The 72089-nt window shown below is 41.6% G+C and overlaps 1 protein-coding gene, 1 long non-coding RNA gene, 1 other non-coding gene and 1 pseudogene across 7 annotated transcripts; 2 read left to right on the top strand and 2 right to left on the bottom strand.

Annotated features, from left to right (window-relative positions):
• Positions 1 to 39625: 39625 nt before the first annotated feature.
• Positions 39626 to 49903, bottom strand: CCNG2 (cyclin G2). Of its 3 annotated transcripts, none has more exons than XM_003898725.5 (8): positions 49330 to 49903; positions 48163 to 48300; positions 47292 to 47429; positions 45798 to 46048; positions 45213 to 45291; positions 45028 to 45126; positions 42291 to 42496; positions 39626 to 40957 (listed from the first exon to the last, which is right to left on the bottom strand). In XM_003898725.5, the coding sequence occupies exons 2-8, from the start codon at positions 48298 to 48300 to the stop codon at positions 40834 to 40836; spliced, it is 1035 nt and encodes a 344-aa protein (XP_003898774.1). In that variant the 5' UTR covers positions 49330 to 49903; the 3' UTR covers positions 39626 to 40833. The 3 variants fall into 3 exon arrangements, with proteins under 3 accessions (XP_003898774.1, XP_009205157.1, XP_009205158.1); XM_009206893.4 differs by lacking the exon at positions 49330 to 49903 and adding an exon at positions 48865 to 49295; XM_009206894.4 differs by lacking the exon at positions 49330 to 49903 and adding an exon at positions 48410 to 48821.
• Positions 49904 to 49923: 20 nt separating this feature from the next.
• On the top strand, positions 49924 to 54874 carry LOC110743272. Of its 2 annotated transcripts, XR_002522057.2 has the most exons (3): positions 49924 to 51555; positions 51849 to 51975; positions 54139 to 54874. It is a non-coding gene; the product is annotated as an uncharacterized LOC110743272 (long non-coding RNA). The 2 variants fall into 2 exon arrangements; XR_002522056.2 differs by lacking the exon at positions 54139 to 54874 and having other exon boundaries at positions 51849 to 52051.
• Positions 54875 to 56560: 1686 nt separating this feature from the next.
• Positions 56561 to 56662, top strand: LOC116274267. Its single transcript, XR_004182903.1, has one exon. It is a non-coding gene; the product is annotated as a U6 spliceosomal RNA (small nuclear RNA).
• A 9116-nt stretch (positions 56663 to 65778) lies between these two features.
• LOC101003961 lies at positions 65779 to 66419 on the bottom strand (annotated as a pseudogene). The gene has a single exon (XR_002522058.2). The product of XR_002522058.2 is annotated as a chromobox protein homolog 3 pseudogene (transcript).
• Positions 66420 to 72089: the final 5670 nt, after the last annotated feature.

The following is a 72089-nucleotide window of genomic DNA, read 5'->3' as shown; positions in this document are numbered from 1 at the left end:
GTTTGTTACATATGTATACATGTGCCATGTTGGTGTGCTGCACCCATTAACTCGTCATTTACATTAGGTATATCTCCTAATGCTATCCCCCTACCCCCTACCCCCTTTCCCCACAATAGGACCCGGTGTGTAATGTTACCCCTTCCTGTGTCCAAGTGATCTCATTGTTCAATTCCCACCTATGAGTGAGAACATGCAGTGTTTGGTTTTGTTCTTGTGATAGTTTGCTGAGAATGATGGTTTCCAGCTGCATCCATGTCCCTACAAAGGACACGAACTCATTTTTTATGGCTGCATAGTATTCCATGGTGTATATGTGCCACATTTTCTTTATCCAGTCTGTCACTGATGGACATTTGGGTTGATTCCAAGTCTTTGCTATTGTGAGTAGTGCTGCAACAAACATACGTGTGTGCATGTGTTTATAGCAGCATGATTTATAATCCTTTGGGTATATCCCCAGTAATGGGATGGCTGGGTCAAATGGTATTTCTAGTTCTAGATTCTTGAAGAATCGCCACACTGTTTTCCATAATGGTTGAACTAGTTTACAGTCCCAACAACAGTTTAAAAGTGTTCCTATTTCTTCTCCACATCCTCTCCAGCACCTGTTGTTTCCTGATTTTTTAATGATTGCCATTCTAACTGGTGTGAGATGGTATCTCGGGTTTTGATCTGCATTTCTCCGATGGCGAGTGATGAGCATTTTTTCATGTGTCTGTTGGCTGTATGAATGTCTTCTTTTGAAAAATGTCCATCCATATCCTTTGCCCCCCTTTCTGATGGGGTTTGTTTTGTTTTCTTGTAAATTTGAGTTCTTTGCAGGTTCTGGATATTAGGCCTTTGTCAGATGAGTAGATTGCAAAAATTTTCTGCCATTCTGTAGGTTGCCTGTTCACTCTGATGAACAGTTTAATTAAAGCCCATTTGTCAATTTTGGCTTTTGTTGCCATTGCTTTTGGTGTTTTAGACATGAAGTCCTTGCCCATGCCTATGTCCTGAACAGTATTACCTAGGTTTTCTTCTAGGGTTATGGTTTTAGGTCTAACGTTTAAAAGTCTAATCCTTCTTGAATTAATTTTTGTATTAGTAGTAAGGAAATGATCCAGTTTCAGCTTTCTACTTATGACTAGCCAATTTTCTCAGCACCATTTATTAAATAGGGAATTCTTTCCCCATTTCTTGTTTTTGTCAGGTTTGTCAAAGATCAGATGGCTGTAGATGTGTGGTATTTCTGAGGGCTCTGTTCTGTTCCATTGGTCTCTGTTTTGGTACCAGTACCATGCTGTTTTGGTTACTGTAGCCTTATAGTATACTTTGAAGTCAGGTAGCATGATGCCTCCAGCTTTGTTCTTTTGGCTTAGGATTGGTCTTGGCAATGCGGGCTCTTTTTTGGTTCCATATGAACCTTAAAGCAGTTTTTTCCAGTTCTGTGAAGAAAGTCATTGGTAGCTTAATGGGAATGGCATTGAACCTATAAATTACCTTGGGCAGCATGGCCATTTTCACAATATTGATTCTTCCTATCCATGAGCATGGAATGTTCTTCCATTTGTTTGTGTCCTCTTATTTCACTGAGCAGTGGGTTTGTAGTTCTCCTTGAAGAGGTCCTTTACATTCCTTGTAAGTTGGATTCCTAGGTATTTTATTCTCTTTGAAGCTATCGTGAATGGGAGTTCATTCATAATTTGGCTCTCTGTTACTGGTGTATAAGAATGCTTGTGATTTTTGCACATTGATTTTGTAACCTGAGACTTTGCTGAAGTTGCTTATTAGCTTAAGGAGATTTTGGGCTGAGACAATGGGGTTTTCTAAATATACAATCATGTCAATCTGCACACAGGTAAGATTGAAGGGATAGAGAAAAGCAGACTAGATAACTTAAGTGTTTCAAAAAATAGGAAATCGCATAACTTCACATGGTATCGTAGTTGATATTGCATATCTACAAGACATACCTTTTGAATTAGAACATTGGATTTTGCTTTCCATCAAAAGATTCATGTATAGGAAAAATTCACATCTGGAATCCATTTGTTTTGCAGGAAGATAACTGTAGTCTTCTAAGATAAGCCATTGTAACTAGCAGGTGATGAAGGATTAGAGATGAGTTTAAAATAAATTATTACTTCATTTTAAAAGTTAAATATACCCTGAGTCTGCTACAATGGCTTTAAATTCTTCTGTTCTGGTCAACATACTTCTGAGGCATGAGAGATTGGCCTCTACTGTGAAAGCTATTAAAACGAAGCCTTTTCATTGTTTTCCTCCCAGTAGCATTGCTATCACTCCAACCTAGATTCAATAGGTTACACAAGCTTTGTCACATGAACTCAGTACATTAAGTACCATATGCACAATAGTCATTCTGTCCAAGAACATTAAGATACACCTCAGTTGCCCTAGATAACTATCATTGTACATTCGTAGTCATCACCTGTCGACTGTATGTTCTTCCAACGAACCATATATTTCCTTCCCCTTTGTTTTCTAGGGTGTGGTTTTAACAAAATTTGGCATTTTCTATTTATTGTATTTTAACAAAGTATTGGTCCATGACAGATCAGAACCAAATTGATCTTTTAGGTAGTCTCAAAAGTTTGTCGGGGTCATTTCAACTTTAACTGTGGTCAAGAGCTATTAACTGACTAGTAGATCAGCCATTTCTAGGCACTAGGCCAAAGTCCTAAGCCTTCCTCCATCCAAGCACAAGAAGGTGTTTAGGGAAAAAAGGTTTCTCAAAACCAGCTCAAGATTTGCACCTGTGTCTATTCTCAAATACCTTGAGCAAATGAGAACAAAGCAATTAGCCTTGGCTGGAAGGGATGGAGGGATTGTGTTGATAATGCCAACCCTAGAAGCATCTTAGAAGAGGCAAGAGAAGAGGCCTAAACAATGAAGGGTGAAGGCAAAGCTGCCAGAGAGGACCTAATGGGGCCTACCCTCATGTTTGGAGCCTTGGACTGTGTTCAGGAATTAGACACATGGGGTCTTGCCACTTGGAAACATAAGGCAGCACAACCAGTTTTAAACACATCTGCCAACAGGGGGCGCTTAGTAACCATAAAAGCTTGACTTAGTTGCAAAGCCATGACTTTTTGCTAACTCTTGAGAAAAGTGAGTTGGAAGTAAGGATGCTCCCTGTTTGGAGAGTGAATGCTTTACCACAGCGCCTTAGACACCTTTGAAACATTTTTACTCAGAGTCGAATAGAATAAGCTACTTGGTCTCAATTTCATACTGTTCAAGAGCACAGGTGAGCCATGGCTATCTGCTGTGCCGGTTAGATATGCAGTCATGTAAGCTTTTCTTAGGACCAGTTCAGCATGGTTGTGGGACTTTGTCATATTGGAAGGTCTGATCCCAGTTTGAGGGGTTTCTCCCATCGAGACCCATTACCCCAAGGGCTTTCTCCTAGAGTCCCTGCTGCTGCTAGGGACAGTCACAGGACAGCCTCTAGCAATCAGAGGCACCAGAAGGACTGTTTCAGAAAGGCACAAGGAGTCAATGGGTGGAACCATTTTAGAGCAGGGCAGCTACTTAAGTTGGTGGGTTTAATATGGAGGAATTGGTGAGCATGAGACCAAAGCAAGTCAAACTCCTGCTACACTGAGTTCTGGATATTATCGCATGTTTTACTCACTAGTTTAACCTGAAAGCAAGGAAAAACTTGTTACAAGAATGAAACAAAAGCTACATGCTTAGAAGGGTCCAAGTTTACCAAGATTGCCCAACAACCCCGTTTTTCTGGCTTCTCTCCCCTCTGCAATATTTGGGAGTTGGAAAGATACATCAGAAGTCAGTGATAAGTTTGGAGACATGGTTCTACCATAGTCTAACTCAGCCAAGCCTTACCTCTCTAGTGTTAGGACAAAGCATACATTTGGGATTCACGGAGGGTTGAGATTTACCAGAAAAAAGCCATGAGGTTTTTTTGATGAAAGATACTAACAAGGAAATAAAGGCAATAAAGGCAACAGCTGGAATAAAAGTCTGTGGGTTGGATATTTGTGTCAAGACAAGTAGTCTTTAATAGGCCTGAAGTAGAAAGACTTGAACAAGCGACTTGAACAAGCTGGAGAGGAAGACGGGGTGAGTGAGACAACTGGGTTGTTTAGGAGGACAAAGTACAAGGTGTTAACCACCTATTGATGAGGAATTCCAGGAGGAAGCAGTTGACAGTAAGGTGAGTCAGGGGATGGGGAAGGTGCTTTCACAACCATACTATCACCTCTTCTTGCAGAACTAGTTATCTGACTGTGGACCCAAACCTGGGGTTCAGGTCCCAATACACTTTGTATAAGGAAGACCTTGTGCACGTTAGCTTCAGATTATCATGTAGGTGATAACCAAGGACAGTAGTTGAGATGTCATATTCCTGGCAGATAAGGCCCATATAAATGCTTTCTCAGATACATCAGTTTAAATAGAAACTGATTATGGTAACACCTCCAAATAAGATTTCCATCAGTTCTGGTTTGTCAGGTGACATACTAATTGCCTCACTAAAGTATTATGCTAGTCTAGATTTTTACGGTTAACAGGAAGGTATATCAATACATTGCTTGTATACAACAAGCAGTCCCTTAAGGCACTCCAGAGAGATGTTAGGTGCAGTTAAGCCACAGACCAAGAAAAAGGAGAAAAAGAACAGCAAGATATGCTCTAAGTTATGACAGATTTACTCCACCCTTTTATGTGTATTGGGTCATTTAGTCAGACAATCAGGTACATGACTAAGCTCATGACATTTAACCCATTACACCTTGCCACACCAAAAGCTTTTCATAAAAGCCCCATGTTACCCATGTTGACATTTGAGTCAGTGTACTCAAGAGCCAGGTAAACACAGGGAAACAATCATTTCCTGTAGTATGAGTGGTCTTAAGACATCTAGCTTCTTGTCAAGCAAGGTAAGAATGACATCCACCCGACTATTTGATTTTAGAGGCTTATTGATCCGAGTTATACCTGAACCCTTAACCATAAACCATTAAGTGAAACATTTGTTCTCAAGGCAAGCTATAGCAAATCACTGCAAGGAGTTGTATATGCAAAGACTTCAAAACAAAGTGAACAATTTCCTAGGTTGAGAGATTGTGAGGGTGACACTGAGCCTCAGAGTTTTTCTCTATAAAATAAAACCCTATGAAGTAGTTAACTCCTATAAGTGAACCGGTATAAGAGCACTCAGAACAATGGCATGAAGTCAAGTCTGGGTGACTCTTGTATGTACTATTCCTTGTCCACGTTCATAGGTATTTTGCAAGTTGAGTCATGACTGGTCTGTTCATATTCATGAATATACAGGACCGGTGACTAAGTATGTATATGGTCTTAAATGTCTGTGACATTAAGAGGGAATCAGCTCACGACCCAACAGAACTTAAAGCAAAGCAGTAAGAATTAAGGGTAGGGAATAGAACCCCTAAAGATAGCAAGAGGTGGGCAGGAAGTTGTATAAGATTAGGCAAGAGTAACTAGTATGAACATGAAAATAGAAGCAGAATGCTGAGAGAACCCAAGAGGTGGCTATGTATGGAACCAGATTGTTCTTGAAAATCTACCCCGAATTGACCAGAAGCATAGTGACTGGAAGTGACGTGAAACCACCCAGTAGAAATTTGAGCAGAAACTGCACAGCAGTGGGGAATTCACTATGAAGCACACCAAATAAGTGTGGCTTCCTCAACCTGAGGAGGCTGTGTTTGTCCAAAACAATATTGCATAGGTTTGGGAATACCCATGGCATTGTTTGTAGTTCTACTTCCAAGTTCATCTGGGAGTGTATCTCATCTATTGATCTGACAAGCCTTTCTCAACCCTGTCAGAGGTTATACCTAAATACCTGTCAGAGGTATAGAAATCTTTGAAGGACATGCTAAAGATACTCAGCTCCTACCAATGGTGGGGGGTGGCTGGAGAATAGAATACCAACAGCGAGCGTTTGTGAGAACTCCAATTTCTTATGAGCTAAGAGATCCATTAGTTCAAACTGTACGTGTCCCCATATAACTAGGGACATGCCTATTACCAGTAAAGTTGAAAAAATGTAAATCCACTTAGTACCTGATCCATAAGCCAAAATCTTTAAAATGCAATTGCACATGTTGAAATTTAAGACATCAAGAAAGCCCCTCTGAATCATGGTTATGACCGAGTATCTACTGGAAGAGGCTTCTATTACCAGGGAGGGTCCTTATGCACTCAGATCCTATGGATTCTTGGACAAAGCAAAATATAGTCACTGAACTATTACATGGCAGGTGACGAACTGACAGCTGGGAGTTCAGCATGTCTCTTTCAGCCTAAGTCAAATGGACACCAGTGAGTTTTCCCATGCATTGGGTCCTTTGCTGTTGCTAGGCTTTATTTCCATCAAGACTGATTCAATATTCAAGGGCAGTCACAGGCGTTATGTGTACAATAATTTTCTTCCATTAGGTCACATGTCTGGCCAGTCTGTCTCACGTTTAGTCTAAGTGTTCACGTTGCATTAGCTCAAGACCAGGATGGGCATATGGAGACTCATCTTAGACAAGTGCTTTTTTATGCTGGAGTAATGGCCAAAGTTTAGCTCGCGTGAAACATTGACTCAGCAGCAAAGGCATCCAAAGGAACCACTGGGTTTTAATTCTGAGACAAACTTTCCAAATACTCCTTGGTAAGTGAAACATGGAGCAAGTTCTTCCTAATAGTAACTAAGATCAAATTGAGAAGAGTTGTAGGAAGGACTGCTCCAATTACCATGAGGTGTTAGTTGCCTCTGCAAGAGGCTAACTGCTGGTAGAGGCTCACAAGGTGAGGGAAAAACTCTTCCATCACACTTAAATCCAAGTGACAAGATAGCCAAGTCTGTTACACAGGCTAATCGGTTAAAGCAAAACACTTGCCAGGGGAGCCCAAGTATTTGGCTCACTTAAATGTCATGCACAGCAAAACCAGACAGTATTTGAGATTCTTCATTACCCCTCAGTGTCTGTCACAAATAATCTAGCGTCATATAGAGAAAGCATAGTGAGGGGAAGAGCACAGGAACTTCCAGGTAATGGCCCTAGTTAACTCCAGGCCTCAAAAGTGGGTTCATAAACAAGTTGGTCCATGTTCTGTTTAGCATTTTTGTCAACTGCCCCCAAATCCAAGGGAACTGCTTCAGCACAGCCAATGCTACTGATTTGACAGCTTCCCACTTTCTAGATATGCCAAGAGGGTCTATTCTGAGAGAGCCAAGTTAAGGTTCTTGAACATGGTGGCTGCTGCCTTTCTTCCCTAATTGCAGACACTGGCCCTGCAGCAGCCCAGCCCAGCTTCAGCCTGGGACTCTCTCCTGCTCTTCAGCCTCCCCACAGCTGACAGGTCAGAGGAATGGACACCCATCTACCTTCTTGTGATAACTCCACAAGACCAAAAACTTCCTTCCTGGCAAAAATCACATGCCTCCAGGGTAAGCCATCCTGGCTGTCCTAAATCCCAATCCAAACCAAGTCAGTTTCCTTAGAAACAAGTGTTGATTAAGCCGTTGTGTTGTAGACAAGAAGACTGCCCCCTACTCTCTAGATGAGGTGTGATTAGGTTTAGGTGTTTACACTGGTCCTTATAGGTGTACACCAACATCAAGTCCAAGTAAATTGAATAAGATATATACTCCTGTTGCCTTTGAAGGCTAATATAGCACATCACTGAAAAGCACACTCCAGCCCGATTTAGGTATAACAGGAAGGGGAGTCATGGGCATTTAAGCTTTTGGGATAGGGAATTGGGCACCCCAGCATAGATGTTAAATGCTCTCAAGTACTTGATCTCTAGATACCAGTAGCCTCTCAGTCCAGGATCTAAAGAATACCAGTAACCCAAACTGAAAACTGGAAGATATTGAATGAGAGCTACTTGTGTTCTTCCCATTTCCTGTGCTCAGGACAAATAAGTTACTAAAACGAGCTTTGGAATGGGTGCTTTAGATATAGATGGCATAGAAGATGTCAGGACAAAGCTTACCAGCAATAATCAAAGTGATTGCTAGGGGTATGGAAAATGGTTATATTGCTGACATGGAATGGTGTTTTACACAAAGGCAGTCATTCTGACAAAGTCCAAGTAATACAAGTGGTTTTAGCATACTAGTTCCTGGAAATTTAAGGATTGGCACTCAGACAGCAAAACTGACTACATTCTACCATCATTTTAGACCAGCATTTCCCTAAAGCAGTAACAAATGAATTAAACATAAAAACATGAAAAAGTTGTTTCATCTAGAGCTGTGCTCTCCAGTATAACCACTAGTCATTGAGCACTTGATAGTGTATCAATTGAGATGAGTCCTAAGTTTAAAATGCATATCAGGCTCAGTACCAAGAATAAGCTGGGTTACATGTCAAAATAAGTATCTCTTGGGTTAAAAGATATTCATTTTTCTTTAATGGGGCTGACTATATATATGGCTTACACTTTTGGCTCGTGTGTCTCAGTACTGTTCTAGAGGCTCCTATAAATTTCCTCTAAAGAGCGTGCACAGAACTTGATCTGGAAGCTTTCCAAACACTTACAAATAGAAGTTCACAGCTCTTTAAAAAGGTGATTTCAGAACTAGACAGGAATCACAAGATTGTTCCCATTCATACCATATCCTCTTCTACCTGGGCGTTCCTAACCCCAGGCCCAAAGACACATGGTACATTAGGTCCCTTTGATTGTCCTGTTGATCATGACTAATTTTTACATCTCTACAAGTTCTCCAGACTCTTTCAGCAGTAGCATAGACCAGAAGTCATCCTGGGCTTTCCCTAGGCTTCTTCCCCATCTCAAACTTAGCCATGCTTCCACCAGGCCACCACATTAAGGAAAACGACCCCACTGTCATCTATAGGGATTATCCTACTGAAGACAAGTTCCTTCCCCCTCACTTTATGCTTCCTAGAGTGCCCAAACCCGTCACCTAGTTGGGAAAGGTTGTGCCAGATCAGACACCAGAATTTAGATACAAGGTCACTGTAATGTAGTGTTTAGGCCAGAGCTGAAGTCTACTCTATTGAGAATTACCTCACAGAAAAAGACCCAGACTTGGAAGTCAGTTCCAATTCCCAGCCAGCACTCCTTCACCCATTTTCTGTTGCCATTCAGTAACAAGCTAGAGCTGGGTCTGTAGTGTTCCTTCAAGCTATGTTGTAAGTTGCTGGAGGGCAAGGACTGCCCTCTGGAGTGGGCTCAGTGTACAAGGGTGTTAACTAATCTCTCCAGACCAGTCAGACCAGTCCTCCTGCACAAATGCTTCAACAGGCTCCTTTGCTACCAGCAGTTACTTGGCTCCAGTCACCTGCCTCATGACCATTGCTAGGTAAAGCATTTCAGTTTGGGTGGCAGCCGGAGAAACTGTTTAGCCTGAATAACCCCCGGCCACCACTCTCACTCATGGGCTTTTAAAGAATCTATTCCCTGAGGAAAAAGATCCCAACCATTTAAAAGTCAGATGCCAGAGAGGGCTATTTGTAGCACACTACAATTGCTTTATGGATCAGAGGATTCAGAAACAGTGAGGGCCCAAGCTCCCTAGTGAGAGCACTTTCTCCAGCACCACCCCCAATTGAAGATCAAACCTACAGTACTGAAAAACTGATGTCACAGGAGCCGTGAGACCCACAGTGTGAGCAGTAAACTGAAATCTGCCACAGAAACAGGATTAAACCTAGATATGGGCATCTCCCTACAAGCAGCCTGAGAATCGAGAAGTTAATCCTGTGACCACAGCTGCAAGCTTGAGGCGCCTCCCTCATCAGGGACTGATTCGGAGAACTGTAGTGGGAAAGCATCTCAGTAAGCAGAAGTATGTTTATACCCCTCAGGCCGGTTCCAATGCCTCGGGGATTCTCTGGGCTCCTTGGGGCAGTAGGCCAGCAAGGGGTTCCTTACATGCTTCCTGCCACACCTACAGCAATCTTACTTTGCTAGATTATATCAAAATTCCAAAGACTTAAAAGTTACTGGCCCAAATTGAACGTGTAATGTGTAGATTGGGAGGGAGTGGGTCTTGATAAGTTACCTTTAACAAATCCCTCAAGAAATTAGTTTCTCCCAGAGTCAAGAGTTTCAGTACACCTGGTTCCAGTTTCTATCACTTAGTTCTCACCTTCGACCACTTATAACTTCTTTCATCTGAATGGCTGACAATTAGGAGGAAAGTCGTCTTCAGCCAAGGACTGTTTTAGACAGGTTTGGTGCCAAGAAGTGATATGGCTACCATCAGTTTCCTGTTAAAATTTCCTGGTAAAGCAGCCACTGGCCTCTGGCATCAAGCAGCTCTAGGTAGACACTAGACACTAAGCAGAAACCCAAAAAATAGGTTGAACCCGAAGTGGTCTTGACACAACTGAGGATTTTCAAAGTAAGGTTACCCTAAGGGATGGTAAGGATTTGAGCTACTAAGAAGCTGGGTTTCATGCAAGCTTTAAGAGACATCAGAGGAGTTTAGATTGGAGTGAGCCCAGATGCAAGACAACGTGCATCAGGCCAAATCTCAGAAGTACACAAGTGAAGCAGCCTTAGGCATGGCAGGACTGCCATTGACAGGATCCTGCGCTACTCCACATCTTGTTGTAAGAGGAAGTTGACATTTGAGATGTTTCAGCCCCTTCTACCCTGCTCTACAGCCATAACTTTGAACTTGTCTAAACCATGTGAGTTTTTCTAGAACTATGTGGCATACCCCAGAAGCCTATGCAATAACACCTACATAGACATCAGTTCCATAGGACTCACCTGCAGTTGAAACTATAGTTAATTGGGTCGGTAGTAGATATTTTGCTCTGCCTTAGGTGGGAGAGAGGAACTTTCCAGTGTCTTCACTGTTAGCCTAGGTGAAAAGTCCTGAAGACCCAGTGATCTATCAGAATATTAGTTTTGATTTTTGGATTTTTGGTTTTTTTGAGAAAGTTTCTCTTGTCGCCCAGGCTGGAGTGCAATGGTGCAATCTCGGCCCACTGCAACCTGTCTCCCAGGTTCAAGAGATGATTCTCCTGCCTCAGCCTCCAGAGTAGCTGGGATTACAGGCACCTGCCACCACGCCCAGCTAATTTTTGTATTTTTAGTAGAGATAGGGTTTCGCCATGTTGGCCAGACTGGTCTCGAACTCCTGACCTCAGGCAATCCACCCACCTTAGCCTCCCAAAGTGCTGGGATTACAAGTGTGAGCCACCACACCTGGCCGGGAGTATTAGTTTTGAAGTAAAGTTGTTTATGTAAAGTTAGTGTTTTTATTTCCCTTGGCTTTTATAGTGGTTGAAGTTTACAAAAATGGAGAGAATTAGGGAGATAAGGCATCGTACCATGCACTTAAGTTTGACCAAATTATTTGGCAGGACTAAGTCACTGCTGTATTAGCTTTTGGAGTCTCTAAAAGCAGAGAAAGTTTTGCTATCAGTAAAAAGGACACAAGTACAGGTGAGAATGCTACAGGATGACTAATCAGAAGACTAGTTTTCAGTGTTAAGCAACTGTGGAAAAACAAGGCCACCTATTCCCATCCTTGACCATCCTGCAGGAGCCTTCCCCGCCTCAGCACCCCAGCTCTTATTTACAGCACTTAACAGTGTTGGAAAGCCTTGGACTTGGCGATCCCAGACCTGTCAAGTGGATTGTCAGCCTGGGAGACACATCCCTTGAGCAGATTATAAGAAGGAAAGAACTCTCTTCTCCTTGAGCCCGGCATTGTAAGGACACTGTGGAGAAAGGAACTCCATGCCGATAGGGGTGAGGGGAGAGTGCTTCGTGTCCCTACCCGTGTATTTATTCACCCTTGTTCAGGTTAAAGCAGGTGGACCTACTTGACTGGATATGGTTTTAAAAAAGCACTTTCTGTACTTGGCATGCAAGAATTACGGTATTTAAGCCACGTAACTTGCTACCTCGCACCTGTGAAATTGTCAGTCAAGATAATGAACGTATCCATCACGCTGTGTGCTCTCGAGTCTGTCACTAAGATTCCACTTTATTTTTCCCATGACAGATGGTTTGCCTTTCCTAGTAAGCCCCCAAGGAAGTGTCCATTCTCATGCTAACTATCTATTCAACTAGATGAAATTTCCTGTTTCAACTGCAAAGTTTCTAACTGCTATCAGAAGTGCTTTCAGGTGTGTCAGTCTGACGTTTACCCGAGGCTTGCCAGTGAACGAGTCTCCACAACCAGGTGAAACAGTTTCAGCCCACAGGTTGTGTGTCTTCAAGGCAGACAGCTGCTTTCTCTTGAATATGATTAAGATCCTAACTTCCTAGTAAGGGGTCTTAGAAGTCGCATGCTTGAAGTTCGTTTTAGTTTCTTTACTAATAGGTCACAAAAGGACGTTTCCTACCCTCAAAAAAACCTAATTCAAAGTTCTATATTTTCTTATGGTTTTCATCCAAGTAGATCTAATTTTTAGTCTCTGAAGAGATGAGAAGCTAGCTTTTCAGTCACTTTCCACCATTCCCCTAGACAGGTGTTTAATAGAGACTTTAGGATTCCAATTGAACGCTAAAAAGGAAGCTTTAAAGATTGCTGCGCTTGTCTTAAACGTAGAACCTCTAAACCCGTGTATTTCTCGGAGTTTACGTAACTTCAGCAAGGTAGCTACAAGAGTGGGTTTGCTAAAGTCTATGCTAGAGGTTAAACAGAAGTCAAGAGATAGGAGCCTTCTCAGAAAGTAAAGTTTGAGCGTGAGAGAAGAAACCTCAAGATTGTATCTTAAGCATCTAAAAGAACAAAATCCAAGAAAGTACAGTAACTGGAGAAGTTTCTCCTACTTGTATTTTGAGGAAGAGGAGACAAGCCTGATAAAATGACTTCAGGGAGTTGCCGTGACCTCCTAGGAGGTATGTTCTGCCCACACGCAATGCCTAGTTCCCCTTCTTTCGAGTTCCTTAGTCCGCTTAAGTGCCCTCGCTTGTTTTCTTCGTCTTTCACTTCTAAAGCAAGCTAACCAAAGTTCCCCTTGAGAATTACCAAGTTGGTCCTTTCCACCCACCCGAGAGGTTCTTAGTACCTCGCATGCCTACAAAGCTCTGGAAGAAACCCAGCCCAACCAACCCCAACCCAGCCACCAGCAGAGCAACCCACAGCCCTGCCAGACTTCCTCGTTTTTACACTTGAAGCCACGCCTTCCCCCTGGGTGAGGACCAATGAGAAAGCGAAGGAGCTACTTCAACTCCACAATTGGTCCCGGACGGCTGTCAGCTGAAACCAAGCCTCAGGACGCCCCAGGGCTTTCCCTTGGGTCTTCCTACATTACACAGGCATTTCTCCCCTCCACCCGCTTTTTTTTTTTTTTTTAAACTACATTGTAAAGGTTGTTGAGTATTTTGAGAGAATAGAGTCACCTTCAAAAAGTGTCTGAATCAATTTCCCTTCTAGCACTTAGACAACGTGGAAGATGTTTAGTGTGCCCTAAAGAATTTCAGAAGAAATATGAGTAGCTATTTGGTCAGACGCTATTTGGTGTTGAAGACAAATATCTTTACCGTCGGACAACGCTGATATTTTTCATCGCTCACCTATGTGTGTTATGCATTTATTCGTTCATTCACAAGTATTATTGAGAAGGATTACTCAGTGGAAGCAAGGAAGTAATCTAGTGAGGCTTTGGGTTTTGTCTGTGCTTCGTAAACGGCAGGCTAGAAAGTATGAGTATCCTCAGGACTCACATGTTTCTGGAAAGTCATTCCACTTGTACATTTGGAGATAAAAAGATTTATTTTATATTAAGACAATAGTAATCCAAACCAGTATAAAGAAATGAATGGGAAAAGAGAGAAATCTTTCTTGCAGAAAAAGTTCAAATAATATATGTAGCTCCCCATTCCAGGAGGTGTTTAATCACCGTCACTCATTCCTTGAGTCTGAGCAAGTTTTAGAGAATCCCTTCCAAAGAACAGAGTAGACGAAGGAAAAAGTAATAACTGTATAGTAAAAAACCTCGGCCGGGCGCGGTGGCTCACACCTGTAATCCCAGCACCTTGGGAGGCCGACGTGGGTGGATCACGAGGTCAGAAGATCGAGATCATCCTGGCTAATACAGTGAAACCCCGTCTCTACTAAAAATACAAAAAATTAGCCGGGCGTGGTGGCGGGCACCTGTGGTCCCAGCTACTCAGAAGGCTGAGGCAGGAGAACGGCGTGAACCCGGGAGGCGGAGCTTGCAGTGAGCTGAGATCGCACCACTGCACTCCAGCCTGGGCGGTAGAGCGAGACTCTGTCTCAAAAAAAAAAAAAAAATAGAAACCTCGCAGGCACTATCTTAACTAAGTGATCCAGATTAATATGATCGATGATAAACCATGTTGCTATTATGTACCCCCTGATATGATGAGAAGAGCACTTCGCCCCCATGGTATGCTTCTTCAAACCCCATACCCCTAACATAATCATAAAAAAAAAAATCAAAGTCAAACTGACAGCCATTCTACAAAATACTGACCAGTAATCTTCAAAACAGTTAATCAAGGTTATGGAAATAAAGACTGAGAAAGTATTACATACCCAAAGACACTATAGAGACGTGATGACTAAGTTCAATATCATACCCTGGATGGGATTCTGGAACAACAATAACAACAAAAATCTATATTAGCAGAAAAAACTGATGAAATCCAAGTAAGTTTTGAGTTCTTAGCAATATACAAATGTTAATCTTTTAGTTTTGACAAATGTACTATGGTTACATTAGATGTTAACATTAGGGGAAACTAGGGGAAGAGAATATGTAATTCACTTTACTATCCCCTCAACTTTTATATAAATCTAAAATCATTCCTAGATAAAACACTGATTTAAAATTAAAAAAAGGAAATCCATTGTAAAATTTGCATGAAATCTTAAGAAAACATGAGACTTCAAAGAAATCTTATGCTTATCACAGACTGCTTTAAACTCTACCTTCCCCAGAGTTCCCAGAGGCACTTATCCATTATTAGAGGTATTTAGAGCATAAGTTTTTCAAAAGCTGCAAGTTTAGCTACATGAATCCTGCTGGAGGATAGATGTGAGGATGAAAAGAGGAGAAGCTGAGAGGCCAGCTGCAATCACGCTGAGATCTAACCAAGTCTAAGGCAATAGGTCAATGGACAATGAGGCACAAATTGACCTAGTTTATTCCTGTGACTGTTACCAGTGCTTTCCGGGATTTTACTGATCCCAGTCCCCCACTTTCATCTTGAGTTTTCACATACTTGTAGTCAGGAGAAAGGAGATAGATACTGTTCCTCTAGGGTAGCCAGATAGAATCAACAAACTTGCCAAACATGCTGGAGAAGAATGTGTTTTAAAAAAAACCTTTGGCCAGGTGCGGTGGCTCACACCTGTAATCCCAACACCTTGGGAGGCCGAGGGGAGTGGATCACTTGAGGCCAGGAGTTGGAGACCAGCCATAGGCAACATGGTGAAACCCCGTCTCTACTAACAATACAAAAAAATTAGCTGGGCGTGGTGGCAGGCACCTGTACTCCCAGCTACGCAGGAGGCTGAGGCAGGAGAATCGCTTGAACCCAGGAGGTTCAAGCAGTGAGCTGAGATCATGCCATTGCACTCCAGCCTGGGCAACAAAGCGAGACTCCAAAAAAAAAAAAAAAAAAAAAACCTTTCGCAAAAATATAAAACACCTACTATGGAAGACTGGGTAAGTAGTGGTCAAGAACATAGACTTTACAGGTAGACAGAAAAACCTGGGTTTAATTCCCAGCTCTACTACCTACTAGCTCTGTGACCTCACACTAGCTAACCTCTCTAAGCTTCCATTTTCTCAGGCTGTGAAATAGGGATACAAATAGTGCTTCCTTATAAAACAGTTGTGAGGGTTGGTTGATAATATGTTTGTAAACCATGTAGAACTAGTTCATGGCACAAACACATATAGCACTATTAACCAGATCTGTTCCACATGCAATACATACTAACTCATTTAATTCTCATGACAATCCTATTGTTGGTCTTCATGTCCCACATGAGGAATCTAAACCACAGGAGGATGAAAAATTGGCCCAAGGTAGCACAGCCACAGTAGTGGAACTGGATTCAAACCCAAGCAGTCTGGCTCCAGAATCCTTACCTGTAGTCAGCACACTACACAGCACTGCCTCTAAAGGAAGGAAGAAGAAAGAAGACACGGCATCCTGGAAAGCCCAAGAAAAGAGGTACCTCCGTAAAAGGGAAATGGTCAGCCCCACTCTGATGTTGCAAATGTATAAATAACGCGGAAATGAATTTGGAACAATACCATGTTCATGTCCAAGACTAACAATGGTAGCACCTGCTTCTGCAGGCCCAAAAGTCAGTGAGAATCTTCATCTACAAGTCATACAATAACACTAAAAATAGAATTTAACAAATAAGAGAAACCCATTCCCCACGTGCTTATGCCAGTGTTTTCTCAGTTGACTTCCTGGATAGAAAGGTCAAATACCTGATAGTCCAGTTCCAAACTAGACACATAATAATCCTCATTGTAGAGAAACCAGGCAACATTCCACAGTTAGTCATCACTCTTCAAGGCCAGTGGATGGGGCCCTGGACCATGCCTGAGGATGTGATCTTGAGGCTCCCACTGCCCCCCAGCCTATGTAGCTGGCAAGCACAAAAGTGAAGGCCCAGCTTGGACTCCTAATTTGGCCATCCCATCTCTAATTTACAGCCCAAATATTAAAAGTTACCACCCTTTGGCCAGGCACGGTGGTTCATGCCTGTAATCCCAGCACTTTGGGAGGCCCAGATGGGCAGATCACTTGTGGTCAGGGGTTCGAGACCAGCCTGGCCAACATGGTGAAACCCTGTCTCGACTAAAAATACAAAAATTAGCCAGGCATCATAGCATGTGCCTGTAATCCCAGGTACTCAGGAGACTGAGGCACAAGAATCACTTGAACCTGGGAGGCGGAGGTTACAGTGAGCCAAGACTGTGCCATTGCACTCTAGCCTGGGCAATGCAGTGAGACTCTGTCTCAAAAAAAAAAAAGAAGAAGAAGAAAAAGCTACCACCCTTTGCCTACTCTGAGCCAGCTACTCTACATACTTTGGCTTACTTAATCCCCCATTTGCCTCTATGACATAGCTATTAATATTCCCATGTTATGAATGAGAAAGCTCAGGTTTGGAGGGATGAAGCAACTTTCCCCAAGTTATGCAGCTGGCAAGAAGAATAGTCAGAATCAGGATTTAAACCCAGGTTGTTTGGATTCCAAGACCCTGCTCTTGAGCACTAAGTGCTACAGCTGGGATTGTCTGAAGAGTTTAGAGGAATATACTGGGCTGGGAGAGCCAGTAACCACTCCCTGTGGCCCTATTATCCCTTTTTTCCAGTGAAAGATCCCTGAAACCCACAAGAGAAGAAAGATAAAACGCTCTTCCTGCCACACGAGCTATCCTTAGGGATGGAGGCACAGAGAGAAGAGGTGTGGTGAAAGCACTCCAATTTTTCTTTTCAACTTTTCAACTGAAGCTTTATTTCAATTCTATTACTTCCGAGCCAAGACAAACTGCTTCAGAATCCTAATCCACCCATCCCTTTTCTTTTCTGTCTCTTGATTGCCCCCAACCACTACCTGAGTCTGTGGAGGAGGAAACAGGGAGGGGAAATGAGGTTTGTGCAAAGAACAATTCTAGTTCCAGTTTCCTGAACTCATATTCTGAGCTGGATTAATTCCAGTAGGTTATTCGCCAAAACTATCAGCAACTCTGGCTGCATTGTGAAGCCTGCCTGGATCCTAGATCTGTCAGCATAGAAGAACAAAAGCATCCAGGGGAACAGGTGGTGAAACGTGGCCACTGTCCATGCCAGCACAGCAGGAAGAACCCTCTATGTTGGTGCTCTGCCCTTTGGAATCTGAGATTTGTTACTGTCTAACTCATGATTTGGATGGAGCTGGTGGTACTGCATAGAGAGATATATAATAGTATTTATTCGATCTTTTACAACATTAATATGATATTGAACTCCAAAATGTACAAGCCTAATTTAGAATATATACAGAGCTAGAACTTTCCAATTCCCTGCCATGGCTATATTTATACATCCCCAGTTTAAAATGAGAGAGCAGCTGCAAGTACTGTGGTAAAAAGGCTACCCACGTAGACCTTCTCCTGAGTTCTCCCTCGTCAGCATCCACTCTGCAACAACCCTAGCTTCAGCCCTCATTTCTCGCCTACTGCCTTGCTCTACCCTCCCAACTGTTTTCACTACCTTCAGGGCCCACTCTCTAGATCCTTCTGCACACGGCATCCAGAGAGACATTTCTCAAACACAAAAGCCTTCCCTGGCTTCCCATCATGTTCAGGATAAAGACAAAATTCCTGCAAAAAGAGTAGAGAGAAAAGCCATTTACTTCCTGATCCAGTCTTCTACCAGTCTTCAAATTCCATCTCTGCTCTGACCCCCTTAGTTGGTCCTCCTCCTAGCATTTTTCCAACACTATTCCCACTTCCAGTACACTCTCATCTCTCTTTCATCCTCCCCATCCTGGCTAATTCCCACTTATCTTATTCCACTTTGACTTCCAACAATGAAAGCAAAAGCAAGGTTGTCTTTTTTTTTTTTCTGAGACAAAGTCTCACTCCACAGACCAGATGGGAGTGCAGTGGCACAATCACAGCTCACTGCAGCCTTCATCTCCTGGGCTCAAGTGATCCTTCTGACTTAGCCTCTAGAGTAGCTAGGACCACAGGCATGCACCACCACACCTGGCTAATTAAAAACAATTTATTTTTTATACAGATGGGGTCTCATCATGTTGCCCAGGGTGGTTTGAAACTCCTGGCCACAAGCGATCGTCCCATCTCAGCCTCCCAAAATGCTGGAATTACAGGTGTGAAGCACTGCACCCAGCCAAGTTTTTTCTTCTTCAGAAAGCATTTCTCTGCTCGATCTCTGTCTTAGTCCATTCTGGCTGCTATAACAAAATAACACAGATAGGATACTTATAAACAATAAATTTCTTTCTCACAGTTCTGGAAGCTGAGAAGTCCAAGATCAATGTAACAATTCAGTATCTGGTGAGGGCCCACTTCCTGGCTCATAGATGGCACCTTCTTGCTGTGTACTCACATGGTAAAAGGAGCAGGGGAGGTCTCTGGGTTCTCTTTTATAAGGCTGGCCATTAATCCCATTCATGAGGGCTTCCCCCAATTACCTAATCACCCCCCAAAGACACACCTCCTAATACCATCGTCTTGGGGGTGACGATTTCAACATGTGAATTTGCGGGGTGGGTCAGGGCACAAACATTCAGACCACAGCTTTTCCTTAAAGAGAATTAAGGACCTCCTTCATGTCCTTTCAAAGCAAAAATGCTAACACTGCTCTTATTACAGCTCCATTGTCACCATCTGTTCATTTGTCTGTGTCCTTTGCCAGCAGTGAGCTCATGGAAAAGAGAATGTATTATTTGCCTTTGTATCCCCAGTCCCCACAATACTTCCTGGCTAGAAATGGTAACTCAATCATGGTTTTTGAAGGAATGAAAAGTTAAATAAATGGCTAGGTTGCTGTAACTAGAAATAGATGGTACACTTAAATGGTGTAATTGAGAAGAGTTTAATAAAGGGACTATTTATGAAGGTGTAGACAAGTAAGGAAAATATATAAGAAGTAATGTAGCATCCCTGGGGCCAGCTACAGCAGGAGCTGTGACCACCTCTAGGCCTGAAGGTACAAGGAGACAGAGTAGCTCTTAGAACCAGAAAGGGTAATTTCAAGGGAGGACCCACTGACAGACGGTGTGGCCTTTGGTAGAGGATGTGTCCAACCTGCAGTGACCTGGCAAGATGAGGACAAATCTGAGAAGATAAATATCCTGAACTCACTCTCCCATCCTCCAGTCTCCTGCTACTGACACTCACTGGCCAAACCAACCAGAAGCCAAAAGGCAAGGAGCCAAGATGCAGTCAGCATGGGTCATCCTCCCTAGGTACACAGCAGGGTGAGGATGAGTGTGGGGTGGGAGGAGGGGGTCAGATCTGGATGAGCAAATGGAAAATATCCAACACAGTTTCTCTCCAAGAAAAGAAGAATTGCATTATAAAGATTAAGGAGTTTAAGAATATGATCAGAGAAAAAAATTATCTTCTTAGCAGCTGATCAGAGACAGGAGAAATACTTTGATCACCCAGTTGTGATCTTAAAAAAAAAAAAAAAAAAAAAAAAGAGGCTGGGCGCAGTGGCTCATGCTTGTAATCCCAACATTTTGGGAGATCGATGCGGGCAGATCATGAGGTCAAGAGATAGAGACCATCCTGGCCAACATGGTGAAACCCCATCTCTACTAAAATACAAAAATTAGCTGTGTGTGGTGGCATGCGCCTGTAGTCCCAGCCACTCGGGAAGCTGAGGCAGGAGAATTGCTTGAACCTGTGAGGCGGAGGTTGCAGTGAGCCGAGATCACTCCACTACACTCCAGCCTGGTGACAGAGCGAGACTCGGTCTAGGAGCAATAGGCTGGCACCCAGGTTTCTTATGGTAGAAGCACATTTCTCAGCATAATAAAGGAAGAATAGGGAAGGAAAGTGGGACTGGATGCATTCTTGGGGTAAGTTTAAGAGTAGGAGGAAGACAGTGGCTGAGGGCCAGGAAAAAAGACGTAGAAGAAAAGATCAATCTAGTAGAGATTTTTCAAGTGAAAATGTGGGCACTGTGTGTGCTATCTCCCTATGATCATATGAACTCACAGTAAGGTTGAAAAAAAATCCATAATATGCTCAGTGTGAATAGATTTCTTATGGAAGTTAATGAAGGAATTGAGTTTACATCAAGATTGGAATGGTACAGGGCTGCTGAAGGCAAGGGTCCAAGAAGAAAGACACATTCCTTAGATAAACAGAGAAGAAACTGGGGTCTAGAGAAGTAAAGTAGCCACAAAAGGGCACGATGCCAGGATAGACAGCAAGATCCAAAATCAGGTCTTTCTGACTCTAACTTCTGGGCATTTTCACTGTCAACCTGCCTCCTTCCATTGTATCTCTAACACAGAAACAGAGAGGTAGGCAGGTACAAATAGTTAAGCCTTTCTGAATATAGAAATTATAGCTCTATAATTCTAATAGTTTATAGATACATACTAGTATAAGGGCTAGAATTTATGGAGTACATACTGGGTGCCAAGGGCTTTACACGGGTTATCTTGTCTAATTAAAGAAAGCTTCTATTACCATCCCATTTTACAGATGAGGAAGCATCCGAAAAGATGAAGCAACATTCCCAAAGTTGCATAGTTAGTAAGTTTGAATTCAGAATTCAAATTTAGGCAATCTGTATTTCTAGATAATTTCAGCAGCTGACCTGAATACATTTATTCCATTTAAGCATTTAAAAAGAGAGGGTTTCTACCTTTTTGAATGAAGACCTGCAAATCAAGCTGTTTTTTGAAGCTGGGTTGCTTCCAGCTCCAAAGTACTATGGATCTATTATCATAAGTGTCCCTCGATTTTTAGCCCCAATTCCTGCTGTCTTGCATACCACAATGGCTGCTGCCATTGGATTTTCACATTTTACTCTTTGAAATGAGACTACCAGTGGCAGCATGGGAAGCCCACAGCACTTCCTCAGGACCTTATATGTTAGAAGAGGTCCCCTACGATGATCTCAGCAGCAGCTCGTCTCTGCACTTGATCCTCTCTGCAGGTCTGCTTCAGGTCCAGGAACTTAGAAATGGAGGAAATCTTGTTTTAATAAAGGAAAAGAAGAGGAAGCATTGTTATTCTCTGTACTTCATGTTCCTAACAGGAATTTCTCCAGGCACTTCGACTTTGGCAGTATTTAATCGCACTGTTACATTCAACAGGAGTGGTGTTCTGCCTTTATCTGGAATGTCCTTGATGAGCACTGTGGCCCAAAATGCTGGTCTGACATTTTTGACTTTTCCTTAAAACACTTTATCCATGGATATCAAAGCATTTCTTAATATTGTTATTATATTTCACATTATCTGTGAGTTTTGAGAAGGTGTTATTATTCCATTTTATAGATGGTAACAAAATGTCACAGAGAAAATAAGTGACTTACCTAGGTTATAAGTCAGTGACAAAACACAGGACAATATCCTGTGTTCCTCACTCCAGGTGAAATAAATTCATCTCCTAGAAATATTCTGTTTTTTCTTCTCCATATGTCCAAAGCCATCCTTTCCTACAGGATAAACTACCAGTCTTTTAGTGCTACATGTTAAGGCAAGAAATCCAGCACCAGTCTTACATTATAACTTTATAACACAGTACACAAAAGCATTTGCTTTGGAGTCCAAAGAAGCCAAGTGTGAATATTAGCTCTATCACTTACTAATTGTGAATTCTTGGGTCAATTCCTTCACATATATGAGTCTTAGTTTTCTGTAAGATGGGAAGCACAGCTAATTGCCTGCCCAATATCTATTCCCGTTTCTGTCTTCTACCAGAAACCCGATTCGGTTCAGGGCATCACTGTGCCCAGGTAGAAACGTCTGCTTCTCCAGACTCACTCTCAGCTCCAGGTGCCCAACTACCATGTGATCCAGTTCTGGGCAGGGAATCATAAACTGAGGTTTCTGGAAAGCTTTGCTTCCCTCAATAAGTACCCACTCCACCTCCTCTGCTTCTTCCTGCTTAGTCTGCTTTCCTTTTTTTTTTTTTTTTTCCCTCCAACACTTAAATACTTGTTTCCCTATATATTTCCATTACATTATTTCTTGGATGAAATAACTAGTTAACTGGTTGAAATGAGAACTCTTCTTCCTTCAATACCAGCCAAAGGTACGTTTCCAAACACCCTCCTCAGCACCTCCCAGGAGAGCTCGCTGTATCCAAGTCTTACTTGAAAGCCTGAAGTTATGATTTATTTATGTTTTCAGAATCTCTCAAACTCTTAGGAACAAATTACATCATCTGCAGATGTTCCAGACTTAGTTTCCTTCTCTCTCTTTCGGGTTTTAGTCCTAGAGTTGTCCAGCACCATCTCTGCAAGAAGACAAACAAGGGAAGGGACACAGTGTCTTCTCTTTGTCCTTCAGACCCACTCTCTGCTCTTCTCTATTGTGCTTTCCACCTAGGAAACTGAGTTCATGAACTACACCAGCAGGATCTTGTGCTCCCTGGCTTCTAATTGGGCCAATGGGGAGCCCTGGCAGAGATTAGAGGGAGGGAGGAGTATGAGGTCAGTATATTTAGGCCCGTGGCTCTCAGGTAAGCTGTGTCCTCTCAACCAAGGTCACAGATCTTCTCAAGTCATCTTTTCTATGCAACTCTTCCTTTTGGGTTCCAGCAGCCATCTAGCCTCCTTTTATCACTTTGGGCCTACTTTGGTTATAGCTCTTCTGTTTCAACACCTGACTTCACTATCTTTGTGGTTTCCCTACACCTCTTTTTTACCACTGAAAATTTTCCTTTTATTAAACACTCTTTGAATTGTCCTAATTTGAACAAGTCATCTGTTTCCTTGACAACGCTGACTGATACAGATGAGAACATCAAAATGGTCCATTTTTGCATCTAAATAGTGCTCCTCAGATTTCCCAGTGTCTAGGGTCCTCACACTAAAGGGACAAGTGCCCAGAATTCCCACTACAGCCCAGCAACTCGATATTCCCCACTCTGTCACTATTGTCCTCACCCCATACTTTCTTCAACCATGTTTAAAACTGACCTATTCTGTATCCTTTTTCATGACTCTGTCTTCCAACATGACAATGAGTGAATTTCCTTATGGGTGCTAGTACATCAATGGAAGAAAGTCGGTGTTTATTGGTCTTCTGTAAACAAATTGCATCTTTCTAGACATTGCCCACTGGTCCTCATAGTCTATATATTCCATTGCTGTCCCATGGCTTATAATTAATCAAACAGGGTTGATTCTCCTAAAAAGTATAGGTGCTGCTTCATTATTTCACTGCAGAATTTTTTTTTTAAACGTGACAAGTTTCAGGATTTCGATATTTAAAAATTATTGCCAACTAGGACGTGCAGCCATAGTTTGTCCTGGGGCTTGAATAAATGCAAACCCTCTTGCGAAGATTGGAATGCACAATCTCGGGAAGGACGCTGAATGAGTGCACCTTGTCACCCTTTTCCAGGCTTTGTCTTTCTCTGGCTTTTCAGGTCTCAAAACTCTTTTCTCAGAGTACTCTGTGAATATTGATTTCACAAGGACTGGTTCACTCTAACCAAACTATTAAGAAATTCATATGTAAAATAGAATGCCAACTTACTCATTTATAATGAGACCTATTATATGGGAACTTGCTTGTGGGTGAATTATATATATTCTTTAAGTACATATATACTTTAAGTTACTTCAACCAGGCAATAAATGTATTATCAGTTAGCTGCAAGTAACAAAAACCAAAACAATAGATTAAACCGTAAGAACATTTGTTAATAACATAGTGTTTATTTACCAAGAAGAAAGCAGTCTCATTAATGTCATCAAAGAACTATATCCCTCAGCACGTTTGCTTACGGCCTCTTGGCTGCAAGATGGCTGCCCCTCCAGGTATCAAGACTACATTCAAAATTAGAAAACAAATAGCTGGTGTGTGTATATGTGTGTGCTTTCTTCGCATAAAGCTTTGTCTTTTTATCCAGTTAGCTTCTCAGAAGCCCCACTAGCCAGAACTGTGTCATATAGTCATTCCAATTGTCAGGGAGGCTGGGAAACAGGTTTCAAACTCTCTGGCCACTATTCTATAGTGAAAACCAGCATGGAATAAGAGATTTAGATCACATGGCAGCTGCAGAGGTGTGCTGCGAAGATCTCCCTTTAAGAGAGAACTCACTGTTGAGCTGCAAGGAGTGTAATTGGCCGACAGTCTCTAGCTGTAGCATCTTCAAGATATGCCATGTGTTTGAGCTGAGGCCCATCTCTTCCTGGGTAGCCCCCGGCCAATACCGTACAAGCTGGGAGTGCTCGGGTGTGGCCCTGTCTGCCCAGCATGGGACTCCTCTAATGGGTAGTCTTTGCTCCAGTGCTCCCTGTTGCATTGGCAGAGACTTATGCAGATCCACGCCATGGTGTGAAGCTTCCCTTGCCCAATTCTGCTTCTCTTTCTTTCCTTTCACAGGTGTCTAATCTGCATGGAGGTGTGAAGACTTTCATTGCCCAGTCCCGTTTCCTCTCCCTTCTTCTGTCATAGTCATTAGCCCCCAATAAATTTATTGTACTCCTAATTCCATCTCAGCATCTGCTTCCTAGAGGAGCTAAACTGACAGCAAAGGGCAACATCAACATGTTAGTTACCTGTAACACAGAAATCAAATAATACCCGTGCTAAGAGAATATGGGATCAGAAGGTCAGGTGCGAGCCTTCTGACTCTATATTCTCTTAGCACGAGTGTTGTTTGATTACAAGCTCATGCTTGTAATCCCAGCACAAACTGGGATTTAGGAGGCAGAGAGGGGAGGATCACATGAAGTCAGGAGTATGAGACCATCCTGCACACAATAATGAGATCCTATCTCCGCAAAAAATTGTTAAAAAAGAAAAATTAGCCAGTCATAGTGGCGCCCCGTGCCTATAGTCCCAGCTACTTGGGAGGCTGAGGCAGGAGGGTTACTTTAGCCCAGGAGGTCGGGGCTGCTGTGAACTGTGATTGTGCCACTGCACTCAAGCCTGGGCAATAGAGCAAGACCCTGTCTCAAAAACTAAAAACAAAACAAAACAGGAATATAGGATCAGAACAAGCTAGGGTACTCTTAAGTAATCCGGTCTCACCACAAGGGTATTCCTAATTTGGTCTCTCTTCTCTCTTATTTCAGAAAGGACGTCCATGCCCCAGCCTCACACTTGTGCACACTGGCAAAGTTGGTCTTGGATTCTCTGACTCGTTTTTCTGTTTCTGGTCAAATCATTCCCATTCTGTTAGCCTGTGCTTTCTTAGCCATCTTGATTCCATAGAGTACACTACAACCAATCCCTGTTTTTCCCACCTTGGGGCCCAGAAGACATTCTGTTTCCTTTTTTTGGTCGGTTGTTTGCTTGTTTTGTTTTGCTTTAAGAATTCTCCAAATATCTGCTTTGTTCCATTGTGTATTGACTTTATAATTCCAATTCTCAGAGTTCTAAAGAAGCAACACTGCCACCCTTTCCATTCTATACTGTCCTTTAAAATAGCATCCGTTCTAGAGCATAATTTCCTCCAGGGAACCCTTGAATAGCTTCATGTGTTTGTTAATTCAGCTTCACGTATTGAGCATCTACTCTGTGACGAGCTCTTTACTAAGAGATGGTCATAACAACGATGAACAAGAAGCTCACAGCTGTTTTTAAGTTAAATAAAACTATTATTAAAAGGCAGAAGAGGGCTGGGTGTGGTGACTCACGCCTGTAATCCCAGCACTTTGGGAGGCCGAGGTGGGCGGATCAGGAGGTCAGGAGTTCAAGATCAGCCTGGCCAACATGGTGAAACCCAGTCTCTACTAAAAACACAAAAAAAAATTAGCTGGGCATCGTGGAGCGCACCTGTAATCCCAGCTACTCGGGAGGCTGAGGCAGGAGAATTGCTTGAACCGGGACCTGGGAGGAGGAGGTTGCAGTGAGTCGAGATCGTGCCACTGCACTGCAGCCTGAGCTACAGAGCGAGACTCCACCTAAAAAAAAAGAAAAAAGAAAAAAGAAAAAAAGGGCAGAAGAGGCCAGGTGCAGTGGCTCATGCTTATAATCCTAGCACTTTAGGAGGCCGAGGTGATTGGATCACCTGAGGTCAGGAGTTCGAGACCAGCCTGACCAACATGGTGAAACCCCATCTCTGCTAAATCCCAGCTACTCTGGAGGCTGAGGCAGAGAATTGCTTGAACCTGGGAGGTGCAGGTTGCAGTGAGCCAAGATCACGCCATTGCACAACAGCCTGGGCAACAAGAGTGAAACTCCATCTAAAAAAAAGGCAGAAGAGGTGAGATTCAAGCCAAAAGAGGAGTTCACTCATCAGACCCTTTCTCTAATGTAAATATTAAGCTTTCCATCCTCCAAGAGATGAAACTGCGGAGATTGTCAGAACAGCATAGACTCTCTACAGGCATGCACTGGATATTAAATATGGGTGTGGCTTATTGTCTGCCAATTTATGCTGCTTGTCACTGTCTGGTGCCATCCTCAGATCTCCACTGCAGATAGCTGCCCGCCTAAGATGACCTCTCTCTCACCAGAGCTTGAAAAATGATGGAGCTGCCCAAATGGTAGTTCTTTCTACACGTGCTATACTTGCAGCACATTCCCAGGTACATTTGCCTTATGGTCTTTATCCTTGCCTTTGTTTCAGAATGTATTTGTGCTGAATGTACTCGTTCCCATTAATTAATGCCCATCATTCCTTTTTGCCACCATAATTACTTATATAATCATTGTCAGTTCTCTCCTTCTAAAGTAAAAATTAACACAGCTCAAGACAGACTTGACTGGATCACAGTCTGGATGTAATCTAAAACATTATACCCAGAAATAATGACAGCCCTGTAGTCTGGGAATTCAGTCTAGTCTGGCATTTCCCAAAAGAAGAGTCTTGGGTGCTTCAGCAAAGCTATAGAAGGACCTGAGAAAGTCATCCAGCCCAAACTCCTCATTTCATAAAGAACAGAATGGGGGCTGGGCGTAATGGCTCAGCCTGTAATCCCAGCACTTTGGAAGGCCGAGGAGGGCAAATCATCTGAATTCAAGACCAGCCTAACCAATATGGCAAAACCCCGTCTCTACTAAAAATACAAACATTAGCCAGGCTTGGTGTTGCACACCTGTAATCCCAGCTACTCCGGAGGCTGAGGCATGAGAATCGCTTGAGCCTGGTAGGTGGAGGGAGGTTGCAGACCCCGAGATCGCCACCTACTAAAAGAGAGAAAGAAAGAAAAAGAAAAGAAGGAAGGGAAGGGAAGGGAAGGAAGGAAGGAAGGAAGGAAGGAAGGAAGGAAGGAAGGAAGGAAGGAAGGAAGGACGGACAAAATTAACTTCAGATCAGTTAAGTTACTTGCCTAGGTCAGACAGCTGTGGACAAATTTGGGACTAAAACCCAAGAGCCCTCCTCCTGCCTAGGCTCTTTCCAACAGCTGTCCTATACAGAATCGCCTGGACTCACTGGCTCCCGCAGCTAATTCTCCTTCCATGTTTTAATCCCCACCGTGTTCTCTTTCTTTCATCTCATGTCACCTGCAGCTTCCTTTCTTTCCCTCTTCCTTCTCCCTCCACAGGATTTTTTACATTCCTGTCAGTCCTGTGTTGCTCCCTGTATGCAGAGCCTACGTTTTTTCTCTTTGCTACTAGTTACTAGTAGCAAAACTAAAAGAAGAAAACTAGTATGCATGTCTATCTTTATATCTTCTACATTCAGTGCTTTTTTAAAAAAACTGCTTGATGTCTATGGAGATTCTGAACTATATTTAAAATTATAATTCTACAAATATACTATAAAGTCTACTGGAAAAATACTACTACCCAATTCCCAATACTAAATAATACTAAAGCACTTCTAGGATGGCAGAGTCGTTTTTGGAATGATTGCATCAGGGCTCTCAGGATCAAGAAAACATATAAAGTTTTTATATAGGAATTCTAGTCTCATATAATGTAATCAAATCCAAATGTAAAGGATGATATTAACTCTCTGTAGAAGCAATGAAAATGAATGAGAGAGTAAAAACCAAGCAACAAAAACAACACCTCATGACCTCAACTGGGAAAGCTGTGTGGGGACAAGTAATGCACTGTATTTTATCAGGTCTGGAAGGGACAATGCTCAGGATCAGACCTACTGTTCTGTGGCCACGCTGCCCAAGCTTGGACCTTCTGATTACCGTTCAATTTCCCATGTATTCTGCCAACAGAAAGAGCATGTTTTTGATGGTAGGCATTAATATTCTAGATCCAAGGGAGGAAAATCCTCAGTATAAATTAATTCCTTGGTATCCTCATTCTCTTTCATTCAGAGGCTGTTCCACTCCATGTGATAGATTCTAGCTCTGGGCTGGCAGAGCTGAGGTTCTGACCTTGAATTCTGGTGACTCCACAAAGGTGCCGTTCATGTCTAGCCAGCCTCCCTCTTCAGCATTTTAGGTCCCTCTCTAGTTTCTTCAAGTTGGTAAAATGATGCATATCTATTGAGCATAATTGCAGGTCTTGAATATAGTAAGTTACTCGCCCTCTAAGAGCAGACAATCTCATTGGCTTCAACAAACCAGGAGTATGGGTTTTAAAGATTTTAAGTATTGGATAACTAGGTCTAGTTCTTTCTATGCCATCTTTTTCATGTTTTTCTAACAGCATCAAGAAAGGGAAGAAAAGCAGTGTTGAGAGCCTGCTGGGGCTGGCCCTGGGTGAGCAAACACAGTTCTCTCTGTGCGCCTCAGACAAAGGAGAAGCATCTCTTGTAGGTTCATTTCATTCTTGCTTGATCAGCCCTGTGTGTGTTCTCAGAACTCAGGGTTCTGGAAACTGCATAAAGGAGTCAAATCATTCAACCCTAAACAGGGCTCTTGCCCTAAGTCCAGACAACAGCTGTGAAGCAGCTGCACCATTGTGCTCTAAAGCTGCTTAGCGTACGATGCAAAGGAAAAAAAAGACTAGCCCTTGGAAACTATGTGAAAAATACAACCCCCTGCGACAACAGCTGGCAGGTAACATATATCATGAAGACATTTGTGGCATTAGAATGGATACATAAAATATGAGAATTCCAATAGTATTTTAAGATTTTTTCCCCATGAAAGTTAATGCACTCAAATCTTTTCAATTTAAGAAAATTAATAAGAAAAAAAAATGGAAAGAGAAGAACTACGGCAGCTGGTACAACACAGACATGGAGGCAGGTAAAATATGAGTCTGCCACCTTCACCTTTTTCCCCTGCTCCAATGCCCCACCCAAAAATAGCATGAAATGTTTCCCTGGAGCAACCGAAGATGAATGTCTGCTCCCCAAGCCAGGCCCCACGTTCAGGCACAGCACCACTTCTTACAGTTGGCAGCTTTACTAGACTTTGATCATTCCTTCGTGGGACACATCAACCTTGCTCCTCTTTAATGTGCAAGACCAGGCAAGAGCCGAGGCCAGGCAGGTATAGCTGCAGGCAGGGCTTTCTCCGATGCTGTACAGAAAGGCTTTTGCCTGCCCAGGCCCGAGGGGAGCCGTTGCAATTGCTTGCCTCCCACATCCTATGGAAAGGAGTCCCCATGTTCTGGTGGCTTAGGATGTGTGCTGCCCAGTGGTGGGCGAGCTGGAACCTGGGACCAAAAGGAAGTCAGGCACTGCCTACTTTCCGAGCCCAGCTTTCAGGGTCTGTGCTTTTTCCTCCCATCCCTTTTAGTGACGCCTTCCTCTAAACTCTTTAGGAATCAAATTGACCCCATTTGCTTTTCTGACCCTCCTCCCCCTTCCCCATCAAAAGTATTCGTCATGGAAGTAAGGAAACTGTCACTGACAGGCATTATTGATGGGAATATAAATCCATATCCCCTTTCAGGGGTGCAGGTCCACACAGTATACATTTTAAATGTACGTTCTCTTGGACCCAAGATTTTCACTTCTAGAAATGCATCCTAAAGAAATTATTACCCAGGTAGGCAGAAATGTATGTGCAAGAACGTTTACTGCTGCTTTGATTTAAAATACTGAACAACTGTCAATAACATAGCCATCCATCAGAAAAGGATCAGTTAAATAAATTATCACATAAGCATCCAATGAAACACTCTTCAGTCTTTAAAAATAAGGAAGTAGGTTTATATCTATTGACACTGACGTATGCCCCTGATATATTGTTAAATGAGGAAAGTGGGTTATAGAAGCGTACATAGAGTAGGATCCTGCTTATACATTTTTTTAAAGTTTATGTGTTTATACTTTTGCATAAAAAGAATGAAATGATAAATGTCATTCTGTTGACAGTAGCATCTCTGAGGAATAGCATTAGAGGCATTATCCACTTTCTCTATATTGCTTACACTTTTACAAAGGAGATATATTAACAGAAAAATACTTTGATGTAGTTTTTTAAAATCTTCTCTAAGAACAATATATGCAAAGGCTTCACATTGACAACAACTTATATTTGCAAAGAGCTTCACAGCTTTATTTTCCCCATTAACTTATTCAGTCTTCACAGCCCTGTGAGGTTGGGAAGATGGATCTTAGTATTTATTGTCAAAAATAACCATCCATTAATGTGGTGAGAACAGATTTTATTCAGTAACTACTGAGAGTAAGAGAAGGAGCAGAGCTCAATTCTGATTTGTGCAGAGGTGACTGGGCATTTTAAAGGGGAAGATGGGGGAGGAGGGAGGAGGAGCCAGTGGGACTCTGGTGAAGCCTTACAAAGGGTTGGTGGGCGTCACCATGATTAGGCCAGCTGCACGTGCTAGCTGGCGATTAACACCAACTAGGAGCCAGGGCCCTATCCTTCCTGATAATTACATTTCAAAGGAATGGCTTTCAGGTCCTTGAGAGAGACACTCCTGACTTGCAGGAGATACACATACATCTCAAAGAGACAGAGAAAGAATTCACAATTGTAAGCCCTGTTTGGTAAATGCTCTAAGTAAGGAGACCAGGGGTCTATCTTCAGGTGTTGGTTGGAACAAACAGCAAATTCTTTTCACAGCCCTGAGCTTTTCCAGACAGGAACTTAAAAGAAGGCTGGGTTGTCCCAGGGACACAAACTTAGTCTGCTAAGAGCCACGTTAAAATTTGTTCAAGTCTGTTTGTGCAGAGGTTTGAAAGAAGCGTTTGTGCTGAAGGTTTTTGGCATTCTGAGTACCCTTTTTTCAGCTTAAAAAACTAATTATTGCCTGGGCGCAGTGGCTTATGCCTGTAATACCAGCATTTTGGGAGGCCGAGGCGGGTGGATCACCTGAGGTCAGGAGTTCGAGACCAGCCTGGCCAACATGGTGAGACCCCCCCCCCCCCGTCTCTACCAAAACTACAAAAATTAGCCAGGTGTGATGGTGGGCGCCTGTAGTCCCAGCTATTCAGGAGGCTGAGGCAGGAGAATCGCTTGAACCTAGGAGGTGGAGGTTGCAGTGAGCCGAGACTGTGCCATTGCACTCCAGCCTGGGCAACAGAGCAAGACTCCATCTCAAAAAAAAAAACAAAACCAAAACCAAAACCAAACAAGAAAACTAGCTCTCAGAGAATTTACATGATGTGGCAGCTGGGAGGTGTGACACACAGATATCCCTTCCAGGAAGATCTTGCCATTCCACCACCAGGAGGGCAGCAGCTCCCAGCCGACAGCTACAGCATCATCAAACCCCACCTCAGCATCTGAGCAGAAGCCAAGCTCTTTCTGGGTAGTTTTCAGCCTGCAGCCTCTAGCACCAAGCGCTACGAAGTACAAGGTGAGCCCATTTCTGCCCAGCCTGGGGATCTTCTAATGGGCAACTTCTGCTCCAAAGTACTAGGCTAGCTGCATCTTTGTCAGATCTGCAATACAGTTGCAGGCTCTCCTTGTCCAACCCTCTTGCCTCCCTCTTTCCCTTTTACAAGCATCCCCCCAAGAAACTTCATCTCAGTATCTGCTTCATGGGGTACCTGAGCACGTGGCTTACCAAAAACTACATTCACAGCCAACATACGCTCAAACCAGTTTCCGAATCCCATTAAAATGTAAGCCCTGTTAGAGATATTTGCATTTTAACCAGATTCAGGGTGTTTAGCTAAAGAAAAGGCATTCTAAAAGCAGGAATGGCAGAATGAGGTGAAGGGTAACAAGGATGTGAGGGGAACTGGGGAGAGGTTGGGCCCTCAGGGCCTCCCTTCAATGACTGGAATCACACTACACAGCCTTTTAGCTTCATCCAGAAGATTAGGAATACAAGCAGAGGCAAGGCCAGAACACTAACACAGCACTGGAGACAAATTCCTATTCCTGTGTTTCTTACATTACATGGTAATTGATATGTCTGCCTCTCTCATTGGATTATGAGCTTCTTGAAGGTAAGAACCGTGCTTTAATTCCTTTTGGCATTCTCAGTGCCTAGGACATGACTCTGTGCATCATACAAGTTCAGTAATAGTTGAATAAATAATTGAGTCTTAGGAGGAAGAGAGACAAAAATGGGATGATAATTGTTATAGCCAGTATTTACTGAGCGCATATCAGCCACTGTTCCAAATGCTTTATTGTATATCATCGTATTTAGATACACAGTAACCCCACGAGGCAGTGGAGCAGGTGGTGTTGCCCAGGAAGCAGACTCTGAAACAAAGTTTAGGGTACACTGTGTTTATTAAGGAATACCCTTGGGATCCACACCCAAAAAAAGAGAGAGGAAAGAAGTGAGGTTGGGCTAGGTGCAGTGGCTCATGCCTGTAATCCCAGCACATTGGGCGGTTGAGGCCAGAGGATCACTTGAGCATGGGAGTTCAAGACCAGCCTAGGCAACATAGAGAGACCTCATCCCTACCAAAAAAAAAAAAAAAATTAAATTAGCAGGCATAGTGGCACATGCCCATGGTCACAGCTACTCCGGAGGCTAAGGTGGGAGGATCATTTGGGCCTGGGAGGTCAAGGATACAGTGAGTGGTGATCACACCACTGCTTTCTGTCACCAGGTGACAGAGCTAGACCCTGTCTCAAAAAAAAAAAAAAAAAAAAAAAATGAAAAGAAAGAAGTGAGATTGGACAGATTCATCTGGGTTGTCCTGTGTGGGCACCAAAGTGACCAGGACTTTATACCTCCTCCAGCTCAGTCATTAGATGTGAGCCCTCCTTGGATGAGGTGGTACTCTGCCACTGATGCAGTCCCCAGAGGGGCTGTCCACAGAAGGCTGCCTGCCAAGGGCACTCCCAGCGGCTGGGGCATCCGCAGCACACTTCTGTGTCCCTCACAAGTAGCTGCTATTAGCTCCTTTATGCAAATGAAGAAACGGAGGCACCAACACTTTAGTTAACACCTCACCAGGTCAAACAGTGAGTGACCAAACCAGGACTCAAGCACTGGCCTTCTGGTGCAGAGCCTATGCCCAACACTACATCTTACTCTCAAATAGGTATGGGTAGTTGTAGCAATGGGCAATGCCACAAGCCCTGTTAATGATCTGAAATCCAAACCTTGGAGAGCATGAATTTGTCCTCACATGTGTGTTTACCTTTACAAACTATGACTCACTGCAACCAAGAATGGAAAAAAACATTATCAGGTGTGATCCACGTAGAAAAATGTTGACACACATTTTTACCCAGCATTGTGCTAGGCACCCAAAGGATATAAAGGAAGGAGAATGTATGGTCTCTTCTCATGAGAAACTGAGAATTTAGGCAAGGGGATAACCACAGACACGTGAAATATTTATTGGACAAACCTCAGAGCAGTAAATGAGTAAGTGTGAGATGATTGCTATGTTCAATAATAGTAAAACAGCAAAGGGCAAGAAAGCCTTTAACAAACGGTTGTCTGGGTTTGCAAGTGCCACCCCCACTAACACTGAATTCCAACACTGTGAGTATTGGAACCCAGAATGATCAAGCACAAACTGTTGCCAAAGTGTAAAAAGAACTAGACCCACAGGGGCTGGGAAGACCCACAGGCTTGAGTACCAAGATGTCCAGGGCAAATTAAAATCTCCAGCCCTTGAGGAATACCTACCTTCTCTGCTACTATATTGCCTTGGATTTTTACATTTGTGTCCTATTTTGGCTTCTGAGAAAAAATATTTTAACTCTAAATCTTAGTCATTTTTTCTTTCTATGGGTGACAGCACTTAAACATTGAACAAAACAATACTGTGATTTATTTTACTGGTATTATGAGTAGAATTTTCTTTATAAGAATTTGTGTTATTTAATTCAATCAACAACTCTTTGGTAATACCATCAACTTTTGGGTAATAGCTTAGAATTGTGGTTAACAGGATAGTGTTTGGCAGAGAAATTTGGTTTGAATTATGGCCCTGCTACTTGCTAGACCTGTGTCAAGGTACTTGTCTTCTCTAATCCTTAGTTTCTTCATATGTAAAAACTCTCTAATAGGAGTGTGATGAGGAGAAAATCATTCATGTAAGGTGCCTGAAACATATTAAGTGGCCAGCAAAGTTACTTGTTGCCAGTAATAGCAACAGCAGCATGGGGAGTATGGGCCAGATAATGTGCTGGGTGCTTGGCAGTCAACAAAGAATGAAAGAGACAAAAGGCCCTGCCGTTCCAGAGCAAACAGGTAAGGCTAGTGGATAAGGGGGACACACAAGCAAGGTATTAATTTCTAGGGTAAGAAAAAATGTAGGGTTTTATGGACACATGTAACACTGACAAGGAGAGGCAAGTCAGGGAGTTCCAGAAAGATTTCTTAGAAGAAAAAATTGTCACAACCTTTTAACATTTTATTTATGTATTTATTTGGCGGTGGTGGTGTTGAGATGGAGTCTCACTCTGTCACCCAGGCTGGAGTGCAGTGGTGCAATCTCGGCTCACTACAACCTCTGCCTCCTGGGTTCAAGCAATTCTCCTGTCTCAGCCTCAGGCATCCGCCATCGTGCCCAGCTAATTTGTGTATTTTTAGCAGAGACAGGGTTTCGCCATGTTGGCCAGTCTGGTCTCAAATTCCTGACCTCAGGTGATCCACCCGCTTTGGCCTCCCAGAGTGCTAGGATTATAGGTGTGAGCCATCGCATCCGGCCTGAACATTTTATTATTTGCCATGAATTTTTGGGTTCTGCTACTACACTGTAAGTTCCTTGAGGGAAGGGATAGGGTTTGTTGTATTTGGCATTTCATAGCAACAGAAGTGTGGTGCCTGACACACAAAGCATTCAAATATCTGATGCGTGAATGAGTAAGTCAATGAAGGGAGTCCTAAGGTAATAAGTAGGTTTGCCAGATGAGGGTGACAAGGTATTCTAGCCAGAGGAAATGGTGTGCATCAAGGCACTGAAGTGAGCAAAAGCATGGTGAGTGGAGTGTTATCAAACAGAACTGCAGTCCACCCACCCGGCCCAGTAAGACCAGATAGCCACACTGAGGTTTGCAGCAGGAGAAAGGAAAACATTTATTTGCAGGGCACCAAAGAAGGAGGATCAGGCAGCTAAGACTTAAATCCCAATTTCCCAGATGGTGTACAGGTAAGGTTTTTTAAAGGCAGAAAGGCAGAGGTTACAGGCGAAGTCAGAAATCAATATATGGAGACTATACATTGCTTTGACCTAAAAAGGCAAGGCATCTCGAAGTGGGGGTGGATTCAAAGATTTTCTAGTGTATGATTGGTTAAGCAGATGATGTTTTGTCTAAACATTTGAAATCTACAGAAAAAAATATATAATCTCTGGCTCATGGGCATGACTTCCTCCAGGCCTCTCAGGAAGAAATTTAGAACAAACAACGGTGGTCAGAGTTCAGTCCTCAGCTCCCCTTATCTGAGGTCTATGTACCAGTGCATCCATTTGGTAGAGGTTCAGGTTTCTGGAAAGCAACTCAGGGAATATATATTAAGATGTTATCTATAGTTTCTATAGGGGAACCAAACGTCCCATGATTCTAACTTACTTGGCTATTGTTTTGAGCCGCTATGTCTTGCTTATCACATTTCTCTTTTACTCCTCAGGGCTAGCCAGATGCCTGGAATTTCTCTTGAAAGAACTCAAGATTTTGGTTTTTTTAAATGTCCATGTTTGGGAGTAGGGAACAGGCCCCTAAGAAGGGTCTCTGACTCATCTCAGGATGCAGTGGGTCTGGGAAATACGTGGATGGGGATGCCATGAAACAAGGCTGAAAAGGGAGCCAGGAACAAATCAGGTTGGGTCTTGTAAGCCACAGTACAAAGTTTGAACTTGATGCTAAGGTGCGGTAAGAGCCACAGAGGATTTTAATTAGAGGAAGCATATAACCAGCGTGTGTGTTTTAAAGTTCACTCTTTATTCTGTTAATACACTAATTATTCAACTCAATTTTAGTAAAAAAAGGAAACTACAGATAGGTATAACTTTTTAAAAAATTACCTGTAATCTCACCAGAGATAATCACCATTTGACCATAAGTAACAAGCAATCTGTCTCACTTATCTATTACTGTTTAACAACCCTCCCCCAAAACCTCGTGGCTTAAAACAATAATTTGTTATTTCTAGTGAGTCTGTGGGTTGATTGGGATCGACTGAGTAGTTCCTCTATTTTCTGTGGTGTAGCTGAGGATACACCCACATTCAGCTGAGAGCTTAACTAAGGCTGGAACATCCAAGATAATCTCTCATCCTCAAGAGTCTCTCTCCACATGGCCTCTCATCTTTCAGTAATCCAGCTGAGCTTCTTTGCAGCATGGTGGCTGGCTTTCAAAAAGGATAAAAGGAAAGCTGCCAGTCTCTTAAAGCCTAGACTTGGACATATACTGAATTTCTTCTGCTGCATTTCAGTAAGCAAAGCCATTCATAAGGCCAGCCAAAACTCAAGAGAAATAGACTCCACTTGTGGATGGGAAGAGCAGCATGTAGGCACAGGGATTGGAAGACTGACTGGCCATCATACAGGAAAACTATCTACCACACAATTTGATTTGCTAAACACAAAGTAAGTTGTTGACCATTTCTGGTAGTAAATAGTTAGGAAAACTGAATTCCAGTAACAAATGCAAAATACCTTGTCCTTGTCCACATATGAATCTAAGTGGGTTGTCTAAATAAGCTGACAATTTGCATGTGTGATGAGGGAGGAGGGAGGTGGGAGGTAGCAGGAACACCATATTGAAACCTAGTGTTGAAACGAGAGAAATTGTAAAAAAGAAAAAGGCAGACTCTAGACAAAGAAAATGGTTAAAATTGTCACGAGGAGTGTTCTGCAGCCAATGCCTCTCTACAGTTAACCTGAGTATGTATTAATTCTGAGTGTGACAGGTAGTTAAAACACATTATTTGTCTAATCACACTTCCTGGGAAGAGGAAACAGCAGCAGAGTCAAACAGATGAAGACCCAGGACCTAGGCACAATACTTCACCATGCGCAACAGCAAAGTGCGTGCACCACATCCTAGAAAATGACAGGATCAAAACCTGAAAGGGCAAATCTCTTGCCAAGTCAAGGGGAGTAAGGATGAGGCCAAAATGGTAGCTTTCTCCTCACCCTCTGCTCTGAAAAGGGCAGGGGCTTCTCAATTTTATTCATCACAGTCATGGGAAAGCCATCTGTTTGAATGGCACAGGAGGGCATAACCAGGCTCCTGGACTTGTCTGTGAGCCTCCTAATAATGCCCAAAGAGAAAGGATAGTGCTTCTCAATTTTCACTTGTCTTCCTCATCCACACTTCCACTGCCTTAGTTCAGTTAGACTAGTCTCCATGCTACTCCTCTATATTGCTCCAGTTCATCCTCTGTATAGCTACCAGAGTTCTCTTTCTCAATACACATTTTTTAAGGTCTAGGAAATGGCAAGAAAAAAAGGCCAGAGACAGGTGCAGTGTTCAGATTAGACAGAGACTTGTATGTCACGATATAAATTTTTCTCCTGATTGTGGGTGACCTACTGAACAATTTTTCGGGAGATAGTTAAAATTTTATTTTAAAAGGGTATGTAGGCAGCAAGGCAGAGACGAGGAGTAAGCCTGGAAGCTGAGAGATCACAACTATATTACAGTACCTCTGGTGATAAAGAGTAGAGGTCTAAACCATGCCAATGGTAGAAAAAAAGGGGACAGAGTAAAGATATATAAACAGTGTAAACGAAATCATACAAATGATAGAGGCTGGTGACCTCCATAAACAGGCAAAAGGAGATGAGCATATCACCTAAGTTTCCAGCATGAATAGAATTATTCACTGAGAAAGACATAAAGAAACAGCAGGTTTGCGAGTAATCAGAAACCTCCAAGTGGCATGGCAGGCCATGTGAATAAAGAGGTTGCAAGCTCAGCAGAGAGGTCTAGACTAAATATACTAAAAACCGGAGGGGGAAGAGGTGAAGCCACAAAGATACTTACCCAAGAAGAATATCCAGTAAGAAAAGCAATACAATCCCACAGGAGCTAAAGAGAGTCTTGAGATTTGGTAAGCCACAAAGAACTTTTACATCTCAACAAATCAAAATCTGAAAGCAGAATATATTACCTACTATTTACTAATATTATTTAGTAAGACAGGAAAGGTCATCCTCAAGTAGAGATTCTCCCCTAGAAGGGTAGGAAAACATACCCCTATCTCCAGACAAGAGGTGTTACATGAAAACCATATTGAGTATACCTGACTTTCTAACTAACTAGAGAAAACAAAGGTCTACAAAAATCAAACTAGACAGATGGGGAACCTGTTGGGGGGAGGGGGCGGGGAAGGAACACCACTTGCAAAACAACCTGATACTTTTGAGGTCCACAAGAGCCAGAAGGTGGTGGGGCCCCATCACAGCCAACACCCCATACTTACTAACCAAACTGATTAAAACTTGATTTGTCTCCTGAAAGATCGTTCTAATCTGCCAACCTGAGCTTTCTGGTCTACTTAATACCTGTTGCCTCTCACTGTAAATTAATAGGCATTCTGGTAATACACCAGTCTCTGAGAGCATACTTAATGAGTCCATCCCAGAAAGAGGTCAATTCTCAAATGAGATTCTCTTTCAGTATCTCCAAGGCATAGTGTCAAACCTAGAGAACTTCTGCTAGCCAGTTAGAAGGCTCACTCTGGAATCACTGTAGCCTCACCTAAAGTCTTCTCATTAAAATACATCAAACACTTTTAACAGATTAAAAATTAAGATGTGATCCCAAACAAGGAGAATTCAGTAATAATTTTATTTTGAATTACAATCTATTATCACTTCAAAAAGAGCCACTTCAGAAAACATCCAATGGATGTTGACTTACCAGTAAAAATGTAAGTCATCAACGTATGATTTATACTACAGAATACATAATAAATTATATTTACATGCAATGACTAGACTATCACACACAAGGTAAAAAAATACAGTATTTTATGTACATTTTAAAAGATTTACATGTTCATATACAATTTATAAAGTTAAAAATTCTCTGTACAAAATCATACATGTACAGAGTTTATATAAGCCCCATTCTTATGGCTGTATCACCACACAGATTTGCTTAAAACTCTAATACTACAAACACTCGGGTTCTTCATACTCAATCTTGGCACCCATATAGCAATACATCATTTTGAAATGTAAATTACAGAGGAAATAAAACGTAATCATGCAGACATTTTTAATATAAGAAAATGAGATAAAATGTACCACCAGATCAACATTTATCAATTCCATAGACACTGGGTTTTCAACTTACTGCACTGTTTTCATACAAGTACATGCAAAACTAGCAGATTATGGATTTTTAAAGTAACATTAAAATAATACCATAGTTTGACAATACTTGGGCAATAGGAATGAAACTAAGAGCCCTAGCCTAATTATTTCTGCGGATCTGCATCACATCAAATAGACACTGATCATTTAAAAAACAAAACAAAAATGTGTTTGACATTTGAGCATATTCACTCTTCTGAGAAGGGGGGAGGGGGCAATCTATGATAAACCATTAAAGTATTATCCACTGTCCCTGCTAAGGAAGCACTTGCATACTTCCAATCTGCTTAAATAAAGACATCTGAAGGTTTTATAAAATGTTTAAGCTAAGCTACACTAGTTATTTTTAAAAATCTTGAAAAGTAACAAATTGAAGGTATCAGCACCTTCCCTCCTCCCCAAAGTAGCTAAAGATCAACAAGAAAAATAAAGTGCCAATGTCTAAAGTATACTGTTAATGGTTTAAGAGGCACTACCTCATTTGATGGCTTAGGATAAATATGAAAATAGGCCAGATCTGATCTGAATAACAAATAGAAGGTAGGTATTCCAGTATATGTAATTCCTGACTAGATGGGGGCTAAACCAGAAAACTACCTATTCCCCCATTTATTGCTTTGAAACCTGTACATATAAATTCTGACAGAATAATCAGATTTCTAAGATGGAAAGCACAGTGTTTGTGCCACTTTGAAGTTGAAAAAGAAGGTGCACTCTTGATCACTGGGAGGAGAGCTGCTGAGACTCTCCTCTCCACAACTCATATCTTCACAAGAGTCCTCACTAAAGAGAAAAAGAGACAAAAAAGAGGATACCATTACTTAAAACACACTTAAATGCTTTATAGCCAAAATAAAGCTGCTATATGAGTATCTCTAGTGAGGATTTTTATATTCAAAATGTATGCTTTACAGAGACAAAATTTATAAAGACTTCCTAAATGAAGTCTATAGTAATCTCAATGGAAAATACAGATTTTTTTGGCTGAGTGCAGTGGCTCATCCCTGTCATCCCAGCACTTTGGGAGGCCAAAGTGTGCAGATCGCTTAATCCCAGGAGTTCCAGACCAGCCTGGGCAACATGGCAAAACCCCATCTCTACAAAAAATATTAATACAAAAATTAGCCAGGCATGGTGGCACACGCAAAAAAAAAAAAAAAGGAAAAGAAAGAAAATATAGGTTTTCTTAAGTTTAAACAAGTTACTATTTGCCAAACTATTATTCTTGTACCAATTAATAACTCTATCAGCAACTAATTGTAGAATTCTAAGTATTTTAAATCCAATAATGAAGACTAAAGACAACATACCTCCTAGCACATGGTCTATTTAGATGTATTTCTTGCATCCGTGATTTCTTATACCACTTAACACTCTCAAATATCAAAGTAAACTAACAAGCTATGAAAATGAAACTTCTGGCCCTTTATCTCTACAGCATAAAACAAACAAATTTAGCAAAATTATTCACTTTACAAACACAATAATCAAATTCTGAATAAGACGACACCAACTGACAGACCTCTGAGGACATCTATAGAAGTCTTCCCCATTAGTGGTGGTGATTCCCTTTATTTTCCAGGCACCTACCCATTAATCTCTTCTCCACAGCACAATATTAGGAATTCATACTAACATGACAAAGCCCAGAATTCTTTTCCAGTTTGTTTTTTTGGGGGTTTTTTTAGCTGTATTTCAAAAGCAAGGGAAATAGGAGAAAGATGGAAAACAACCAGTTTAAAAAGGGAAAAAAGGCTGAGTGCAGTGGCTCACACCTGTAATCTCAGCACTTTGGGAGGCTGAGGCAGGAGGATCACTTGAGCCTAGGAGTGTGTAAGACCAGCCCTGGGCAACATTGCGAGACCCCATCTCTACTCAAAAAAATATAAAAAAGAAAAAAACTACAAAAAATGGAGAAGACCTTATAAATCATTACGTATTTTAACAAAACTACTTCTGGTTAATTTGCTTACCTGAAGAGTTGGGGTTTTAATTCTTAGCTCTTAGTGTAGGGGCTTGCTTTCTCTAATGTCTTACATTATTCCACAGTTCTGAGTATAATAAACTCAGTAATATTTAGTCTAGGGAAGTTTAATTAGTCAAGGAACCCGCCTACCTTTCACTTTCATCAAAACAACCCCCCTCAGGTATCGTTGGCAGCTCAGGAACACTATAGTAGCTGTTGTGAAGGTTCTGGGCTGTGCGCCTTGAAACGATCCAAACCAACTTCTTAAGATCTGGTTTGCAACATTCAGGAGAAGAATACTCAGCTAGGCATTTAGAAACTAACTCTCTCCAGTAAAAGAACTCGGCGTCATTAATCTGGAAAAAAAAATATTTTAAGAGGTTATGGCAATGTCTTCCAAATCTTGCAGCACCTTGGAATCACTAGGTGAGCTATGAAAAAAAAAAAAAACATATATATATATATAGATGCCTGGCTCCCACTACCCTCTTCCACCTCTGGTATTCTGATTTAATTGACAAGGAGTGCAACATGAGCATCAAGAGTTTTGTAAGTTCCCTAGGTGCCTGTAATGTGCAGCCAAACTGTCAAAATTTGGGAACCACTGGTTTAGGAGAGGAGCACTCTAAGTATAAAATTACATAGGATTCAATACACAGAAAGCTTTGCCTATTCTAAGAAAACGCTGACCTAAAAACACTCTGGGTCTGTCAATAAATCAACTATCAAGTATAGTCCTTAGTCTCAATGCAAAGAAATTCAACATTCCTTTTGTTACAGAAACCAATTTGGGTTCCTGTAACAAGGCATTGTTTGGATTGCTGGCAACATACACTTACATTATAACACCAGATACAAAACTAAAGAAATTAGCAATATGAGAGAAGAGAACTTTCCCAAAAAGGACATAGTTCCGCCACCACTGGAGAGTGCTCCAGTTTATTTCTTTTTTTTCTTTTTATGTTTTTCCTTCCTCCTTTGGAACGTCTTCAGTTTATTTCAATGAATCAATTTTCACTGAAGATGGTTCCAGCTATCAATATCAATAAAAAGTTCAGATAAAAACTAATAAAATCATGATTAAAACAAAAGCGAAAAGTTATCTGTTACAAACAAAATGCTTCACATTGCACATATTTTCACCAGAAAACAGAAGATCTATTTTCTTGGCCTCCCATTTTCACCTAATCTAGCTACATCTTAACCCACTTATAATCTGGTTTCTACCACTTCCTTCTCACTGCTCTACTGACATTACCTCTGACACATTCAATGACCTTCAATTTTCATTATATTGGATCTCTTATAAAAATTCAATACTCTTGACCACCTCCTTCTTAAAAACCTCCTTCCTGTCTGACAGTGCTCCTACTTGTGGGGATGTACCTTTCTTCACTTGGCTCCTAATGTTGGGGGTAAAGGCCAACACTAAAAACCCCAGAGCTTCAACTGACCCCTACAAAAATGATTCCACAAGCTTTTAATGGTTTCAACTATTGCTTCTTCATGAGAAATTCCAAATCTCAATCTCCAGCTACAGTTTATCTTCTTATTCCAAAATGCCAAACACCTACTAGACACCTACCTGTGTATACACGCATCTAAAATCATACTTCTCTCATCACAAATTAACTTCTTCCAAATTTCCTGCCAATTATGCTAGTATTACATCCACCATTAGGTACAAATCTTGGCCATTCATGATTCCTTGCCTCATTTCCATGCTTGGCTTCCAAAATCACTGTTTTATGAATTGGACAGCCTTACTCCTGCTTGTGACTAACACCTAGACATTGTACCTGCAAGTCTACCCTAAAATGACTTTTAAATCTGTCTAGTCCACCAATTTCTTGGCCATAAGCCTTTGCTGTCCAAACTTCAACTGTCAAAGATTCTTTTGCTCCAAACAGGCTCCCAGTCATAATGCTTCTCCTAGTCTGCCCTATTTCTTTGCTTAAAAAAACCCCAAAGTAAGCCGGGCACAGAGGCTCATGCCTGTAATCCCAGCACTTTGGGAGGCCAAGGAAGGTGGGATCACTTGAGGTCAGGAGTTTAAGACCAGCCTGGCCAACATGACGAAACCCCATCTCTACCAAAAATACAAAAACTAGCCAGGCATGGTGGTGAGCACCTGTAATCCCAGGCACTCGGGAGGCTGACGCAGGAGAATCACTTGAACTGGAGAGGCTGAGGTTGCGGTGAGCCGAGATCGTGCCACTGCACTCCAGCTTGGGCAACAGAGCAAGACTCTGTCTCAAAAAATCCCCAGGTACTCTCTATATTCACTATTACCTGGCACCAAGACACAATAACAGATGACAGAACACAACACTTCATGTTAACTTCCTTATTTCTCCAACTAGACTGAGAGTTTAAGAAAAAGGACTGTGTTTTTGTTTTATACCTCTTTGTGACTGTAAGACTTACTTTTACTTAGCTGGCCTGAAGGATTTGAAAAGACATTGGGGTTTAAAACATCAACATTGCTGGTGTTATTTGATGCTGCTGCTAATGGGATGACAGTTCAGCCCTAGAGGTGTGATGTGATCCCATCCTATCCCATTAGTGTTTGTTCTGAGTCTAATTCCTAGAATGCATTTTAGAACAATGCATACGTGGCAATGTAACAGCTGTACTGTCATATGGCATGATTACTACAGAAGGGGCACTTATATGCAGAAAGAAGCTGGGCTAAGTGACCAAGTTACCTTCCGGATTAGTATTGTCTGGGTCAAAGCTGCATTTTGAGAACTTTAACACTACAGATATAAGAAAAAAACGAGTGTAAAAGTTAAGAGTCCCATGAAGTATTCAAGTTTCAGTCACTACAGAAAAAAATGAAACATCAGGAAAGAAATTTGCTTTAAAGAATAATGACTGTGATTACCTTGGAATGTTTTTTAACTAGCAAGAGAATTTCCAGTAATTCAACAGATTTCAAAGTTTCTACTTCCAAATTGAGAAGGCACAAGGCTAATACAGATGGCTGTAAGAAAAAAGAAAAGGAAAATATTTTTTTAAAATTCAAAATAGAAACTGTGAGATATATATGTAAGCAAGGAATCGACTTACTTTTGCTTTTGAAAAGACGAGTCGGCAGTTGCAAGCTTTCAGCTGAGCTTCTAGTTTATCAAGGCTCAGTATTTCTTTCCTATAAATGCAAAGAACAAAGATTTATTAAACTTCCAAAGATTTAAATGATTTTAAACGATTTTAAAGATTTGCCAGGGCCAGACACGGTGGCTCAAGCCTGTAATCCCAGCACTTTGGAAGGCCGAAGTGGGTGGATCACTTAAGGTCAGGAGTTCGAGACCAGCCTGACCAACATACAGAAACCCCGTCTCTACTGAAAATACAAAATTAGCCGGGTGTGGTGGCACACGCCTGTAATCCCAGCTATTCGGGAGGCTGACACAGGAGAATCACTTGAACCCGGGAGGTGGAGGTTGCAGTTAGCCGAGATCACGCCATTGCACTCCGGACTGGGCAACCAGAGCGCAACTCCATCTCAAAAAAAAAAAAAAAAAAAGATTTGCCAATAAAGTCCAAGTCGAAAGTTTGAAGAAGGTAAAAATACAAATTTCATTGCCATTCCAATTATTTACTGTTAGCTACAGCAATGCTCAAAGTATAAAATTTATCTTTAATCCCACTGACCTTTCTGAAGTATGACAAAGTATAATAGTATGGTATAAGTGCAAAAAGTTTAAGGCAGTAGTAGCTTCCAATTCATAGTGCAATTTTTCTGAAATTATTTTTTCCATCCGTTTTATGTCAGAAGCAGTACATTTACATTGACTAATCCGGATCACATCATGAGTGGATGGAATATTGCAGTCTTCTTCAACTATTCTAGCAGCCAGCAAAAAAGAACAGACTCCAATGCAAGACAAATGTTTAGGTTTCACCTGAGAAAAAAACAAGAGGCTTCTTTCAACAACTGTCACTTTGACTTAGTAAAGCAAATGCTTATAATACTGTAATGATGCTCCTATTCTTAAGACAGAACACAATCAAGCTGCTTCTCTTATATGTACTGGCCCTTTACCCACAGTTATACACATTGTCACATTTTAGATCTTCTCAACCTCCCTTAAAAAGAAAAAAAAAAAAAAAAAAAAGGCAGCAGGGAGCAGTGGCTCATGCCTGTAATCCTAGGACTTTGGGAGGCTGAAGTGGGAGGACTGCTTGAGGCCAGGAGTTTGAGAACACTCTGGCCAACATAGCAAGACTATTCTGGTCAACACAGCAAGCCTCCACTTCTACTTTAAAAAAAAAAAAAAAATTTTAATTTAGAAAAAAAAGTTTTTTGAACCTTTAAATTATGTAAATTCAAATGCAGGTACAAGAACTTCCATGCAGGTTCAAAAGCTAGATTTCTAGCACTAAAGTATAATTTGTATTTCAGACTTATGAAATTCGTAATACAATCTCCCCCAAAATAAATTAAGCTTTTTAACACCAAAAAAAAATGTACTGGGATATTAAAATATTTTATACTTATGTTCTTACGTAAAAATCTTTAAGAATCATTCCATATTTCAATGTAATTTTGCTCGAGAAAGATCACATGAGTGGCGCAGAGTGGGACATATATAAAAGCTGTCATGGACAGATGGCTGCCCTTTTCTTTTCAATGCCCTGAGAACTGACCCAGCAGCTGACAGCAATCCTACTGGCAGAAGATTCCCCACATTTTTCTAGCCATTCCTGGTGACTGTTAATAAAACCATGGCTCCCTGCTTTGAAGAGACTTCTAGGGAAGGCGGCCGGTCATATTTAATAGACTGTTATGCTTCATTTGTCATGCTTCAGTATTTTAAAAATCTAGGCTTCAAGAGAAGCATGATGGCAGATAAAATCTTATTTTGAGGACTATAAACATATGGCAAATATCTAAAAAATAGTAGTCTCTCTTTTGTCACATCTTCGAGAGACAGTACTTAACCTAAGACACAACAGAAAAACCTAACATACAACAATACAATTAATCTTGTAGTCTTATTCTGGCACTAACGATCACAATTCTGATTATAAATTTTTATGTACAGTGGACATTATTATACCCATTCGATAAATATTTCTTGAACCCTGTGTGCTAGGCACTGGGCATAGAAAACGGAAGACATATTTATAAAAATGATGAAATACCTTCATAAGAGCCAAGAATCTGTCCAAAATATTGACGGCCAGGACAAAAGTTTCAGTGCAAGATCCAAAAAAGTTGGCTAAACTCCTTAAATCTTCAACTTTGGCATTTCTCAATCCTGGACACAAAGTGTTATCATTCTGCAATAAAAACCAAGAACCAAGGTTTACAATTTTCTTAGAACCAGATGAAAAACACATATAGATCCAAAGAATAAGGTTAATTTTTTTCCTAAGAATAAGGTTAATTTTTTCCCCTCGATCTTCAAGCATATAGATGGAAAGAGTGGTATCACTTAAGTAAAGCTATACACTTTCTCATCTATAAGACATAAATCACTGCTTCTTAAAAATATACATCATAAAAGAGCTTCAGCAATTCAATATAAGGTGAACCGTTCCAAGATTTCAGAGAGTTATAGCAAATATAATTCAATTCCCTTGAAATGGAGAGGGTTCCTTTGTTTGCTTTTGCTTTTCTAAAGTCATTTAAGATCCTACTATAAATATGTATTTCACAGGCAGAGGGTGTTTGCACAAATGAACTGCTCAATTCACCAGGAGTCTCTCATCCTGAAGCTGCAGGAGCTGGAGTGCGGGGGGCGGGGGGTGGGGGGGGGAGGCGGCGAGGAGGGTGCCACATTCAAAACAAAAACAAAAAAAAAACCCACTTCTCTAAAATATCACTCTCATTCTTGCTAAGAAAAGCAAAAGCATGACCCTGGAATAAGGTTTATCTTGGTACTCCAGAAGGAACAACTTCGATATTAAGAAATTTTGCAGGCTTCAGTCATGATTCAACGGGGAGGGGGGGTTGTTACCTCCTCCAAGCCCCATCAGCTGCTTGAGCAAGTTATCTTTTCTGCCAACTTACCTCCGGGGTAGCCTCAATCAAACTCAGCCCTTTTTCTCGAGGTTGGAATCTCTCTTCTTGTTCTAGGTAGAGGTTCAACAATCCGAGGAGTTGGACCCCTTCACGACCTGCCAAGTGCTCTGCCCCCAAATCCTTCATCTGCAGCAAAGACACCACACAGAGAATGTAATCTGGAGGTAAGAGGGGTGGGGAAGGGAGATAGAAAGGGCTGAGGCCAGTATCTCCAGCAAGGATCGCCTCAACACACCCGGACAAGGAGCGGGGGGAGGGACCAGTCACGTCCTCCAGAGCCCTGGGGCAATCCCCACCACGGCCAGGGAGGTGTGGCAGGGGGAGGAGCCGTGGTCAGGTCCGCCGGCCAGCGCTCGGTAAGACCTGCCAGCCCTGGCCTCTCGGCGTTTCACAAACAGGAAACTGTCCGCGGGCGCCGGCGTCCCCTCGGTCTGCCCCACCTGAAGTCGCACCGGGGAGGGCCTTCTGCCCAGGGGACTGCAGTGAGGCCAGCGACTGCAGCGGGTCCCGGGGATGGGGCGTTGCACAATAGGGGGGAGGGGAGGGAAAGTCTCGCGACTGAACAAAGAAGCGGAGGGAGGAGACTCCCGAGCCCCGCCCGCCCGGGGCGCCCAGCTGCAGAAGCCCCTCTCGGAGAGTCCAGCCCCCAGCTTTTCCCATCCGCTGCTGCAGCACCGATTCCGGACTTACCCGAGAGGCGGACACCCGTGTCCCAGGAGCCGTGGGGTGGCGCGGCACACCCGGCTGCGGTCCGGGGACAGAAATCCAGTCCAGTCTAGCCCGCCCCGCGCCCGACCGGACAACACCCATCCTCTCACTGATGCTGGGGCCCTGCAACTCTGCAGAGCCCCGGGGCTGTCAATCCAAGAAGCACCACCCCAGCGAGCCCCCGTGACAACACGAGTGGGGGCGGGGGGCACCGAGGCGGAGACTGCCCTTAGCCTAGTCGCCCCCTCCGTCCACCCCACCAGCATCTATCTGTCCGTCGCGGGCGCCAGCTCCTCCCAGGGCTGCGGCTGAGGGCAGCACCCTGGTCGCTCCAGCGGATGAGGGGCAGGCAGCACCGAGACACTCGGATGATACCAACCTCCCCGCAGCCCACAGTCCCCACCACTAACAAAGAAACCCACGGCGCCCCTGGCCGGGCCCACTCACCGTGCCGGAGACGCGCCTCCACCCGCCCGCGGTCTCACGGTCCGCAGGGACTGGGTGCAGCGGGGACTTCCGAACCTGTCTCGCAGGTCGGGGACCCCACTGCCTCAGCGGTGCCCCCGGCCCGGCATCCGACCCTTCTTCCCAGGCACCGCCGCCTCGGCCTCACAGCCCCGGCTCCATCCCGCTCCCCACGCGCCCACCCTCCACCCGGGCGCAACGACGGCCGCCGGAGACCAGCCTGCCGCCGCACCTCCGCCGCCTCAATAGAGGCCTCCGTGAGCCTCCTGTTTTTGTTGTGAGTTTCGACGCCCCCAAGGGGGCGGGGCACGTGACTCCCCGCGGAGGGATCCTGCACTTCCTCCACGGACTTTAAAAAGAGTCCCGCCCCTAAGCCGCTGTCTCCAGCCTCTCTCGCTGCCTCCCTAGCTCTCCTTGGCTTCGCCAAGCCAGTCCTCCCGCCCGGCGCCAGGGTGGAGGGCGGAATCTGGGCGTCGGGCTTATTCCCGGATTGATTCGGATTTGGGAACAGGGGAAGACTGAGGAGCGGAAGGAGATCGTTTCTAGTCTCATTACGCATTTTAAAGGTCCCCGATTTGTTTTGTTTTCGCTGTTTTGAAAAGTCCGCCCAAAGTAGCCGGCTCTCTGATTGGATGCGGGTGGGGCGAGGGGAATGCGGAGGACCTGATTCACCCTCGAATCTGGATTGGCTAATTTATCAGTCTTGGAGCCCTCTGATTGGCTTTCTCTGTATCCTGAGCCTCTCTCTGCCTTGGGGCCTTAGCAACTCCAGGGCCTGAATTGCGCATGCCTGGGTGGGCAGCGGGGAAGGTTTTCAGTTACCTGCCCTGAGGTCCTGCCTTCTCTCACGGCTGCGTCCGCCCTTCTCGGGGGAATGTCACGCTCGCGGCGTTTCTCCAGAGCTAACCTTTGTGACAGCCCTTTCAGCCACGGGAGAGTTTTCTACATTCCTTGTTTTGTCTTGCCGTTCCATTTTGCAGTAACCCACCAAATTATTATAACATTGTCGGGGCGTCTACTAAAATATTCAATAAATGCTACAAGTTTGGATGTTTGTTTTAAAATTTTCCAATCCAAGAGGAAAAAAGAGTGGAGAAGACAGGTGAAACAAGATAGGCAAAAAGTTGAGGGTCGAAGCTGGGTGATGGGTACTCGAGGCTTCATTACACTGTTCGTTCTACTTCTGTGTGTCTTGGAATTTTTCCATAATTTAAAAAAATTCAGGAGGAACTGAAGGAGGAGTTTTTAATAAAAACTTAGCACGTTGATGAGGGTACGTAAACATCAAATAGTTACGGCGTACGTCCAGAGGTTGGGCGTACGTCCAGAGGTTGTAGTTGTGCTGTTGTTTTAATGAAGACTCCCAGAGCTGCTTGGTCCTTGGTAACCCATAAATTATCATTTATTATTCATTATAATTAGCATTGTTGTTATAGGCGACACTTCTCCCAGGACGGGACAAAAAGCAAACCAACCAAGTGCCTTAGGCCAGAGACACTTTCACATGGATATCAATGGGAGATGTGGAACATTTATTTGTTTACTCTCTCACTCCTAAATTAGTAAATACCGTATTCTTGAGTTCTAATCTACATAATCAGCCACTGGGAACAGTTTTCTCTTTTCTGTTCTTCTGTATGTTTTCTGTGAATTATTTTGTTACTTGTGAAATATGGGAAGGCACACGGCATAGCTTTGGCAGCGCTCTTCTTTGCAGAGCAGCTAAGGAATTTTTGAAGTAGGTCCCTTTGCATATTAGCCCGGACTAAACACAGGCATCTGTTTGGAGCACAGAGCAACTGGGGGAAAGGAGCCCAAAAAGCTAACACCTATTTCAGAGAGGTGTGAGCTTGGTGAGTGTTTTGGAAAATAAGGTAAAATTAGCACACTAGTTTTAAATGATTTGCAGGCTACATAATTTTATCCAATGCTTATTTTATCTTTTAAACATTAAGTGATAACTTTTACTTGGCATAATCATCTTGCTGGAAGTCTATGCTGATAAACATAATAGGAACATGAAACTAACTTGGAGACTAGAGCTAAGATTAAAATTACAGAGATGACAGCTCATTGTACAGAGCATCAAAAGGCTGAGTGAACAGGGCCCACAGACAGCAGCTCGACCAACTGTCCACCACCAGAGAAATGAGAGTTCGTGATCAAAGCATGAAGGAGACTGGGGATGTTTTTTTCAAGAAGGCAAAGGTAAAAAAAGGAACATACGTTAGTTTATAAGTGATGTGAAAGAGGAAATGCAAATTTATGTGGTAGAATTTAAAAATAACAGACTATATAAAACAAAAAGGAAAAGATTGAGAAATTGCCCTTTGCTTAGGCTACATAATTTTATCCAATGCTTATTTGATCTTTTAAACATAAATAAGTGATAACTTTTATTTGACATAGTCATCTTGCTGCTTAGATCACTAAATGTTATGAAGCTATACTAAATGTGTACTATATATTTCATAACTAGTATTTTATGTGTCCTTTTACAGACAGCTTCTTGAATGATGTGAACAGTGATGGCTTTCTCTGAGAGTAAGACAAGAAAAGCTTTGTAAATGGTGCCGAATTTCCTGCTCTTGGCACGCCCTGCTCAGCACAGAAGAAAAGACTGATCAGGTTGTCCAAGATGGAATCCTTTATCCACTTTAGTCCACTTATCTCTTTAAGATTAAAGGAAAGCAGTCATTAAAAATATAGATCCAGTAGTTATTAATACCGCATCCTCTTTTTTAAACACCTCATTTTAAGGATGATGATATTCTTGGGAAATGGGCTTGGGGGATTATGTAGGTTTTCTCTGTTTACTTTGCAGAATTTTTTGTTTGTTAATATATCTTTAAAAAAAATTATCCTCATTCTATTTGTCCTTATCATCTTGGCTTACCTTGCTGGAGGTGAAAGTGTTATTTATGAAAAAAGACATTATTCCCCTTAGGCTAATCAGGCTTTACCCATTAGCCTTTCCGGAGCTTTCTGGAGGGCAAATTTCCTATATCATGCATACGTACAAAATAAGGAAATCAGAAACCTGGCAGCCCCCAAGAACTTCCAAATAATTTAAGATACTTGATCTTCTACAGTACATGGTAGGGGTTCTGTGGGGTTGAATGATACTGTCACCAATAACCCCATGAAGGCCTGATGTTCAGCCTATTGTCCTCGGTGACATGTGAGACTGAAGCTAAAAGGTGCTCACAGAATGGGTAATAAGCAGGGAGTGCCCACACAGAAACAATGACTACATTTAGTGAATCCCTGACTCCTGACAAGTGTCCTGCAAACCTGCTCACACTTACGCTTCTACCGTGAAAATAGGGCACTCCCGTGGGACAGCTGTAGTACTTCTCTAAATGACTTAGACTTCCCTGAACTTCATAAGGCATCAAAATTGCTACAACTTTCCAAATCTCATCTTTCTCCTCAGAGATACAGTTTTTGACAATAAATCCTAGCTTTTTATTCAATCGAAAGTTAATCAATACAGATTGAGTGCCAGGCACCCTACTAGGCATCAGGGATACAAAAATACGTAAATAAAACAAGGCCCCAGAATATACCCTGGTATGTCTGAGGTATAGGGCAAAAGCACTGGCCTTGGATCAAACTGGCCTTGTGTCCCAGCTTTCCTACTCATTAGAGATGGTGCCTTGAATACCTTGAATAATTCTGATGGTCTTGAGCTTCAGCTTTCTAACCTGAGGCAAACAAAAAGCCAGAGGTAATTGTGTCTGCTTCATATGTGATGACTGAATACAAATGTTTGTGAAAGCAACTAGCTATATATTTCTAGGCCGTTGGAATTTTTCACCATGTTGTAACTTCATGAAGGGAAAGGAAGGGATTATCCCTAACCTCATCAAAGAAGTCTGGTGGAAAGCAGCCCTGAAAGGAAAGAACCTGAGGATAAGGATATGTAAAGCTGACATGAGGCCATACTCCCCCTCCCTGTCTACTCACTATTGCTGAGTCCCTGGCTGGGCTGTTTTCTGTCATTAGGCTGAGCACAGTGGTTCACACCTGGAATCCCAGCACTTTCGGAGGCTGAGGTGGGAGGATCACTTGAGCCCAGGAGTTCAGGACCAGCCTGGGCAACATAGCAAGACTTCATCTCTACAAAAAATTTAAAAAATTATCTGGGCATGGTGGCATGCACCTGTAGTCCCAACTACATGGGAGCCTGAGGCAAGAAGATTGCTTGAGCCTGGGAGGTCTACAGTGAGCCATGATGATGTCACTGCACTCCAGCCTGGGCAACAGAGCAAAACCCTATCTCAAAAAAAAAAAAAAAAAAAAAAAGGTGGTTTGCAGCCCCAAACTTCCTGCTTAGGTAAGTCCTGCTTCACAGAACCTTCAATGGAGACAGAAATGCCTCTCCGAGGAAGAGGAACAGGGAAGGTATAGCATAGTAGCATAGGGTGCCATCTTAAAGTGATGCAGATTTTTCAACCAAGAGCTCATTTTTAAATCAGAACCTGGAAGAATGAGATGATTTATATAGCAGATGATTAATCTCTTTCTTCAAGCAATCAGTAGAATAAGTCAGTGAGGCATCTCATATATTCTCCTTTCTGATTTTCCCACGAACAAGATCATCTCAAATTTGAAATCAACATTTTACAATCCATTTACTATACATTCGAAATCAACATTTTACAATCCATTTACTGTATATTTTGTTGCTTTAGTTGTTAATGCTAGAAGCATGCCCTGTTTTTTTGGAAGAGTGTTTGTGCAAGGGTTGGCCATATTCATAAACATTCATAGTGTTTATCTTTGTAGGATTGGCTTTGGAATTGTGGAAATTATCCACACTGTAGACACCATCTGAATGACTAGAGCAAGAGGACCAGTTTTTCCAGCCACCCAGTTTAGCCCCTCCCAGTTCTACTAGCCTGCAAGAGAGTTAGCCTTGTATAAACTATCTCTGCAACCTGAGAACCTGAGAAGTCAATGCTCCGTGGACTCTGAAGCCCGACTCAGTACTTTGTTATCCAGTGCTCCCTCTTTTACAGGAAGAATCAATTGAAATAAATGAAGTAGCTTTGACATGATGTGAAAAGGCTGGCAGAGGAGAGTGAACTGAGAATTTGGCAATGCCAGAAATCAGAACTAATCATCTCAAAATCATCTTAAAATATATTTTAAGTGGCCCAGGCTACATTCTGGAACATTGTACATGCTTCTTTACATAACACATTTTTCCTTCATGGTTTGTTCCAAGAACCATGACCTAACTCAGAGATTTCCTGTCTTTTCTTGACATCACAATGCTATATGAAGTTGACACTGTCAGCAAAGAGTAACTTGGGATACATCTGTTGACTATATCATCGTATTTCCAAAATAAGTTTTACTGTCTGTGAGAGTCATGATCTCTTTTTTAATCTCAAATGAAAAGGCAATTGATGTTTAAAGTGATATGGGTAAGTGATATAAGCTTAAAAGTTAATGGGTGCAGCACACCAACATGGCACATGTATACATATGTCACAAACCTTTACATTGTGCACATGTACCCTAGAACTTAAAGTATTTTTTAAAAAAGCTTAAAATTTGCTTCTGTTAACATTTTAAAGTGTTTTCAAAGTGAAAGTTTTTTTTTTTTTTTTTTACTTTAAAAATAAAGACTGCTGGTGAAACCCTGTCTCTACTAAAAATACAAAAATTAGCTGGGCGTGGTGGTGCACGCCTGTAGTCCCAGCTACTTGGGAGACCGAGACAGGAGAATCACTTGAACCCAGGAAGTGGAGGTTGCAGTGAACCGAGATCGCGCCACTGCACTTCAGCCCAGCGACAGAGCGAGACTCTGTCTCAGAAGAAAGGAAAGACTGCTTTATATCAAAGATCCTCAGGTCTGTTTAATTACATATATTTTTATGTTTTCTACCACATTCTGAATAAGAAATTGTGGCTACGTGCAGAAGTAGAACCAGATTTAAGGCAGTAGGTTTGAAGCTTTACTATTTGGAGGGGCTCTCTCTAGGAAAAACGGTAGGATTTACAAATATAAAATTAAATATGAAAGTGAATACTTATTTAAAACGAGACAATTCAAGACAAAGTGTCAATTTTTAAAAGTTGTTATATACTCACTGCTCCAGCTATCTACTGCTGTACAATGAATCACCCCAAAACTTAGTGACTCAAAACAACAATAATTTTATTATCATCACCCACAGGTCTGGGCGTTGGTTGAGCTCAGCTGGGCAGCCCTTGCTCAGGGTTTCTTATGAAGTTGTAATCAGATGGTAACTGCGGCTGGTATCATCTTGCTGCCACTCAACGTGTCTGGAGTGATGCTGACTGTGGGCTGGGACCTCAGCTGAGGCTGGTGGATGGAACACTTACATGTAACCACTCCACGTGGTCTTTCCGTTTCCTCATGGCATGGTGTCAGGGCCTGAAGAAAATCGGGTGAACACTGTGTCTCCTTTTACAAACCAGCCTTGGCAGTCAGATAGCATCTGTATTCGTTTCACACTGATGGTCTAGGAAATTACCACAAATTTAGGGATTTAAAACAACAAATGTTTATCATATTATAGTTCTGGAGGTCAGAAGTTCGAAATGGGCCTTACTGGGCTAAAATCAAGGTGGCAGCAGGGCTGCAGTCCTTCTGAAGGCTCTAGAGAGTATTCATTTTCTTGCCTTTTCCAGCATCTACAGGCCACCTGCGTTCCTTGGCTTGTGACCCTTCCTCCATCTTTAAAGCCAGCATCATGGCATCTCCAGATCTCTCTTAACTCTGACTCTTCTGCCTCCCACTTCCAACTACAAGGACCTTAGTGATTATATTAGGCCCACCTGAATAGTCCAGTATAGTCTCACCATCTCAAGGTCAGCTGGTGCTTGCTTCAGCATCACATAAAATTGTTTTGTTTTTGTTTTTGTTTTTTTGGTTTGTTTTTGTGTGGGGGTTTTTTTGTTTGTTTGTTTGTTTTGAGGTGGAGTCTTACTCTGTCACCCAGGCTGGAGTGCAGTGGCACGATCTCGGCTCACTGCAACGTCTGCCTCCTGGGTTCAAGTGATTCTCCTGTCTCAGCCTCCCAAGTAGCTGGAATTATAGGTGTGCACCACCACGCCCTGCTAATTTTTGTATTTTTGGTAGAGATGGGGTTTTGCCCTCTTGGCCAGGTTGGTTTTGAATTCCTGACCTCAAGTGATCTGCCCACTTCAGCCTCCCAAAGTGCTGGGATTACAGGCGCGAGCCACCACATATATTAAAATTGGAATGTTACAGAGAAGATTAGCATGGCCCCCATGCAAGGATGGCAGGCAAATTTGTGAAGTGTTCTGTATTTTTGAGAAAAAGAAAAGTTTGGGCATGGTGGCTCATGTCTGTAATTCCTGCACTTTGGGAGGCTGAGGTGGGAGGATTGCCTGAGCCCAGGGGTTCTAGAGCAGCCTGGGCAACATGGCAAGATGTTATCTCTACAAAATTTTTAAAAATTAGCCAGGCATGGTGGCATGCGCCTGTAGTCTCAGCTTGGGAGGCTGAGGTGGGAGAATCACTTGAGTCCGGGTCAAGGTTGCAGTGAGCCATGTTCACGCCACTGCACTCTAGGCTGGGTGACAGAGAAAGACCCTGTTTCAAAAAAACAAAAACAAAAACAAAAAACCAGAGGAAAAAAAAAAAGAAAAAAGGTCAGATTTGCAACCTTAATTCCACCTTGCTATATTACATAACATATTCACAGGTGGTGAGGAATAGGATGTGGACATTTTTGAGGGACCTTTATTCTGTCAACTACAACGTCCTTTAAGCTACAGTCACATCTGCTCAGGTTCAAAGAGAGGGAACATAGATTCCACCTCTCAAGGAGAGCGGTGTCAATCACCTTATCACAAGAGCATGTGGATACTGCGATGACCATATCTGGAAAATAGTCTTTTACATTCACAAACACAAAAAATCTGGAAAATCCCATAATATTTTTTATTAATAAACTGCCTGACATACGGCTATATAACTTTTTACCAATATTTTCGGCTGTATGCTCTCTGATCACCTCTTCATATGATAATAATATATTAATATAATTTTCTGTAGGGAACATTTTTTAAAATTTAGTTTTTCCTCTAACATGGCTAATCAACTTTTGTTTTTTTAAAATTGTTGCTGTTTTAAAATGTTTATTTCAGTTTTATAATTCATTATTAATACCATAGTATATTTTATGGTTGATATCAGATTTGGGAAAATCTTTACCAAGCTTTTTCTGCATACGAGCTATAAAAAATCCAGGATACCAGTGAAAACGGACAGACTCATTATTTAGCTTCTCATCTGTTTTTTTATTGCAGAAGCATATTTTGAGGTTTGTGTCATCTTTGTCAGTGTCAGTATTTTGTATCAAATCAGCAAGAAATTTCTATATTTTTATATGATTTTATGATTCCTTCCTCTTAATAGAGTATCAAACAATCCAATAGTTTACCCATTACTTCTAAAAATTTCTCTTTTCCTTCTAAGGAAGCACTGGTTTTCGAATGATCTGGAAAAAAGTATTATACATAGTTTGCTTCTTGGTATCTGAACAAGAAGCAAATCTCGTCATGCATTTTTATCACTTTTATTTCATATCCCATTAACTTTTTATGTAAATTTTCGCTTAGTTCTTCATTAAAAGCACTTTTAGATAACAAAACAGAGCACCTTTCTTTTTTTTTTTTTTTTTTTTTGAGACGGAGTCTGGCTGTGTCACCCAGGCTGGAGTGCAGTGGCGCAATCTCGGCTCACTGCAAGCTCCGCCTCCCAGGTTCACGCCATTCTCCTGCCTCAGCCTCCGAGTAGCTGGGACTACAGGCACCCGCCACCACGCCCGGCTAGTTTTTTGTATTTTTAGTAGAGACGGGGTTTCACCATGTTAGCCAAGATGGTCTCGATCTCCTGACCTCGTGATCCACCCGCCTCGGCCTCCCAAAGTGCTGGGATTACAGGCTTGAGCCACCGCGCCCGGCCAACACCTTTCTTTTATATCCAAATTAGGATTTTATAATTTCTCATTGTTTTATTGGAACAATCCAAAATGTGTTTTTAAATTTTAGTTAAATGATATGTTCTCAACTCTACTTCCCCTTAGATCCCCAAAATGCTGGTAGACACTCAAGCACCTCTAAATTCAAGGGAAAATGATACAGTGAAATTTGACATGGAGAAAGATAGCAGCCTTAACTGATTGTGGTTAAAATCACTTACTTTCACAAAACTCAAAAAAAATATATATGTGAACTATATCAGTCAGGGTTCTCAAGAGAAACAAAACCAATAGGATATATATAGATATATAGTCGTGCACAGCAAAATGATGTTTCGATCAGTAATACACCATATATATAACAGTGGTTCCATAATATTATAACATTGTATTTTTACTGTAGCTTTTATCTGTTTAGATATGTTTAAATACACAAATATTTACCATTGTGTTAGCGTTATCTACAGTATTCTGTACACTAACATACTGCAAAGATTTGTAGCCTAGGACAGTAGGTTATACCATATAGCTTAGGTGTGTAGTAAGCTATACTACCAAAATTTGTGTAAGTACACTCTATGATGTTTACACAATAATAAAATTGCCTAATGATGCATTTCTCAAAACTTATCTTCATCATTAAGCAATGCATGACTGTACATAGAAGGAGATTTATAATGAGGGATTGGCTTGTGCAATTATGGAAGCTGAGAAATCCCACAATCTGCTGTCTGCAAGCTGGAGGCCCATGAAACCAGGTGGTGTAGTTCCAGTACAAGACCCAAAGGCCTGAGAACCAGGGAAACCAATAGTGTTAAGTCCCAGTGCAAGTCCAAAGGCCTGAGAGTCAGGAGCACTGATATCCAAGGCAGGAGAAGATGAATGTCCCAGCTCAAGCAGCAAGGGAAAATTCACCCTTCTCCTCCGCCGTTTTGTTCTGTTCAGGCCATCAGCATAGTGGATAATGTCCACCCACATTGGCGAGGGTGGTCTTCTTTACTAGCCTACTGATCCAAATGCCCTTCTCTTCTGGAAATGCTTTCATAGATACACCCCAAAATAATGTGTTTTACCAGCTACCTGGGCATCCCTTAGTTCAGTCAAGTTGACATAAAATTAACCGTCACATGAACACTCTGCTGGAGCCACTCCTGAGAACTTGGAGAGAGTCTGTGCAAATGAGGGCCCCTGAAGCTAAATTTCATTAGCTTTATAATAATCTACATGTAGTAATCAATAATGAAGTTGTCAAGCACCATATTCAGTGATTTATATGTCCTGACATAACTTTAATGCCTGTAACACACACAAGTGGTAAGTACCATCACACAGGCCCAGAAATAGAGGCCCAGGGAGTTTATGTAACTTAATCCCACAGCTAGACAGTGGTGGAATCGGTGTTCAAACCTAGACAATCTGACTCTAGTATCCACACTCTTAACCACTATTTTACAGTGACATATAGTTACTATATTACATAAATCAAGCCTAGTGACTATGTTACATAGATCAAGCTTATATCTGAATTGTTTTATTTTCCTTCTTCTCGAATACCAGGAAGAAGATCTATTTGGCTATGTTTCCTATTAAGTTCACTCAAAATGGCTGCATCAGTAGTTTAGGTTAGTTTAAGCACAGGCAATTGGGATTGGGTGTTTTATTAGGAAATTTAATCACTGGTCACCTGCATACATGTGTGGGGGTGGGGTGGGGGGGGTGTGTTTCCTTTGTTTTTTGTTTTTCTTCAATAGAAAGCAAATATGCTTTTGAGAAATCTTATCTTATCTCTGTCAAACTAATCTGAAAAGAAACTGTCTAGACAGACCAGGCCTACCAGGATCAACTACCCTTACCCTAGAGTTTTGAATTAACATGTTTCTTAAAAAAAGCCAGCCAGTTTCAACACAGTCCCACCACTCAAATCTCAGGAAAGCCAGCAGGGGAAGTAAAATGAGGCTCCTTCTTTTCTGCCTGGGGGAGGTGTCTAAAGATCTGAGACATCATGTGAGTGTGTTGTATCAGTAGTTTGCAAATGTTTAGGGGCCAGAAAGAAATTGTGCTGTGTTCCTATTCCTCCTGATAAGGACTATTTTGCAGACATGTGGCTTCTTTTCCACCTTACTACAAGGAAGGGTTTTTAAAGTCTTTATAACAGAAGATGGTAATCAGCAAATACTCTGATGATTCTACCATTATTAGCTCTGCTGTTATATTCTCAGGAGCTGCATACCATCATTCTAAGAGGAAGTCAAGGCCCTCTGCTAACTCACTGCTAAAAATAACAGGTTTGAGGTTTACAGCCTGTGCTGGATTCTAGGAGGTAGAGATGGTAAGAGGTGGACAAAAAGAGTTCATAGAAAAGAAACTTCTTTTGAAATGTGCCAGAAGTTACGAATTTATTGTGCTTATTGTGTTGTGCAATATTTGTTAAGTTTTTATGATGGACATAAATAATATACTATCTCAAGATTTTGTATTTAAACAGGACAGAAACATATTGACTCATTCTGCGTGAAGATTAGCTTCCAAGAATATTCAGGTTTCCATAGCCATGTGTCTTATAAATGTAGCATTTAAAAATCTTCATTGCTTCTTTTGTTCAGTTTAATAAAAGTTGTCTGGGCAGCTAATTATTCCAGACATAGTGGAGGAAACAGTAGATACAAAATGACTATGGTTTAGACTCTACTCTCAGAGAGCTCAGAGCCTAATGGGAGAGAGCAGAATTACAAATCACAATACTGTTGTGCAAGTTTCCCAACGATAGCAGTGTGTAGAAAGGATAGCAGCAAAACGGAGAGGATAGTTGTCTCAGGAGGGAGAGAGAGATTTCACTGTGTGACTGTCTTCTCCTTTCAACTCAGAATGTTTTGTATATTTTTAAGAATGAGCAGTTCTGCACAAGAACAGATTAACAACATCGAAGCAACGCAAGAGTACACGTGGGTAGAACTTCCACCTTCCGGATGTCCTTTTGACATTGGTGCTTCCGGTATATTTGTGAAACCCATTATCCTAACTAAAACTACTTCAGGTTATAGTTTTCACTTGTTTAGGCTAAGTGAGATTATTGCCATTTCCCTGTAAGGGTTACTTATTTTACTTTATTTCTTCTTCTTCTTTTTTTTTTTTTTTTTTTTTTTTTGAGACAGATCTTCACTCTTGTTGCCCAGGCTGGAGTGCAATGGCGCAATCTCAGCTCACTGCAACCTCCGCCTCCCAGGTTCAAGTGATTCTCTAGCCTCAGCCTCCTGAGTAGAGACCAGAAAAATGTACATTACCACAACAACATTAGTTGTATTGGATTGTTTGGTTACAGGTGATTTTGGTTTTCTTTTTCCACATTTATTTTCCACATATTATTCCACATAGAATAATAAATCCTTAAGTGGTCTATTTTACTTCAGAGTAACTACATATTTCATATATATATATACACACACACACACACACACACATATATATATATATATTTTTTTTTTTTTTTTTTGAGATGGAGTCTGGTTCTGTCGCCCAGGCTGGAGTGCAGTGGCACAATCTCGGCTCACTGCAAGCTCCACCTTCCAGGTTCACGCCATTCTCCTGCCTCAGCTTCCCAAGTAGCTGGGAGTACAGGCACCCACCACCACACCCGGCTAATTTTTTTGTATTTTTAGTAGAGACGGGGTTTCATCATGTTAGCCAGGATGGTCTTGATCTCCTGACCTCATGATCCGCCCACCTCGGCCTCCCAAAGTGCTGGGATTACCAGGCGTGAGCCACCACTCCTGGCCAGGGTTACTTATTTTAATCATGAAAGTAATAATAGCACACTACAGAAAATGTGGAAAAAGAAAAATAAAATCACCTGTAACCAAACAATCTAATACAACTAATGTTATTGTGGTAATGTACATTCTTCTGGTCTCTTTTCTGATTGATATATATATGTGTGTGTGTGTGTGTATATATATATATATATAAAATTGTATTGTAAAATACACAAACAAGAGAGTATACGTATGTTCAATGTAAAGACCATTAATAAAGGCTGGGCATGGTAGCTCACACCTGTAATCCAGTACTCTGGGAAGCCAAGGAGGGAGGTTCACTTGAGGCCAGGAGTTCAAGACCGGCCTGAGCAACATAGAGAGACCTCATATCTACAAAACTTTTTTAAAATTTGCCAGGCATGGTGGTGCATACCTGTAGTCCTAGCTACTCAGGAGGCTGAGGCAGGAGTTGAAGGCTGCAGTAAGCTATGTTCGAGCCACTGCACTCTGGCCTGGGCAACAAAGCAGGACCCTCTCTCTAAAAATATAAATAAGTAAATACCATCGATAAAACAAGTAATCATGTATCCACTACCCAAGTTAATCAATAGAATATAATGTGAAACCTCTGGATGCTCTTCCTGGATCACATCCCCTACTCTCTCTCTCTCTCCGAAAGTAACCCTAGTACCAAATATTCAGTTAATCATTCCCTTCCTTTTAAAAATAGTTTATCTGTATCCCTAAATAATATGTTGTTTAGTTTTTAAAGTTTATATAAGTGAAATCACACTGAGTATATTTTTCTGTGACTTTTTTTTCCAACTTCGTTTTTGGCTTCATCCATGTTTGCCTATAGCTATAGTAAATTTTATTGCCATATAATTCCATTGTATAAAAATATATAGTCTGGCCAGTTGTGATGACTCGTGCCTATAATCACAGCCCTTTGGAAGTCTGAGGCAGGATGATCGCTTGGGACCAGTAGTTCAAGACCAGCCTAGGCAAAATAGTGAGACACCCCCCCCTCCCATCTCTAGAAAAATTTGTTTATAATATTCCATATGCTTCACTGGTAACATTTTATTTATATTCTTAATTTCTTTTAACTAGCTCACATTTATTTTAATGTTTAATATTAGAAATGTCTGAGATCTTTATTTAGAAGTTTGGTGATTTTTTTTTTGTGGCAAGAAATATGCTGTAGAAACTTAACTGTTTTTTGTATCAATTAGCCTATGGTAAAATTCATTTTATTATACCTCATTTCCCTTAAAGTTGAAGTTTCCAAGACTCTATCAATGACATTAAATAAGAACTTATTATATAGCTAATATATAAACATTAAAATAGAAAAAAGAAAATACATTCCATGTGATTTTAATCAGTTAACTACACAACTTCTAGAGTGGGTAAATATGAAGGTCTTTTGTGTGTGTGTGTTTAAATTTGTATAAATGTATGGGATACAAGTGTAATTTTGTTACATGCATAGATTGTATAATGGTGAAATCAGGACTTTTGGGGTATCCATCACCTGAGTAATATACATTGTACCCATTAAAAGTAATTTCTCATTATTCACCCCCTCCCACCCACTCCCCCTGTCCGGTTATGTTGTTAATTTCATTAAACAAAAATGAAGCATCTGGACCCTCTAAAGCCTGAATAATCTGGATAATTATGAAATCTACATTTCATTTTGTACTATACAGACTTGAACTTCACAATAAATACACATATCCCAGACCTTGGCTGTCTAATAGTTAAAAGATCTTGAAACCTGGAATCAGCACACTCGACTTTTTGTACTGGCTCTGAAATCTGCTAGCTGAGTGACCTCTGAAAGCCCCTTCTCCCGCATTTGTAAAAGTAAGGTTATAACTACTGACTATCTCACAAGACTGTCTGGGAAGATTAAGTGAAAGAATGTATGTAAACACAATTAGTAAACCATAAAATGCTAAGCAAATGTAAATTATTATCTTGGGTTCAAATTTCAGCTTTACTATTTTATCTCTATATGACTTATATGTCAAGCTACTTAACTTTTCAAAGCCCGTTTCCTTACCTGAAAAATGGCAGTTTTATAAGGATTAAATGAAACAATAGAGAGAGAGAGACAGCTTAAGTGCAACATAGTTTGTGATAAGGGCTTGGTAAGGGTAACTAGTATTTCTTATTGTCACTTATCTTCTTACCCATATAAAAGAAAACATTGTTTTAAGTTGTTCTTCCAATAATTGTAACAGTGTATTCCAAACTATTCACATGATCAAAACCCGTGCTTAGAAGAGACCTGAATTGGATAGCATACAAGCTAGAGCAAAGCAGCAGAGCTTTTCTCTGTACAGAGCTAACTGGTCAATATGAAAACTGAACCTTGTCCTTATTAGGTAATTGGATGAACCAACCTGCACACAAACTATATAAACAAATTTTGCATACCAAGAATGTTGTTGCCAAGCCCAAGGATCAGCATCAATAACAGTTGATGAATATTACATTCATAAAATGTTTGGATAAGAATTAACATTGCCTGTTTATTTCTTACAAGGACATTTCAGTAATTACCTATTTCTTTCTCTTTGCTTTGGTTTTTATATTGCCCTGTCCTTGCAAATCTGAACTCTGTGCCCATTTCTACAACAGATGGCTTTGGCTGTTGCCACCCAGCTGTCTTTTCCTTTTTTGTCCTGAGAGGTGAACAAAGTGGGTCACCATGGAGGAAAGCTATGTGCTACCTCTCACAGGCTTAATTCGATTTCCCCTACAGCCCCTGAGGTCAGAAATCTCCAAGCTGTTTATGACCCAAATTCAGATCTGCAATGTGCCCAGGAAACCTGACAGCTGTGTGGGCAATTCTGGCTCCAAATTATGCTAACCTTCCGGTGATTCCATTTAAAACAAAATGAAACAAAACAAAAACCTCAGGATACTCAATTGAAAAGTATAAATATTTTTGATGAATTATAGTATGTAGCATATTGAGCAATAATAATGTAAACCAAGCAGTTATTGTTTTATTTCTTTGTAAGTGTAGAGTGCTGTATGTTCTCAGAAGCCACTGAACTATGGTAACTTCTGATCTTATCCCAACCAGTTGCACAAGTACTGGGAATCAAACACCTGTTTATTTGTTAATGCTACTGAAGGAACTTGATCATTAGGTTTTAATGACTCTAAAATATACACTGAAATTCTATTTCAGACCAAACTGCATTTTCTTTCATATACAGGTTTGTTGTGATAATCAATTTCCTATTTATAAGAAACAGTATGATTCATATACTTTGTCTTACTGGGTTTTCTTTTTCTTTTCTTTTCTTTTTTTTTGAGATGGAGTTTCACTCTGTCACCCAGGCTAGAGTGTGGTGGCATGGTCTCAGCTCACTGGAACCTCCACCTCCTGGGTTAAAGCAATTCTCCTACCTCAGCCTCCCTAGTAACTGGGATTACAGGTGCCTGCGACCATGCCCAGCTAATTTTTTGTATTTTTTTTCTTTTCTGATAAAGGAAGCAACTACAGAAAGCTTTTATTTATTTGTTCAAAGTAACCAGTGCTGTGGATGCAAAAAAAATTCCCAACAACTCTTCCAATGCTACTTTCAAAACAAACATATCAAACTTGATTTTCATTAGGATGTAGTTATTTCGTCACACTAGTAAATCAAAATCCAAGACCCAAATTTTTTATATATATATATAAATATATATAAAAAAACAATGTGAACAATTATTGAGCTTCATCTTCTGGACAAGAATGCCAAGTTAGTCTCTCTTCATAAAAAGCAATTACAATTTGATGACACTTCATATTTGCCTCTTTCACTAGCACCAAGTCTGCCTCATCTTTCCATTTCATAAGAAACATCAATTCTCCACTGCTGTCTGTGGCATCAATTATTCTTTCAGGATCAAGACCTCTGGCAAATCCTCTTGGTTTGTCAGCAGCATCTCTTTTCTTCTATGATTTGCTGTCATCAGATTCACTGTCAGATAAAGGTTTTCTTTTTGTACCATCTTTTTCTTTGCCAGCTTTCTGAGAGTTAAGAAATGCTTCAATCAACTCTGGACAATCTAAATTTTCTTCAGGTTCCCAAGTATTGTCAGCATCTGTAAATCCCTACCACTTCAGGAAATATTCCACTTTTCCCATTCACTACACGTCGATCTAGTACTTTTTCCACCACAAATTCTTCCGGCTCTGCCTCTTCAACTTTTTTACTCTTTCCATTCTGTTTTTTTTTCCCCCATTTTTTGCAATGTAGTTTTATTGGAGGCCATTTTTTATTGCAGACTTGAAGAGCTATTATTCACTGCCTCCGAGGTGCTCTGGGTCGCAGGTCTGCAGCGTCAATATTTTGTATTTTTAGTAGTGATGGGGTTTCCCCTTGTTGGCCAGGCTGGTCTCAAACTCCCGACCTCAGGTGATCTGCCCACCTCAGGTTCCCAAAGTGCTGGGATTACAGGTGTGAGCTACTGTGCCTGGCCTGTTTTGCCTTACTGTTAGTAATTCATTGTTTTTATTCTCAGGAAATAACGTAAACTCTGTATGAATACTATCAGTCAATTTTTGAGTTTTAGGAATTGCACGTGGTGTCAATAAATGACTTAGCGTTCTTTTAGAGTGCAAGACAATCAATTAAATGCATGTACATTGCATTGTATCCTAGTATAGGACATATAATATTAGCATACACACTATATGTTAATTATAGACTCCAACCACTCCAGCTTTCCCTGGGAAGAGTATTTTCCCCACTGCCCAAAGGTAACTAGGCACAGGGCCAGTGTCCAAATGCAGCTGATGCTCTCTTTGTTATATATTAGCTGTTACTGTACCATTTCTGGAAGAGTTTTCTAAAACAGCACAGGAATATTGGTGAGGAGGAAAACATGCACTTCACTTAACGAGCAACTATTGTGTGGCAGGCCCCAGAATGGGCACTTCAGAAAAGCAACAACAAAAAAAGATACTGCCCCTTTCCATTCTGGTCAAAAGGCAAGCACATAAGTAGGTCATTCAAGTAAAGCATAGTAAATGCTATGACAGAGCTAAGCACAGAGCCATGGGAATATAGGGGAAGAGCTAGAACTCTCTCTCCTCAATTTCAGACTCACTAATCCAACAGCCTGCTAGATGTCATTAACTTCTGAATGCGTTAAAAGTAGAACTCAGAAACCTCCCCATCCAAATAACTGTAGCAGATGCTGCAGGTGCCCTGTTCGGTTTCTCTCTGGCCTCCAGATTCTATTCCTCCTATATGTGAGAACAGCCCTCAGCCAGTAATTGAGGGAGTGGACACATAAGGCAGCTCTCTCCTTACTCAGGTGGGATAACTCAGAGGCAGGAGAATTCTGTTGCATGTTCTGCAGTGGTCTCATTGAATCTTTACCCATTGAGGGCCATTATGGTAAAAATGAGTCAAGTGGAAGCCCCTGGAAATTCCTGCCCTTACCAGTATTGGAAACCACAAGTAATACCTTATCCCTGATGGAACTTCAGAGATTAGCTTCATCATTAAAGATGTGACAAAAAGCAAGGGTAGTCATACCTCTCACTCCCCATTCAATTTGCCCCTTCAGCCTATACAAAGGTTGGAGGGATCCAGAGAATAACCACATGTTATCAAAAACTTAATTAGGTGACTCCAACTGCGGTTGATATTTAGATATCATCTCATTTCTGGAACAAATCAAGAGTCCCTGGCACTTAGTGTGCCATTATTGACTTGCAAATATTTCTGTTTCTATACCAGTTTGCAAGGACCACCAGAAACAGTTTGTTTTTACCTGAAGTAGCCTAAGAACTATGTCAACACTCCTGTGTTCTGCCATAATATAATCTGCAGAGATTATGATAATCTTGACAGTTCACATAAAATCACACTAGTCCACTGCATTGATACCATTATGTTGATTGGATCTGATCAGGACCTGAACAGGAAGTGGCAAGTATTTTAGATGATTTAATAAGACCCATGTGAACTAGAGAATAGGAAATAAACCCCCATGAAAATTCAGAAGCCCATTACCTCGGTGAAATTCCTGGGGGTCACGTGGTATGGAACATCTCAAAATATTGCCACCAAAGTGAAAGATAAGTTGCTGCACCTTGCAAAGTCCCCCAGTAGAGAAAAAACACTAGGTAGACCCATTTGGATTTTAGAGGTAATATCTCCTACATTCGAGTGAGCTACTTCAATTCCCATTTACAAGTAATCTTATTAAATCAATAAAGCCGCCAGTTCTGAGGGGGACCAGAGCAAGTATAGACTGAAGTGTAAATTGCTCTTCTTTATAACCAGTAGATGCAATGATACTTGGCATGTCTGTGGCAAGTAGGATGTTGCAGGAAGTCTCTGCCAAACAACAATTGGAGAATCATAATGTAAAATTCAGGGTTTTGAAGCCAATCTATGACTCTTCTCAAGATAACCATTCTCCTTTCCAGAAACAGCTCCAGCTCGATACTCGTACTGAATGCCTTACGTGTCGCCTGAGTTTTCCATTATGAATTGTATGCCCTTCCTAGCCATAAAAGTTGGCTGCATAAAGTCAAGTGCTCACAGAAGCAACCTCCCACCAAGTAGAAATAGTATAAAAGAGATTGACCTCGCACACATCCAGAAGACCCAACTAAGTTACCTAAGTAGATGGCTTTACTCCTTCAACATCAACTCCTGGCCCTTCTCCTTCAATCCATACCTGTGGCCTCACTAGGAAGTTTCTTATTACCAGTTGAATGAGGAGGAAGTTCAGGCTGTATTCACAGATGGTAAGACAGTATTCTGGGGCAAACTGGAGTGGACAGTGCAATAGCACACTTCCACTCAGGAGTGTCTCTGGATGGTGGTAATGTAAAATACACCCAAGCCCAGAACTTAAAAAAATACACTTGGTTATCCACTTTGTCTGAACTCAGAAATAGCTATAAGTATGGACTTACTCTGATTCATGGGCAGTTTCTTAGAGCTTGGCTGGATGTTCAGGGACTTGATAAGAATAGGATTTGAATATTGGTAAGAAGAGGCCTGGGAAAGAAGTGTGTGGATACGTCTCTCATAATGGGTACAGCATGAAGACACTTATATTTCATGTGAATGCCCTCCAAAGAGTATCTGCTATAGAGGAAGCTCTCAATAATAGTGTAGAAAAAGTGTCATATTCTTATATATCACTCAGCCTCTTTCACCAGCCATCATACAGCCCACTGAATGAACTCATGTATAAAGTGGTCACAGGATCAAGAATGGAGGCCATTCACAGGCTTAACATCACAGGCTGACCTGGCTACTGTTACTGAGGAGTGCTTAAAGGACCAATAGCAGAGAATAACAGCACTGAGCGCCCAGTATAGCACTATTCCCTAGAAGACCAGCCAGCTACCAAGCACAGACTGATGACAGTGGATCCCTGTATTATAGAGGAGGCAGAGATTTGTCCCCACTAGAATAGACATGTGTTTTGGATATGAATTTGCTTACCTTGTTTGTGGTGCTTTTGCAAATATAACCATTTGCGGAATTTCAGAATGCTTTATTTACCATTATGGCATTCCAACATTGCTCCTAATCAAAGAATTCATTTCACAGCCAAAGAAGTGCAGCAATGGGCTCATTCCCATGGAATTTGCTGATCTTACCATAGACCCCCACCATCCAGAAGCAGTTGGCTTAATTGAATGGAGGAATTGCCTCTTGAACTCCTTGCAATGCCAGTTGAGGAATGGAGTTCTGTTAGATTGAAATACGCTTTGAATCAGCAACCAATAGGTGATGCTGTCTCTTCTATTACCAAAATACAATGGTCCAAGAATCAAGAGGGTAGTGGGAATAGATATCTTCAAATATTCCACCTCATGACCACTCACAGAAGTTTTGCCTTTCATACTTACAATTTTTCATTTCTGTTGGTTTTTGGAGGTCTTGGTTCCCAATGGCAGAATATTTTTGCCAGGAAACACAACAATGTCTGCACTGAATTGAAAGTTGAGACTGACACCTGGCCCTTTTGGGCTGGGATGATTGCCTCCAAATTACTGAGGAAGAATTGAGTTGCTGCTACACGATGAAGGTTCTGTGGACTGTGTCTGGGACCAGGGAGAAACTATGTCTGGGATTCTCTGAGGAACCTCTTAGTATTTCCATGTACAATAATGAAATTTAATATAAAACTATAGCAATTTTAAAACTGTTAGGGACAACTGAATATTCATATACTCCAGTATTGAAAGTTTGGATCACACTACTGAGCAAAGAACTCCAATAAGCTGAGGTGCTACCTGAGGACAAATGAAACATAGAAAGGAAGAGAGAAATGATAAATATCAACTATGGTCTTGTGGTCAGTTATAAAAAAGCTTTGGATATTTTCATCCTTGCTTACTATGTATGTATTTGTGTGTGTGTATGTGTGTGTGTGTGTGTGTCTAGAAAGAGAGAGAGAAACTATTTCCCTCTCTCCTTCTTTCCCTTATTATTTTAAACAAATTTGTCTAGAGGTTAACGGTACAAATTAGTCTTTAGTAGAAGAACATTCAGGTGAGACTGTGACTGAATTTGAGGAGTAACTGACATGCTACAGAGATGGGTGGCATGACTGTATCCCAGAAATTGATTCAATGAGTATTAGCACTTTGTATCTTTTCATTTTGGGAGAGGGTAAAAATGTCTTCATTCATATATAGGATAGTTGAATCTTGGGTGGAAATGTAAAGTTCTTTTTGTTGGTGGTTAGAAGACTGAATACATATAGTTGGGTAAATATGGATGCTGAGTAGCCAAGAGATAGACTTTGTCAGTTACCAAGCCATTATCTTTCAGCTGAAAATGCACCCTTCTGAACTCTGCATGATAATGCTGGTTCAGGAACTCTTCAAACCACATTTCTGCTTTGCCAGCTGGCTTCCTGTTAGGCACTGCTGTTAAGAGTGTTCTAGAAGGATACTGAAGGCGGGGAGGAGGGTGAAGGGACTTCTTACATGTTTTCTCTATCCCTGCTTTTTATGCCTGTGAGCCTTACCATAGCATTATTTCTTCACACTAGTAGACACATTATTTTCTCTCATAGCGGCAGCTTAACTCAGTTTGCAGTTTTTCCTGTAGTTGCAGAACCATCCTCATTTTGTCCCACCTCAGAGACAACAGTACCAGGTGAGCAGTGCCTCATCTTCTGGTATCCGAATTTCAGCTCCATGGGACTGTACTCAAGCTTCTAAATTTTAGTCATTCCAGTGTCTTTATTCCACCAGCCTCAGTGTGGCAGCTGCTTCCTGCAATTGCTACTTCCAATAATAACTTAGTGTTTTCCTTTTGTCTTTTTGGTTACCTGGTTAACAACTTTGTACCTAGTGAACAATTTCCTCCTTTAAATTATCTTAGTGTGGTTTCTATCTCCTGATTGGATGCTAATTGATACAGACACCCTCCTAGGAGTCCCTCCTCTGCCCCCATGCCCTGGTCTAGGTTGGAAATTTCTCTCCTATTATACTACCATTAACAACTTCTAGCACAACCATTATCACACGTCTCTGCTAAACAAAGAACTCTATAATCACAAATACATTCCTAAATTATTCATCTTCTCATCTCCATTTCCCAGTATAATGCCTAGAAAATAGAGATACTCAATGAATATTTATTGAACAAATGAAAGAATGATTCAGGAAGATTCCCTGTGGGTAGGGGACAGAGGAGAGAAATAGAGGTAGCCAATAGACCAGTGTTTCACCAACATTTTGATTTCAGGATTCTTTTACAGAGTGACATACTGGTCTATGTTTAATAAGCAACTTTTTAAAAAAGCTCTGATTCATAGCATTTCTGTTTTCTGTTTTGTAAATACATCCCTGTGACCAATTTCAAGGCACCAATATGATGTCGTTGAATGCAGAGTTGGAAAGAGATGCATATGATTGGCTTTTGTGAGCAGGACCAGCCAGCTCCAGCACACCACTGCCTCACTTCTTAAATGCCACTGAGGACCTCAAAAAACT

The sequence above is a fragment of the Papio anubis genome, chromosome 3, assembly GCF_008728515.1.
Source record: "Papio anubis isolate 15944 chromosome 3, Panubis1.0, whole genome shotgun sequence".
Taxonomy (NCBI): domain Eukaryota; kingdom Metazoa; phylum Chordata; class Mammalia; order Primates; family Cercopithecidae; genus Papio; species Papio anubis.
Note: the sequence above shows the minus strand (reverse complement) of the source record. Positions and strands in the feature narration are given on the sequence as shown.

What these genes read in the sequence shown, in the direction of transcription:
- CCNG2 (XM_009206893.4), bottom strand. Translation starts at nt 48,984, where the DNA reads ATGGGTGTTGTCCGGTCGGGCGCGGGGCGGGCTAGACTGGACTGGATT. An exon ending in GATTCTTGGCTCTTATGAAG is followed by an intron (nt 46,049 to 47,291) that starts GTATTTCATCAT and finishes TTTTTTTCTCAG; the next exon opens with GTGAAACCTAAACATTTGTC. An exon ending in TGTTTTGATGAAAGTGAAAG is followed by an intron (nt 40,958 to 42,290) that starts GTAGGCGGGTTC and finishes TTTTCTCTTTAG; the next exon opens with TGAGGACTCTTGTGAAGATA.